This window comes from Trachemys scripta, chromosome 9 (assembly GCF_013100865.1).
Source record: "Trachemys scripta elegans isolate TJP31775 chromosome 9, CAS_Tse_1.0, whole genome shotgun sequence".
NCBI lineage: Eukaryota > Metazoa > Chordata > Testudines > Emydidae > Trachemys > Trachemys scripta.
This window is the reverse complement of record NC_048306.1, coordinates 24,470,160-24,542,248: the sequence shown is the minus strand read 5'-3', so window position 1 is coordinate 24,542,248 and position 72,089 is coordinate 24,470,160.

Below are 72,089 nucleotides of genomic sequence, written 5' to 3'. Positions count from 1 at the left end.
CCTTAGAGAATAACAAATGTATTTGGGCATAAGCTTTTGTGGGCTAAAACCCACTGCATCCGATGAAGTGGGTTTTAGCCGTATAGTAGTTTTGGGCCGCAGTTCGGCCCTCAGCAGGGCTGTGGGGTAGCCCACCGCCTCGCTACAGTCAGAAAAGAGCCCCGAGCCCTCAATCAGGGCTGGGCAGTAATCACACAGTTAAGCAAATACCCAGGCCTTTAAGCAGGGGCTGGGTCAGAGTTTGTAGCAGCCCAGGCCCTAGGTCAGGGCGGGGCAATAATCCAATAGTCAGGCAAATACCCAGGCCCTTAAGCAGGGGCTGGGTCAGAGTTTGTAGCAGCCCAGGCCCTAGGTCAGGGCGGGGCAATAATCCAATAGTCAGGCAGCAACCCAGGCTCTCTAGGCCAGGGGAAAAAGGGGGCAGGCCCTCCCACTCCACTGCATCCCAGCCCGGGGCCCTAGCAGCGACGGACGTTCACTGCTGTCAGTGGGTATCCTGGCCACAACACACTGACGTTGGCTCTGGCAGTGCAGCAGCCAGACTGGGGTCGGCTGCCCCCGGGCTACTTCCGCACTCCTCCTCGTACAGTACCTGGGCCGTCTTAGTGTCGTCGGTGCTCTCCACCAGCATGGGCTCCTCGGGGTAGGTAGCGAAGGGCAGGCTCGGCTCCTCCTCGGGGTAGCTGGCATGGGGCAGGCTTGGCCAGTCCTCCTCGGGGTACCTGGCATGGGGCAGGCTCGGCTCCTCCTCAGGGTATCTGGCACGGGGCAGGCTCGGCCAGTCCTCCTCAGGGTATCTGGTGAGAGGTAGGCTCGACTGGCCCGGTGAGTCAGCAGGCCGCTTGCGGCCTGTGGCTGTTTCCCAAGCGGGAGCTCGGCCAGGGACATCTGCTTTCTCCGCCGGCCTGGGCTCCACTGGGCTCTGCAGGCAGGCTTTTATACTTCCGGGTCGGGGCCGTGACCTCGGAGGGGCGGGCACCGGACCCGGTGGCTCCGCCTACGTTGGTAGTAGGGGAGGTTCAGCCCCTGAGCAGGGCTGTGGGGTAGCCTACCGCCTCGCTAAAAGCCCACAAAAGCTTCTGCCCAAATACATTTGTTAGTATCTAAGGTGCCACAAGTACTCTCGTTCTTTTTGCTGATACAGACTAACATGGCTGCTACTCTGAAACCTTTTATACTGTGCACCTAGGGCTGCATAGCAAACTGTATGATTCATAGCTTATACCTTTTGAGTTATCTTAGCTTTGTTCTGTGTTGAGTGATAGCTGAGGACCAAGAATCAGTAGGGCATGAATACTTGCAAAACAGTAGAGGGAGTTCGAGAGAGAAAGATTGCAGCACTTCTAGGAGTTAGACAGCAGCAGCAGGACTTTGACCTAAGAAGTTCCTGAGAAATCAGAGGGCAAAGAAGGAGAAACACAACAACATGGAGAATCAGCAGTCAGCAGTGCCCTCTGATGAGACATGAGAGACAGATTCTGATCTCACTGACACTGGTTTATACTTACTTCAGTAGAGTTGCTCCTGATTTCCACTGGTGTAACAGAGATCAGCATCACATCATAGTTTAAGATGTGTAGGTTTATAAATGTGCAGATTTCCTTTGGGGGACCAGTAATTTATGCTCTTTGATTTAAGATGTAAAGATGATGCTTTCAGTGTGGCAAGTGTCTAAATTTTTGCATTAAAATTATGCTGATGTCGATGATAATCATTGCAGATTTCTACAATTATTATAATTTTTTTAAAGAAAAAAAAAAGAACACCCTGCCCTATCAATTACAATAGACTACTCTATTGTATTTCTTTTCTACAGACATGAATGGCACAATATGAGACAGTATAGTTTGGTGAGTAGAGTATGAGAGGGGGAGGCACAACTCCTGGGTTCTCACCTGGTTCTTCTATCCTGATCTTGAGCAAGTCACTTTATATATTTTTTGTATCTCAGTTTCTCCATGATTAAGCATAATGTTTACCCTTTTTGTGAACTGCTTTGAGGTCTACAGACAGAACCAGGAGCCTCATCTCCAAGAGTACAGGACTCTCTCCCATTTCAGTTGGAGGAATAACTCCATTTGCTAATATGCATAACAGCCTTTTATCTTGCATAGATACCCACCGCTAGAGGAAGACATACATACACTTGGCCAGTGTGTTACAAAAGTGCTATATTAAACAGGCGCTATCTACTACTAATTATTCTCTGACTAGACAGAGGGTTAATTTATTTATTTAGAGTTATTTAAACCTCTGTATGCGCCTATCCAGTGCTCTGGGTAACCAATACATTGAGGAAAATCTCAGCACTGCAACTTGTTTCTTACCAGCCACCCCTGGTAAGAAAGAGGTTGCCTGAACCCTACTAGAAACCATTCTCCAGAGCTCACTGCCCATGCACCTGAATTGGTGCCACTCCTGCATGCGGCTCTGCTCTGGGCGGCAGTGGTAGGCTCTGTCTCCAGGGAGCTGACTGTTTCTGATGTGTTGGGGACCATTCCCCTCGATTTCACAGAAGAGTAGAAATGATGAGTGGCATTTGCCAACAGGGAACACAGTCCAGGCCACTAAAACCAGGGAATGTTATAGTCAAGTTGTAGCAAATAAACAACCTGTCAGTGCAGTGACTGAAATGAAAGTACAAGTAAAATGAAACTTCTACTGGAAGTGTCTGTCTCCCATACACTACTCGACAGTTGGTAAGCACTGCTAATAAAGGAGTTTGCTTTTAATTTATTTTATAAATCTTATGCAGATTTCTGTGGCTTGACATACCTTATTGTGGCAGGCAATGAAAAATATCCTGACACAGTTCAAGTGCCAGTGCACTTCAAACCTGACCTGCACCACTGCCGCTGGTTAATTCTGGAGCCACCACACCACTCCCTTCATGAAACTCAGTCCTAACCTGCAGCATCTCTGCTAGTTTGGTCCTGGGACTTTTATGAGTCAGCGGTGCCTAATTACACAGTGATTTGTTGTTGTGCTCAAATGGGGGACTAGCAAGAGATCCAACTTGTTTCACTAGTGACCTAAATTAAGTTTTGATGCTAGGTATCCAGAAGTACAAAGTAAGTACTTTACCACAGGGCACAACCACTCCACCTTCCCAGTCTCATTACAGATTGTTGTTTAACAAATACCCCTTCTAAAGAGAGTGCAGTAACATGGGATGTGCCGCAGAAGTCACTGATACACAGCAGTGGAGTAGATTCTACTGTAGCACATAAATAAGGTGTATTCGGGTATCTGCCTTTTTAGCTTCTCCTTCTTTCCCCCTCAGAGGCAGAGCTCTGGGTCCAGCAGTATTTCTTTCCTTAGCAGCTCTTAGTCTAACAGAGCTGTGGGAAAGCCGTCTGAGAGCTCCCTGGCACCTCTTGTTTCCACAGGATGAAGGCAAGTGGCAGGCCTGTGCGAGGTGAGGGCCTCCTGATCTGCTGATCTGATGGAGAAGCAGAGGCAGGAGAACCTTTTTGTGCATGTACTCACAGGAGAAACGCAGGACTCTGGAGCTCCAGGCACATATGCTGAGCACAGAGGGTGTGGAGCATTGGTTAGGAGCAGGCGCTATTATCTGACATAGATCTCCATGTCTGATCATCTTTACACCCCCTGCTAAGCAATATCTGCCAAATGGCAGGTGAGAACTGCAACAGGATGGCAGCAATATGACCCACCTTCCTGAGAGCACAGCCACCAGTGGGATTGCTGAGGAGGGAGAAGGAGCCCCATCCCCTAAAGACTGAGGAACTCATGCTGGAATGCTGCATTCCTATCTCCTTCGGTTATTCTTTACCCCGCATCAACTACTTCCCTGAAATGTCTTGCCAGCCTCCTTCCCACCCAAGATCGCTCGGCAGGGCCCCATCAGTTAAGGGCTGGGGAACACTTCTGTCAGTTTCACAGACCAGTGGAAATAAGAGACACAAAAGCACATGGGAAACCCATTCCAGGCCACTCAAACCAGAGAGGCAAGTAAGACAGCAAATGACCAGTCTGTTGAAGACTCAGTGAAACAATCAATGGCAAAGAATCTCTTTCCACACACACTGCCTGATCCTGTGCCCTCTATAGTCAATGGCACAGGATCAAGCCCACAGTCCAGTTCCCACTGCTGCCATCAGAGGATCAGGCAGCAGGTCCAGGATTACTTTTCCTCACCTGCAGGCAGTCATGCCAGCAGAACAGCATACGTATTAGAAATAATACTCAGTGACTCCTGTCACTTTGAAACACCTGAGTTCTGGCTTCTCTCACCATCCATTGCAGCCAGAGGCAGTTGATTCCTTTTCTCCCTGTTATCCTACTTTTGTTTTAACAAAGGAATTTGGGTGAATCTGCTGTTAATTGGAGTGATGAGCTAACAGCATTGGCTTGAAATGAGGAATTGTAGGTTCCATGTGAATTTGATCCACCACCCAGTTCTGCCAAGGTACCTCACTCCTGACCTCCAGCACTCCCAGTCCTGGGCTTCCCCCCACGCAGCTCTGCAGACAAACCTCACTCTTGACACACTGCTTCTCTTGCTGCTGCAGTCCTGACACTCTTGAGTAGAAATGGCTGAGGATGCCAAATTGTGGGGTTCTTCAGTGTAAAGAAATGTAGCTTCTGCAGTGGACCCACAACATTCATTTTCACTCGTGATCAAAATGGCGTGTGAACTGAAGGGTTAATGGATCGCTTAGAACTATTTACAGTAGTACTTCAAAGGGGACCTTTGCATGATTTATAATAAATTATCCTCCCTGCCATCAAGGGCATCGTACATCTTAGTGCATAGGAGTGCCCTTTTGCTTTTGGTGCAGATGCCAGACCACTCAGTTCCCCTTTATGACTCTCAGATCCACACCACTTGTGAACTGATTTCTGAATTTTCCAGAATGTATCCCCCAGGGTAGATAGCAATTTTATATAAGCTCATGAAGCAATGTGGATATGAGCATGCAGGCACACACAAACGTGTTCTCTCTCTCTCTCTCTCTCTCTCTCTCTCTCACACACACACACACACACACACACACACACACACACATATCCCTAGTGTATTTTTGATGCAGACAGTGGCGTTAAACTTGGAGTGAATCAGGCTCACAGAAATCAAATATACTTCCATCCACATACCCAGATAGCAATATGCATGTACACACACATATAATCTTTTCCTGACTCGTATTCACTGAACAACTAGTGGAAGCATTTCCTTTAACATAAAAAGTAAAAATAGCACCAGAGCCTAACTGCCTAGCAGTCACTGGAAAATGTATCATAGGGTAGTTAAGAAGAAGCAGCTCTGCTGACTTTGTCCACAAGTTACATGCCGGCCCTTGGGATGAATTCTGCATCCGTCTGTGATTTGCCAGCCTCTCTTTGGTAGCTCTATCCCCGCACCCCACATGGGCCTCTCTTGAATCATTACTATATTGCCTGTAACATTTCTGACACTGTAATATTCTTCCAATGCATCCAGCATGCTAGCTGGCGGGGTTAAATCCTTGATGTCTCTTCTCTTCTAGAGAGAGATGGAGGGATTGCTATTGACAGGGCCGGCTTTAGGAAGTGTGGGGCCCGATTCGAATACCCGGTGGCGGTCCGGGTCTTCGGCGGCACTTCAGTGGCGGGTCCTTCACTCGTTTCGGGTCTTCCGCGGCACTGTTGGACCTGCCGCCGAAATGCTGCCGAAGAGCAGGAGTGAGTGAAGGACCCGCCGCTGATGTGCCACTGAAGACCTGGACCACCGCCAGGTGAGTAAAAAAATTAAAAAGGCGCCTAAGTTAGGTGCTCTTCCTTAGGGTGCGGGGCCCTCTTAGGCGCGGGGCCCGATTCGGGGGAATTGGGGGAATCGGCCTAAAGCCGGCCCTGGCTATTGACACTTCTGTAGGTCAGTAATTTGGGAAGAGAGCTGTCTCTCAGGATGGCACTTTGACCTGGAGGGTCAAAGAAGAAAGGAAGGACTTGGAAGATCATGCACTTTAGATCAGTAGCTTTGGATACATTATGTGGATCTTCTGAAGATTTTTGAACAAGCCCCTGGGAAACAGACAGTAAGGAAGGATCCTGGACTGGATGTGACATAACAGGGATTTTCCTTTTCTAATTTCTATTATTCTGTATAGCTTGGAACACATCACCAGATGGGCGCATAAGTGGCTCAGAGAACACTATTTGCCCCTCATTCACAGAAATAAGGATCTGAGTTCAGCTTCTAAACTCTATTGTAGGGATCTGGAATGGTTAATCAGGAACCCTGCCTGAACTGCCCAGTAGGCAGGAAGGTGTATCCAATTAGTTGCTTTTCCCTGCTAGGAAAGAGGGGGTAGAGGAATACCTCCATTGAACAAATCCTAGTTGTAGAAAAGTTAGTGGGGGAAATCCCATTTTAATCCTGTGTCTGATTTTTAGTTTCAAGGAGGCAGGAACACTCCTGGTATTCACTATCGTAATGGAACACTCCACTGGGGAGAACTTCATGAAACTCCAACCCAGTCAACTGAGTTTCCCTGGGCACTGTTAGAAAATGAAGCCTCTCTCATAACCTTGGGGACCCCTGGGAATGAACTGGTCTGAGAAGAGGCTGCCATGCACATTAGAATTGATTGAGAAAACAGAACTCTTGATATATGCCACCGGGGATGGCAGAAGCGCACATGTGTAATCACAACTGCTTCCCACTCATGGAGAAAGCAAGCTGTATTATTATTGCTGCTGTTACCTGCTGATCGCTATCCATGTGTCCAGGGCTGTACAATCTATAGAAGAAAACAGCCCCTGCACCAAGCCCCTTACATTCTAGACTGGACACAAACTGCAGTTCAGACTCATAATACACTATAGCCAATCTCAAACTGGTGCAGAGGTCTTTTTCAATTTCCTTGCTGTATTATCATTAAAATGATTATCTTTTGTCTCTTTATCATCAGACAGAGCCCCCTGGGAGTGCGGGCTTTCTGGATACCTTTACCGTACCCATAAGAGCCTCCATTTGAAATCCTCTGGACAGTGAAAGAGATTTACTTGATTATGAGTGTGTGTTTGTGAGGCTTCTCAAGCTGTCTGGAGTGGCTCACGAGCATGAGTGCTAGCCTCTGGGCAGACTGAAGAAGCAGGGCACAAACCCCAACTGGTTTTGAGTTCTGTACTTAGATTTCACCCAAGTATCAAGTGTGAACTCCTCAATCAGCCTTAACATAGAGCCACAGACAGTCCCCTTGATACTCCTATCTATCTTGCCACCCAGGCAAGCTTGCCTTTGTGACACTAAAAATCACAACAATATTCAGGTTACTCCCAGTCCCAAAGTACCAGTCACTTACCCCTGGTCAATTGCACCTTAAATCCTACACTAAAGACAATGCTTCTAGCCAATCCTATCATAAACTATCTAAAGATTTATTAACTAAGAAAAAGAGAGGAGTTATTTACAAGGTTAAAGAAGGTTAGCTTATACACACACAAATAAGTTACAGTCTAAAGTTTCAAAAAGCCATACAACCTGCTTTAATGTGTGAGCTCCATATATCCCAGCCAAACAGCTGGGGATCCCTTGCTTATGCTTAGAGATCTGCGCCCCTCAGAGTTCAAGCAGCATAGAGATAACAATTTGTTCTTGACAAGGATTTTTATTGCCTTCCCTCAAAGTTCAAGCTGATGGGGCAAGTGCTTGTGCATATCTCTTCTTCATAGGTGTGTGTGTGGGGGGGAGCAATCCACAAAGTCTTTTGTCCACAGATGTTTCACAATGGCTTGTCTGGTGTCAATGGGCCTTCTGTGGTTGGAGAGGGTAAACTAGTATTTCACACATGGCAATGCTTCTATCCTGGTTGGTGACTTACACAAGTACAGAGCAAACACTTAAATATTACCTTATAACATGGGATACGATCATGTTATAAGTGAGATTAATGCATGCAGCAATTTACAAGCATTTCACAAAATCTAAAAATGAAACACATTCGTAAATCTAATACCTGTTTTAACAATACTAACAAAGAGGTGAGCCATTCTGGTTTCCAGCAATGTGTTTCTCAGTGTTCAGTGAGGCCTAGGGCCTTGGCATGAACTGGCACCTGCTCTGCAAGCGTTACAAGACTAACTACTGTGGCACACATAGGGTTCTAGGTATCCCCAGTTCAGCATGGAAGCTGTTAGCTGCTTTCCTATTTGAACACCTGTTTGGTTAGGAAACTATTTTACTTTTTGGATTCCCATTGAGTTCTGGTATGGCTTGGGTCTGAGAGGTGGATGGCTTCTCTTTGACTGCCTGACACAGCGACCTAGCCTGCTGATGGGTGATGCTGGCTGAAGTCAAGCACTCCTCTGGTTTTGTAATGGTAGTGGGTCCTTCCTTCTTTGAAACTGTCTTTCCTAATCCTTGGACAATAGGGGTACGGGGAGTGGGAACGCTGTCTCCTTAAGCCTGTCCCAAATAGCTATAAACTGGTGCCAGCAATGCTAATGCAGTTAACGCAGAAGGCTCTTCAGACCCTCCCTTGAACGTGAGATGCGTCATGACCGAACAGCCCATTTCCATGTTGTGTTTATCCATTGTCGTATTTTCACATGAGAAACAAATGAAGGCCGACACTTTCTCCAGACAAAAAAAGAAACTCTTCCCTGACCTGATTAATGCAAATAACCTGAATGGAATCTTGTTGCCCTAAGCCTGCAAATTTAATATCTGTTAAACAGATTCATTTCATGCTGTTTTAGCCTCTCGCCCTATGACTGCAATTACCTCCAGTGCTCTCTAGACTACTGGACCCCTCCCCCACATACATACACTTTGTCACATGATAAAGTCTGGGCTGTTTGTTTGTTTTTTCTCATTGTTGTTCAATTTCCTTCAATTTTATTAATTATGGCTCCTGGGAGGAGAAAGTAGGAATGTCTGAGTAATGCTCCCTCTTTGCATAGCATGGCACTTCAGCCATATAATTCACTCTTTATTAGCTGCCCCAGGACGGGATTAGAGCAAATGGAACCGGCCCAGACTGTAGGAGGAGGATGGGAACCAGGGTTGCTTCTGTAGAGGACCTTTGACTCTGTCTCCCCTGCATCTTTCTCAACTCCTTACCCTGTGCCTCCTGACTGTCTTTCATCACAGAAGACGATTGCGCTGTGGGAGGCTTGGGAAGTATGTCTCGAGGCTCAGATTAAACAGGGACTTGTAGTGCCTCAGTTTGGGTCACTGGATAATGCAGACATTTGACCCTGCATCTTCTCACCATGGCTGCAAAGTTTCTGGTGATGGTTGCACATAACCTGAGATGGGCTCCAAATCCAGAACCAGATGCTGCCCGAATTGCAATGTGAGGATTGGTTTCAGAGTGGTAGCCGTGTTAATCTGTATCAGCAAAACGAACGAGGAGTACTTGTGGCACCGTAAAGACTAACAAATTTATTTGAGCATAAGCTTTTGTGGGCTAAAACCCACTTCATCGGATGCATGTAATAGAAAATACAGTAGGAAGATATATATACACAAAGGACATGAAAAAATGGGTGTTGCCATACCAACTATAACAAGAGTAATCAGTTAAGGTGGGTTATTATCAGCAGGAGAAAAAAAAATGTTTGTAGTGATAATCAGGATGGCCCGTTTCCAACAGTTGACAAGAAGGTGTGAGTAATTTATTCAGATGCTGACAACAGCCAAGATCCAAATTCAGATCCAGCATCTGAACCACCATGGGAAAAATATGGTGAGAACAACTGTTCTAAGGAGATATCCACCCTCTCTATAACCTGTCCCACCCATGCCATCCCTCTCACCCTTAGTGGCTCCCCGTGCTTACTATTAGGAAGGAGACCCACAGCTGTCCACTCCCCTGCCAGGCATCATTGCTAATCTAGAGCATCTTGCAGGTAAAACATCTTACCTAGAGCTTAACTCCTTTAGTCTCCTTTGAAAATCCCAGCCTAAATTTTTTTATTTCAGCAGGTTGACAATCTATGGGTTCCATTCATATACTCAGCAATAAAGCTGCCCCAGAAGGAATCTTAGAGGCTTGTGGTGTGTGTGTGTGTGGGGAGGGGGGGGGGGGCGCGTATCACCAAAAGAGAAGAGATTAAGAGAGCTAGGACTCCTACTGGAGAAAGGAGAAAAGAGTAAGAGGAAATATGATACAGGTATAAAAGATGAATGAGGTAGAGAATGCCCATCAGACTCCAGTTTACCCTTCATCTAACTCAATAACAAGGGAGCACTCAATGAAATTAAAAAGAAACAGTGTAAATGGATAAAGGACACGTTTGTTTAAACAACATGTAACTAATTCACTGCTGCAGGATATTGTTGAAACCTACAATTTAATGAGACTCATCTAAGCATTTAGACATATAAATAAAGAATATCACCTGCAGTGACATTAGTTACTGGCAATGACATGGGCTGTCAGCTCTCCTCCTTACACCAGTCACCAGCTGGGGTAAGGATAATGAGCACCAATGAGATAGTATTACCCAATTGACCAAGTGCATTATGGGCATTTCATGAGAATCATCCCTATCTCTGTATTCATATAGCTTTGAGTACACTGGTGACATACGTTCCATAATGATTTTCCAGTAGTTTCCCACTGCTTCACCTGGGAATTTTTGGAAAGCAGTTTGGTGAAAAGTGATACCTCAGGGTTTCCAGTCCTCACAAGATTTGGTGTTTTTCTGAAAGCTTCAATTACTGGAAAAAAATAATTATACAAGAATCTGAGCTTTTTTTCTTTTTAAATTAAGTTTCCGGGCTTCATGGTTGCAAATAAAAGCCTGGAATATGACCCAAGTGCATCCTAAACGCTCAGAGACCAGACGACAAATAAAAAGAACCCATCATTTACATTGTTAACAATCTGATGATTTCTGAAACCAGCCTCATCATTTTTGAATGCCGGAGGTTGGCAGCACTGCAGTTTCCCCAAATTTTCTACATTTGTTCCCATTCAGCATCTGGTCCCAATAGCTCAGTGGCCCATACGAAATGAGGTGGTTGTACTCAGTCCTTATTCTAATAGCTGGGCATCCACATCATCAAACAAAACCATCACGGGCAGGGCCGCCCGGGGGGGGGGAGGGGGCAAGTGGGGCAATTTGTCCTAGGCCCGGGGCCCCACAGGGGCCCCCGCGATAATATAGTATTCTATAGTATTGCAACTTTTTTTATGGAAGGGGCCCCCGAAATTGCTTTGCCCCAGGCCCCCTGAATTCTCTGGGCGGCCCTGATCACGGGTGGCATTAATTCTTCCCTTAGTTGGCAGTCTCAGTAGAGAGGCCAAGAACAGGATGGGCTGTGGAGACTAATTTTGGATGCCAACTCATGGTGAGGGCCCGTCAGCACAGGTCTGAGACACACCACTAGCGGTGTTTTGTGTGCAACAATAGAGATAGAGGCAAGCCAATGCAACATTCAGGCGTTCCTCCTTCCTCCATGTATACTGTCCTCTCTCATCAAGCACTTCCTGAAAGAGTCCTCTAAGTTCCTAGACATAATCATACTATTGCACCCCTGAATGGGAAACTATTTATTGTAACAGCTGGGTGTGTGGAGGGAAGTGTACACTACCCTTGCCTGCACTGTACCTGTTCCATGGATAAATAGAGGGCTTCAGTCTCTGGAGCTGTCAATCTGCCTTTCAACAGCACAAAATTTATTTTAAAGGGAATAAAGAGTGTCTGTGAATGGCCTTTTATCATTCATGAGCAGGATTGAGAACGCAGGCTCGCCCTCTTTCTGTTTGCTTACATCTTACTTCAAGTTCCGAGCTGTCATAGGAAGTGAGCCTAGAGAGAATGCACGAGCGTGCACACACAGGCATACACAGACACACACACACACACTTTTTAGTTTATTTTGCATTTCTTGTTTAGTTTGAGGCACCAGAGCTGCCAATCTCTCCATGTGTTTAGAGCCTCTGTGCGGAGTCTGTCGTGATGCTTTAATGGCTGTATCACCTTGTGAGACTCAGACATCCTTAACTCCTTTCATCAGCGGTGGGAAACCTGCCAGCCACTGACAGGTTCTTCTAAACAAATCACAATGAAATTTAAAGCTGGAGATGTGACCAGTGATTTGGCAAACCTCCAGGCGCTCAGGGAACTCAAATCCCAGGGCTTTCTGTGCTGCAGTGCACAGCACACACACTGGGCCCAAGGCTGGCCTGAGATATGGGCTATCTGCTTCTGGGCTGTTCTTTGACCTTTCACCAACATTTTCAAGAGATTTTAGTCTCGGGCATTTATTGATGAGATGAGATGAGATGAGTGTGTGTGTGTGTTTCTTCTCCCCTCCCTTCCCCACATTCTTTAAATGGTTTGGATGTATTTGCAGAATTACAGTGGTCATGCAAATGAGACTGGTAACTGATAGCACTAGCTAGTGGTGGTTAGAGTGTGAGAGCAGGAGACATTCACATCTACCACACATGCACAGCTCTGTCATGTCCCTGAGGCCAGGATCACAGCCCCTCCTGCTAATCCACTCATGTTCTCATTACATGCAGCTCTGCCAATGAACCTCACTGCTGACCTGCAGCACCACCAGTACCTTTGTTATTCCATTCCTCTCCTTCCACTTGCAAACTTGGCCCAGTTCACCCTAATCCTAATTGGCGGCTTCTCTTACTGTTCCCATCTTGGACCTACACACAGCTCAGACAGTGTTAACACAAAGTATTTGAATCTCTTAGATCTGCAAAGTTTGGCTAGAGAACTCAAAAGAATACGTTTTCCAGGAGATTTCTGGTTCTTCCTTCTTCTGACTGGGATGGAAATACTGGAAGAACAGTCTGATTATGAGCTGTCCACATCAAGATCTTTTTGCTATAATTTCCACTAATTCCACCACTGGTTCAGCTCCAGTAGTGATAGCAATCATGGGAGAGCTAGTGACCATTAGAGTTGTAAGAATCAGGTGTTCTACCTTTTGCTCAAAGCAGGTCTACATGACATCATGCTTAAAATGCCAACAGCTTCCAGTGCTTCGTGTACATTAGCTTTTCCCACTGTTGCTTCCACCAGGGAGGCTGAACAATGGGAAATGTTAACGGAGGGTTTCCTTGTGTAGACAAGGCCGTGGCATTTCCGAACTTCCGGATCCAGACAGTTGCAGGATATGCTCATGAATCAAAAAGTGCACAATTACATGGATCAAAGAGTTATTCAAACTCTTCAAAACCACCACTTCAAGGTTGGGTGAAGGTTCAGGTTTGTTCTTTTTATTCCCCACTCACTTGCCCATCCCTAAAACAAACATCTAAGAGAAATATGTGGAGGAGAGAGAACATTAATCACAAAACAGGATGTATGTGAATCTTGGTACAACTAGAAAGACAAATTCCCGTTGTACTGAAGCAAACCCCACAAAAAGTTACTGAAATAGTGAGATGTGGGTCTGAACAGGAACCCTGGACCCAAACTGCCCCAGAACATGGGGATGTTAAATCAGGATCCCGGTAATATGCAGCGCTTCCAAAACACTTTCTAAACCTTGCGGTACGTTTACTTTGATATAGGGCCCTAGCCTGCTTCCTTTGAAGTTAATGGCAAAACTCCTATTGATTTCAGCAGGAGCAAGCCTGGGCCCATAGAATATGTGCTCCAGTCAGTGAGACGGTGAATATTAAATTCCATCAACAATCTGCACCAGCATTATGCAGATTCTTCAAAATGAGGAGAATCATTTTGCTGGCTAATAAAATCAGAACAAAGCCCCAAGCACCACAGAAGGTTATGCATGCAATTTCAGGGTTAGGAAGCCCAGGGAGTGCTTTAATAGAAGCTAGCATTTTGCAAACATGTGATTAGTCATGTAAAATGATTTTATGATTTCGTTTAAATGAAAGTTTTCTGGGAGTGACCTGGGTTGTACTTTGAGCTCTTCCCCAATTTCCCTGGGTGACTTTGGTCAAGCCAGTTAACCTCTCTGCCCTTCAGTTTCCTCATCCCCCTTTGTGAAATAGAGATCGTAACACTTCCCTATCTCACCGAGATGATGTGAGGCTTAATTCACTAACGACTGTAAATCACATTGAGACCCTCTAATGGAAGGTGCTAGGAAAGGCGGGGATGTTATTGGTAACAGGGCCACTTCCTGTTCTACATCTGACAGCAGAGGCAGTGCTGTTGGAGACACTCAAGGGCTGAAATGCCCCTGTTGGTAACAGTCTGTTGTGGTGTGACACTCGGCATCTGGGGGAAGGGAAACAAGAACTACTTTATCTTGTGAAACAAGTTGAGGGTTTTTAGCCCAATTCTGGGTTCCACAGATGTCCCTGTCACAAAAAGCACCGTCACGGTTGGGACTAATTGGTTACTTATTGGCAGTCTGAGCAGTCAGGCCAAGAAGCTGGCTCCTATCAGATCAAGAGGTCATCTCCCACCAGGGCAGGATTGAGGTCTATTGGTGATGGGCAGTACATGGAAGAAGCATTCACATGCTCTACCTTTTGACGAATGGAGCCATTTTAGTATGGCCCTGATCCTGCAAACATTTGCTTAACGTCATGCACATGAGTCAATGGGACTACTCAAATGAGGAAGAGTAAGCATATGCCTAAGTGTTTGCAGGACTGGCGGCTAACTGCCCAACCCACACATTGAAAGGCATCAAGTGGGTAATGCCATATGTTTCCTTCCCCTGTAATTTTATGGCTGAAGGTATTTGATCCAGTTATTCACTAACCATCTGTCTCTTGCACAAATTCAGTCCATTCCTGTCATAACTCTGTAACGGCGAATGCCCTTCTCCAATGCACTATAGAAATATTCCCAGATTAACAGCATTTTAGCCATTTCTAAAAATGCATCTCTCAATAAGAGCTGGTACTATGAAGCTTTCACATGAATGGCGGCCAGCGTCTATGCCGATTACAGTGGGTGGATATTTACAGCCCATTCTGCAAATCAGTGACTTGGATACTAACATAAAAAACTTTTAAAAAAATAGAAAGAAAGGAAAATGAGGAGATGAAAAACCCCCACATCATTTACATTTCTAAGGAATATGAAATTGTGCTTTTGAAAAAAAAAGCAATTTGTAAACTTTAGATAGCAGTAAATTCCTTGTTTTTTTGGACACAATACCAGCTTTGCATATGTGCTGAAAGAAAGAGAGAGAGAAAATAACCCTAAAGCATCCTGCCCACTGCATTAGCTTTTAAAATAAAACCCATTTATATATAAATGTTGGCTTTTTTCCCAGTCTCTGTAGAAAAGCTTTTCTATATTAAACGCTACAATGAATTAAATTAACCATAATGATTTCTTTGTGAATGGAAACCCTTTTCCTGTGTGACATGTTTTTGATCATTTTTTTTCTAGTTACAACAACCCATACTCCTATCAAGTTGAGGATTTTGTTTGTTCTGCTATTTGCACAATGCACTACAATTATTATTTGCACTTTGCGTTCCTAAGAAAAATAAATCACAGTTATTTCTTGTGCCTTCTTTCTTTGCAGAGGGATGGAAGCCTTTTGCCAGAAGCATTGTACCTGAATTCTGCACAGATGAGACAGATCCATTAGCTCTGGTATTCAGAAGCCAAGAACAAACAATTCTAGTGGTGTGAAAGGGGAAATTCCACTCTGGGCCCCTGCTGCTTAAACTGGATTACAGAGATGATATTAGAAATAAATCTCCTCTAATTCAGGGTCACTCTTTTCCCTATATCTGCTGTGAAAGGAACACTGCAGGGGTCAATTTTATATTTTTGAAAATCTTTTCTTCACTGCCTTTTTATAATCCCCCAGATTGACATAGGGAAATTGAAATCCACTCTCTTCCCAAAATCTGTTTCCTCGCTGGTTTGTTTTGGTAGGGTTACTCACGAGCCCAGAGCTGTGTGTACTAGTTTACTCTAACCAGTGGTGGTGAGTTATATGGGCCCGTGGTGCCCGTGCTCCAGCAATATTCAGGGCCCAGGGGCCCGGCTCCACCAATGTTCATGGCCGGGTCTCTCCCCTGGCCCCGCCTGCTGCCCCCACGTGCCTCCCCTGGAGCATCCCTACCTGCGCCCTGGGCAGCGGGCGGCTACCCTGCCGCTCCGCACTCCCTCACCGGCCGCTGCCACTGCTGGCTACAACAAAGGGAGCGGCACCGGCAGCAGGCTGAGGTGGCTGCTGTGCCTGTGAAGGGAAGAGGGGCACACGTAATGGCAGCTCCCCTCCCCCGACACCCACCGGGGAATGACTCCGACTCCAAGGGGGCTTCCTGGAGTCTGGACCTGAACAGCTGCCGCTTGGGTGAGTGTCGGACTCGTGACACCCTGCCCCCCCCCCCCCCCCCCGTCCCCACTCCTGCCCCTCCCCCACCGAACAACGATGAAAAGCATTTGCTGCTTCCTGAAGAACGTCGCAAAAGAAGGGGCTCCATTTTGTTTTAATTTTAGAAAGTATTTGCTTTTGAGGGTTATTGATCCAAGAGTGCTTGGTTGTTTCTGTATTCAAAAGAGCATTAATAAAGCTGATATTCATAGTTAAATACATTTTTCTTACGATAGTGATATTGCGCAATATAGGGAAACTGTTAAACGCTTACTGTTTCCAGTCCATTTTTTACATTATTTTAAAAAATATGTATTGGCTTACAAGGCAGGGGTGGAGGTCGGGGGCAGACTTGGACCCATTCTGGGCACCACCAAAAATTATACAAACCTGCCACCGCAATTGTAACCAAGGTTGCTCATGCGCACCTGTCTGCTTGCACTGGTTCGATATTTTAGGCTTGCTGCAATGCTTAGAAGCATTTGGGTTGTAGTTTCAGATTTGTTATGGTAGGGTTATTCGTGAACATTACACCTGTACATATTGGTTTGTTACTGGAAAAGGTTGTTCATGAGGGGGAGAAACATTTCATGTATGAAGAATGATATGGGTATAGGAAAGGAAAAGTCAGTCAAATTTGGGTTTGACCAGCCCAGACATCTTATTTTAGATTTCCCCAAAACTCCTAATTAGTGCTTAGCTCTCATTCCCTCCTGTTTTGTTCCTTCCTTCTTTCCCCTATTTCTTTTCCTTCTCTCACCTGCCCCTTCCCCTTTGTTTGTTATGAATACAGGGGAAGGTAGTATGAGTAGACCCCTTGTGAAGAAAGCCTGTGAAAAGTTATTATCTCTTTAGATCTGGACTGAACTACATAGCAGAGGCCTGGCAGGCAGTCTATACTGAAGCTTAATTATCTTGGAAATTTTAGGGATCTGTTTCCTACCTACCTCTGGGTTCTGAATATCAGTGACCTGAGCTGAGCTGACAAGTCCTGGGAATATAAAACATCTCTTCAAGAGAGTCCCTAATCTCTTCTGTATCCTGATGAGTCATACAGATCAGAGAAAGACCTCTTAGGCCTTCTCTAGTCCAACTCTGAGGCTGATGCTGGATTGTTCCCCTTTCCCAGTGGAGTTTTAATTATCTCACATGATGGGTCGATGAACATTTCCCTTGGGAGACCAATCCACAATTTGACAGGAATCATCAATAAAGTTTTTTTTTTCTTCTGGCATTCAGCCTTAATTTACCTTTACTGAATTACTCTTAGCTAAACCCCTCAGGCAATCCCTCTCCCTCCTTGGACTTCATGTCCATCAGATGCTCTTAGGCAATTATTACAACCCCGTCCTCCTGAAGTCTACCCTTGATCTTCTTAGATACTCCAAATCCCAGAGGACTGTCAGAAGGCTTCATGTTCCTGAGTTACTGTAATGGAGCACTGCCAATGGCATAAATATTATACCCAATATATATTGCCCCATGCCATATGTTTTAAATATTTGAAAGATTGACCATATGGTAATATTTTAAGTTTATTTTATGTATCGTCACATACATTTTGAGTGGATGAACAAAAGCATTTTGTCACAATGGTATCACAATATCCATACACGCTGCATGTATGTGTTTTTCATCTGAGTTATTGCTTCTCTGTAGAGATGCAAACTCTTAATGATCTGATCCATCATGGCAATCTATATGTTTCCTCAGTAATATTTTATCTCTTATCTCAACAACCAATATAATGAACATTTTTGTCTGTATAAATGACGCCCGAAAGAAACCCCTTTTAGTAGAGAATTACCAAATTGAGTGAAAATGCCTAAATCTAAGAATCCCCCGAGGGCTTACACTTAGAAAGAAGATGAGCTAACATTCCTTAAAGTACGATTTTTCTGCTCTGACTAGAGTAATAAGGTAATTGTGGAAAGAGTAAGAAATTCCTTATGGGAGTCATGGATTGCATACTTAGGATGAATTTCAGTTATATGTCAGAGTGTTTGCCACTCTTACCATTCATGAAATCTATATGAGTACACATAAATGGATATGGATTGTACCTGGGAGGGAAATAGAGAGAAAATAAAATCTCCTAGATTTAAAATATGTTTAACAAGAGGGTGAGATTTGACATTAGCTGTTGTCCTCCCATTCCCAACTATTTCCTGTCCCTGTGCCTAATGAGAAATGTATCAGTTACCCTGGTAGCTATGGTCTGTGCCCCTGGATTTGATTGAATCGGGGTTTGGGGGCAACCTGCCCAGGAGGCAACTCTGATCATTTGTTCTTCTGTTGGTGATATGTATTGGGTGAATTTTGCAGAGTTCATTGTCTCTCACAATCACTCTTCTTCCTAGTGTGTGGTATGGTGCTTTCTGGCTGGTCCTCTCAACTACACACAGGTCCTATATTAATATTGGCTGTTGGCTCAACACGTGCAGATGTTTATGCTTAACGAGCTGTATCATCTATTGAAAGGTTAGGATGTAAAGGCCTCTCAACACACTGCAGGTAATAGTAGTTTACCCTTCTCTAGTGCCTTATGGTCAAGATTGCAAATTCACCAATATCAATTATTTTAGCCTCATGACGACCATTCTGAAGTAGGTCAGGATTATTATTTTCATTTTGCAGAAAGAGAAACTGAGGCACAGTGCAGGTAAGTGTCTTGTCCACAGTAGTCCAATGAGTGAGCAGCAGAGACAAAAGTAGAACACTGAACTTTAGGGTCAATGGGAATTGTGCTCCTTACATACTTTTGAAACCCTACCTCCAGTCTCATGCTTGACCCTCAAGACCATCCAGAGTATAGGAAACAAATGGGGTTGTGTGATGACAATTCTGATGAACAAAAGGTGAAGCTGCACCATTTTGGAAGTTCATGTGTGATTATAAGCACTCCTAATTTTGAATTAGGTAAGTACCCAAGGGGTTTTGGCTTGGAAGTCTCTTGAGAAGAGCCTTTCTTGCAAGATTTCTCTTACTTCCTAAGTTTCAGCTTGGATGAAAATAGCATGAGAACAGACTTTCTCACTGTTTTTATCCCCACCACCACCACCACCATCCTCCCCACCCACCCTGCCCAGAACAGGGAAGCACAGAGGCTGCCGGAACAATAGGATTTTTAAAAAGATGGTGTAGTGAACTTCTTGAAACCTGAGGTAATGTCTGTGATTTCAATTTTTGGAGATAACTCTAGGCAGCTATTTTTTTTATCCAAACCACTTTTCCCTTCTGAGTCATTGATTCCATTCCTCTCCCCAATATGAACTCCTTGGCCCTGTCTTGACTAGGAAAAGGCACTTTTTCAAATCAAGTTCGGTGTTTCGAGTTAGCTAACATAACTAGAAACATCACGTATCGACAAAGCTAGACACAGATTAGCGCCTTTACAATCATTTCACCTAGTTATGTTGTGGTAGAGCTGGCTGGTGACATTCCAACAGTTCAAAATTCATTTTAGCTCCATATCAGAACGAAAAGTCAAAAAGTCTAAATTTTTGACAGAAATTCTGAAAAAAATAGATTCTGAAACTCTAAACATTTTGTGTCAATAATGTTCAAAAATTATATAATATAAAATATTGTATTTAATATTTAAGTAAAAATGAAATGATAAAGTTGAAACTAAACATTTGACACTGTCAACATGAAAGGAAACAATCAAAACAATTCATGTTGACCCTTTTCCATTGAAAATGTCATAAAAAGTAACACATTCCCCTGAAACATTTCGGAAATTCTTTGACCAGCCGCATGTTGTAACCTAGGCCCCAACTTACTCCCTTGTGTTCTAGGCTATCTCCTTCTCCACCAGGTCACCTCTGTGACCTACCACCTCTGCTCTCCTGAACGTGGCACTTCCCAGCCACTCACACCAATGTGTGCTCCTGACTGAGGTCACTGCTGCTGTATACAATAATATATTGTCTCCTTTCTTCCAACACCCTTTGTCCTCCCTGCTCTTAAATATCCATGCTGGCAGCTGGGAGAAAAGAAGCAAGTGAATTGTTACTCAAAATACCCCCCGCCTTCCCTCCTCCAGCCAATCTTACAGGAGAAAACATTAAGTGCAACTCAAGCCTTAAACAGGTACCATTGTCAAGTTTCCAACACACAATGTTTGAGGAGATTTCTGTAGCTCCCCACAACCCATTCATTGCCATCGCTAACTCAAAAGAAACACAGATCTCAGGCTACAGAAAGACAGCGGTATTACAATTATTTGCTATAAGCCACTGATACCACACGCTGCGTGCTCCTCCGAGCTTTAATATGGATGATTTAGGGACCTTTTATTTAGTTTTAGTCCATTTACTATTGAAAAGAAGCTCCAAGCCAAGACACTGGTTTCTGTGTGTATTGACGTAGCTGATCAAGTACCCACTTCTAGGGGGAGAGGGAATGATGTGATTAAGGTAGGAAACAACCATTATTTTCTCTTAATTGGGTGCTTCATTTGGCTCCACAGGTGCATGTGTTTCAGATAACAGGGGTGATATTTCCAACTCACAAGGCTGTTGTCGGAGGGGGAGGAGAGCCTGCAGAGAGCTGGGGAATGGGGTGGACATTGAATCTGAAAGAAACATTTTCATCTCATCCAAGATGTTATTCTAAGACTCTATTTAGTTAGAGCCTGACATCAGCGGGGAATCAGATCCCCAGCCCTTACAGCCTCACATTTCATCTATTTATTAAGATGAAAAAGCACCAGGAGTTTGGACACTAACTAATGCAGCATTGTCAGAGGAGGCAGCGGAAACCGTATAATCAGGGCAGGCAGGGATCCCAATACTTGGTACAGTTCTAGGAGTGGTTGTTATCAAGCTGAGAGGGAGAGCAAGAGAAAATAAAATGTGAAGGGGGGGGAGGAGTCTATCAGGAAGATGAATGGGGTGGTGAGGAGGAGGAGAGCTCGGGGTTCCGGCATTGAGTCTCTGAACTTTCCTGGATGTCTAGAAGCAAATCAATGCTGCATCAACAAACAAACAGCTGCAAAAACATGACATGGGCAAAGAACTTCAGAAAAATGGGAGCTAAAAATGTATAAAATGAGAAGATTAAAGGCAAATGCACCAGAATTACCAATTGGTTCCAATATTTTTTGCCTCCACACTGATTTAATATTGCCAGCATGTCTTTGATTAACTCAGTTCCTTTTTAAAGCTGTATGTGTATTTCCTCATCCATTAGACTTTGCAACATGCATCCCAGAATTAACTACTTGAGAGCTGAGCAGCATAGTAGGGGTGCTTCAACGTGCATGGTCCTGGAAATTGTCTGTGCTGAAACACCACTTACCCAGTGCATGTCTGACGTTCCAGCCACTCTCTTGCCTGAATGCTCTGTAGTAAAGAATGTTCTGATAGGGTAATACAAGTAGAGGGTCTTTATTTTTAAGACAGGTGGCTGAGCGAGAACCACAAATGTCAGTTGCTGATCTAGATTTCAAACACCCAAAGTTCAGAGGAGTTAAGTTCCAGGGGTTTGGTTCTGGCTCATCTCTAAGTTTTAATGGTTATCTTTAAATATTAAATACTGTGTAGAACAGCTACATCAGCTGACTTCACATCTTTATGGTTGCTAGTCAGCATATGCCAAATTCAGCCTGGGGTTACGCCACTAATTTCCAGGGATGCATTTGGGACAATTACTTCCATCCCCAGCACAGCTTCAATACAAAAAGCTCTTCCCACATATCAAGCCACATTTCCCCAGGAGAGAAAACAAAACCTTTCGCCTTCTTTTCAATCTCCACACTCCTAGCTGAAACTCAAGGTATTTTCTGTGTAATAGTGAATGAAGCACTGCGTCCAATGAGAACATGTCAGCTGCAATTAGAATAGGATGCACATGGAAACCTACCAACTCAGCTGGTTTCTTTAGAGGTAGAATCAAAATTTGTAGGTGTTGAAATTTGGACAATACACCCTGTGGAGGCAGATCACACCCCAGTCCCAGCACTGAGGTTTAACTTTTGGATTCAGGAGACCTTGGAATAGGTTGAAGGCCCTAGGGCCTGATCCAAAGCACAATGAAGTAAATAGAAAGACCCCCGTTGACTTCCCAGCCCCTAGGGAAAGATTTAACTAGAAGGATTCTACTACAGCATGACAAGAACCATGATAGATCCATGTTATCAAGATATGCTAATTGGTTATTTTTAGCACAATGTGGCTAGCATGAAACTAAAGAAATAAATATCTGTTCACACTAATCAGGGGCAAGATTACTAGAACCCTTCTACAACCATCCTGTCCAAACTTGGTTGTGGAAACTATGACCCCAATCCCAAAGTGGCAGAGCCACTAACACAAGTGTTAGTATTTGAAAATGTTGCACAGAGAGTGTCAGAGTGTTATCTAGCTTGTGCTAAAACCTCTCTGGCAATTATTCTATCTTAGTGCAATAGCAAGGACTTTTTTATTAAACAAACACTTCCTACCAATTGGCCCCACAATACTCCCAAATGCACCAGCTCCCTTCGGACATCAGCCCACTGCAGTCTCGGCTTCTGGCTCCAGCATAAAAAATGAGCAGGGCCAAGGGAAGAAGATCATTACTGTTTTTCTGATTAAAATCCAGTGGCTGGAAATGCTGAGAGGTAGCACACAAGGAGCTGCTGCTTTTGTTGTTCTTAGTTTCCTCTGTCCCCGTCCCCCCCCCTTACCATTTTCCAGATGCTTCAGAATTCCCAGATGCTGCCACAACAAAGTTCTTATATTTTTAACTTTAAAAAAACATAATTGGGTAACTGAGAATAATGACTAAACAATGTAATAAATCATGTCTACACCTGGCTTAGAAATGGGGGGTGGCGGAGAAAGAAAGGAGGGTGAGAGAAGTATTCCTTTCCTCATTAATAAATGGAGCCGAAACATACACATAAAAGGCTCCCAGTCAGCAAATGTGTTCCAGTTTTCCCACTCAGACCCAGGCAGGTTTTCTGTGTATTCAGACATTGGGAAACCCAAAGCATGAGTGTCACATTCTGTCATATGGCAAAATAGGATAGCTAAGAAGGAACTTCCTGTGGGAAATAATCAGATTCCTCAAGCCTATGCAAAATGGTGAATTTCATGGATAAACAGGTTTCTATGTCACAATGGACATTTTCTGTCTCCAGAGCACCTTGCTCACGGTTAGTGCTCTATAAATCAGCTAATAACAGTTGCCACACAGCAGCACTTCAGAGACTGCCGCTTTGTCCATCTACTTACCATAACAAACATCTGTGGTCACCATGTAAAACCTGGTGACTAATGTTGATTTTTTTTAATAGCAAACACTTCATAACTGCAATTATCACTGGTGTGAAGAGTATAAGGTGCCAGACCAACAACTCCTGAAGGGGTCTGTTCATCCAGAGGGCAGGTACAGTCTGGGAACAACTGCGCAACCTTCCCAAACACACTGCCACCCACCAATGGGCTGCAGCATTGCACTGAAGGGTCAAGGCAGCCGTGCAGTTTCCATGGCCACCAAGGGATAGAAATTAGTGAGCAACAATCCACTGGTATGCAGGATAGTGAGTCTCCAACTCATCACTATAGTAATGAGTGCTATATTAAACCTTACCGTAAGTAGGTAGATTTCACACAGGCCCCCAAACTCCCTGTGGTCTCCAGTTTGTGCTGGATTCAAACCAGTGACCTAGAAGTGAAGGAGTCTGAGCTAGCTGCGATAAAGGGACATAAAAGAAACATTATCACATCACAATCTCCAGCACATAAGAGCTCCCCGTTCCTTCTTTTTTACTCTTATTGTCTCCTCCAATGTCCCCGGTGGGTGGATAAGGGCAAATCCCCAGACTCTACCTCTCTCCTCACTGCCTCCAGGACAAACTGAATCAAGCACCGGGTGCTCCTCCATGCGGGACAAATCACACAGAAAGCCTCGCTCCTCAGTAGCAAATGACATTGCCCACTGTGGTAATAATCCTGTCTCAAGTTGGTGGTTGTCTTTATTGTTTGCTGCCCCTGAGCTGAGGGCAGTGGTGGGAGCAGTGGGGGCAGCAGAGGGAATACTAATTTCTTGGTGTCTGTCAGTGTTGTTTTTCCGTTGTCTTGGTCCCGGCCTCGGCAACCTGCCTGTCTTGGCTCAATGGCTCCCTCCTCCTTAGGGTGTGCAGGGCACATGCTGTCTCAATTAAAATGGCATAATGAGGAGAAGCATGGGAGCAGGCAAAACGGGAGGGCAGGCTGCAGAGAGGTGGGGGTTGGCTGCTTATCACCATCCGGAGCAAATAGAGCCACAGTCTGCTAGTCTTTAATTTGGAAAATACCTTAAGCCCACTTATCAAACATTGTGGTCAGACAAACCCATTGCTGGCAACTCAGAGCAGCTTCTTCATTATTATTCGTTGTGATGCTTTGCAGCCCCTTCTTAGCCTCCTGAGGTTTTGTGTTGCTCAAAGGGGATGGGGCATTGTAAAGATTGGGGTGGGGGGGGGACACTTGGTTGTTATAGTCAGATGCTGAGAAGACCTTGACTAAGCACCCATTTCCTGACAGGTTTCAGAGTAGCAGCCGTGTTAGTCTGTATCCGCAAAAAGAACAGGAGTACTTGTGGCACCTTAGAAACTAACAAATTGATTAGAGCATAAGCTTTCGTGGGCTACAGCCCACTTCTTCGGATGCCCACGAAAGCTTATGCTGTAATAAATTTGTTAGTCTCTAAGGTGCCACAAGTACTCCTGTTCTTTTCACCCATTTCCTGCCACTCCTGAGGCTCAGACATCAGCCTCGCACTTCAGAGAGCAATAGTTCCTCTGACATGTTAAATCCATATGCATTTTCTGGGGAGTTGTCCTGTAATTGCATAATCACTGCAGGTTCCAGTATTTTTGCCCAACAAGTCCCAAAGTAACCAACCATACCAGGGCTCCTGCACACCAGGTCAAAAACCAAAAATACCCCCCCCCTGTCTGTATATAGAGCGACTGCATTCTAATATATGGCACTGCTTACGTTGTGCCTAATTACCTGCTAAGGCATGATACATAATCTGCTCCACCAAGCATACCAACCCTGAGCTGCAGTACTCCCTGCTATTCTGATATTGGGCCCCACACAGCTCTGCCAATGCCCCTCAGTTCCAACCTGTAGTAGCCTGTGCTATTGCAGTCCTGGGCTCCCACACAATGCCGCCAATGCATCCCAGTCCTCACAAGCAGCAATCCTGTGCTCCCCTTCTAGGGTGACCCGACAGCAAATGTGAAAAATCGGGACAGGGGGTGAGGGTTAATAGGAGCCCATATAAGAAAAAGACCAAAAAATGGGAACTGTCCCTATAAAATCAGGACATCTGGTCACCCTATCCCCTTCAGAGCTGTCAAATACCTCCTAGAATGACCCTGAGAGCATATCTGCCCAACCTCAGGATCTTGGCTTAAACCTCTGAACAGCCTCCATTTCTCAGGACTTTCACTGGTGTCAGGGCTATAGGGAATACATGTGCCATGGCCATAGGGACTGCCACTGTCAAAGTGATGTGGAATTAAACAGAGGAGGGGTAGAGATGGTAACTAACACAGCTTGTGTTCCTGAGCCCCACTGTTGCCCACATTCACTTACAGCCTAATTCTCCCTCCCTGCCAATGAAATCAGTGAGAGTTGCAACAATGTAAATAAGAGGACAGTCAGGGGCTTCAGGTTGGGAATATATTGTTTTCTTGAGGGTTTCCACCAACAAATGTTAAAGACAAATGGAGACGGGAGGTCAGAAGTCAGCCATAGGGGAATCTCAGGCTTGTATGCTGCATCATCCCTGACTGTGCTAGTCCTGGGTTTTCCATGCAACTCTGCCAAGGCACCCCGATCCTGACCGACAGTAACGCTTACTATCGCCAGCTGGAGCTTTGTCATCACTATGCTGCCCGGACCCTTCCCACTAAAAAATGAAAAGGTCTTGCCTGTTATTTGTTGTTAATCACTTAGAAGTAAAAGAAACTTATTTTGGGGAGAGTCTGACATTGATCTGGCATTATATCAGTCTGAGGTGAGTTTCTTTGGAGGTCTGACCCTAGAATATGTCACTAGGGCTGCCTTTGAAATCCTAGCGACACTGAGAGAAGCAGGCCCCCCTGTAAATATGAGAATATGCAGCAATTCAGAGGAAAGAAGGGTCATTTATAGACTACCTCTGAGCACTGTGCTGACCAGAGGGACCTGCTGCTTCCAACAAAACCCGAGACACTGGAAAATTGCTGGTTTACTACTCAAAACCATTGAGGAGAGGGGAAGAGAGCTTCCCTGGGCCTTCAGCTAAGGCTTCATTAGAGGAAAAGTCTAGTGTGCAAAATACAGGCCTCCTTAGCATCACTCTGACTGATGCCAGGGATGTGTCTGCAATGCCATGTTTTCAGTTTAAAATCAAGGATGAATGAATTGGGCCAGAGATAAAAACAAGGACCCAACCAAAATTTCACCCATAACTTGGACTGCATCCCTTCTTGTAGGTTTATTGTGCTCCTGGGATCTTGCTGCAAGCTGAAGCCCTAGAGCATGTTGGGAGACGTCCAGAGACCAGGGAGGGGAGCCAAGTATATGAACATAAATAGAATAGAATAGAATTCTCCTGGCATTGCCAACCCAACTGGAAGGATCTAGACATTGCAAGAGACAGACAGCCTGCGCTGGTGAGAATTCTAGCTCAGTTTCACTAAGCAGAGTGTGTCTGGGAGAGTTTTGGTTGCATATCTAAACTGACCTTCCAAACACCCTGCTTGATACATCATTTTTTCACTGTTTGTGTGTTACTGTCTGGAATTGCAGTGAGAAAGCCCTTCCCCTAACCCAGAAATGTGCTGTGACGGGAGGAAGCTACCCTTTGATCTGAGGATCACAGTAAAACAGGCTGCCTGGCAGCAGAATAATGGTGAGTATTATAGTTACTTAGATATAGCTGGATGTAATTAATTAGGGCCAGATTAGTAGGGAATGTTTGGCATAATAACTAGTAGGTGTGGGTGCCCAGAGAGGCAGATGGTGCAAAAGTAGCTAATGGATTAACCATGCTGTTAAAGACAGGGTCCTTGCATTGCGTGCATTGCCTGTTGCATGGTGCTAAATCCCTCGGGATCAGTGACTAGCGAAGTAGGCATTTCCTGCTGTGTTTGTGGTTACTGCAGTCCTGGACTAGGCAGCCCTGAAATCAGAGGGATTGTGAGGGCACAGGCACCATATTTTTTTTTCTGACCATGTATTTCTCCTTCTCATTTGCTGCACCAATAAGAAGCTGATAATAGAAATGTGGGATAGGGGAGAGAAAGTTGATGGGGGTGTGCGGGGGGAGAGAATTGTGACACTTTTCTCGAAGGGCCGACAAATCTGTCTTGCTTCACAGCTGTTTTATTTAGTGTATTCCATGTACACAGCAGGAAATTTGAAGCACATAAAACATACACGGAAGTGATTGGAATGAGCATCTGGGGCATGGGGAGATGGTTCACGTGGGGTACCACAACTGAATCCTCGGGGATGGTCCACAGTCACTGCTCCAAAGAGATGTCAAATTCTCCCCACTCCAAGGTCCCTGCCAAAATACTCGAGAGGAAAATTCGTTCCAGCATTTATGTTTGGCTGTCAGTTTAAAGTGATTTGTTCAACGTGTCTATCTGCATGAACCTTACTCAAGAGGCTCATCTAGTCCACAGATGTTTGCTAGTGAGGCTGGTGTCTGAGTGCTGCACAGGCTGGGAAGTTTGGGGTGAGTGTGCTAGAGGACGTTAACTGCGCTCTGGTTTTGAAAGCCAGATTTGAGGCTTTCCTGGCTTCATGAGGGCCCGTTAGTCTTTGAATTTCTTACTCTTTCTTTCACGTTATTGTCAATCCTAAGCTACTGTATTAAACCAATGGGTATCATGAAATTCATGATAGTCTCTATGCTACACCGCATAGCTGCACCTGGGGATAAACCTCACACCCTCCTGCTCCAAAAACATAGGCCTCTGCTGCTAAAGATAAAGACGAATCTGTGTGAGCTGTACAGGAGCTATGACTCAAATCTGACCGGTTCTCATTCAGCAGATGCCAGTAGAGGGCAGTGGTGCACAGGCTGTTAGGTTTTACGTCTAGCACATGGTCATAAAGGTCAGATGTGTTTTTTCTTTTCAAATGTTTTTTAATGAACTCCATGATGGTGGGGATGGAGCGAGATTAGGACCCTATGGATACTGATATCCTCTATCCACAGAAGAGGGACAGCACAGGTAGCAACAAGGCAAGTTTCCCACACATACTACCCTCTGCTAGTGCCTCTGAGCTGTGACCTGGTAGGCCTTCTCCTGGGATTAGACAGCAGTTCAGCCTACATGCATATCCTCGGCTTCTCTGCTGAGTCTGACAACACAGGTCCCAGTTGTGCTGGTGGCTTTCTTGACATGGGCACCTGTCCATTCTGAAGTGGACTGAGACACCCGACCAGTTTCACACGGGGACTGTTGAAGAGCTGTCAGATGAGAATGACCCAGTATTACAGACTTGTGCTGGATCAAAAGTTTTCCCCGTATACTTTGCAGTACAGCCTGCTCTGTACCATCTCCAATATTCACGGACAGAGAGCCTGGGCAAATCCCAGATTGATGGGGCATTTCATAAGCAGCCATGCTGAGGCAGCTAGCATTGGGGCTGCTTATCCCAAAGCAGGGGGCCTCGTCACTGAGGAGTTGAATGGTTTTCTCTGTGGGAGTTTGTACGGTGACCTTGGCCAATTATAAACCTCACAGAACATTGTAAACAGAAATAGGGTTTTGATTGGCTGCCATAACCCAGAAATGCCCCCTTGCTCCATCTTGAGAGGTTTAAATAAATAGTCACCTTGTGTTCATCCAATCTGATCCTCCCATTTCATCTCAAACTCTCTTACCTTCTCAGGTTTGTCACTTAGACTTTTCCATTGTCACACAATCTGTAGGGAGCAGGGAACAGAGTGTGTACATGGTTTATTTCCTAAGAGCTACAAAGACAAGAGTAAACACACAATTTTAAAAAAATGAAACTTATAATAGCACTAATGAAAGCATTTCCTTCCCTCAGTTGGTCATTAATCCCCAGGAAATGCCCTTAGGCCTCCATCATTATGGCTTAAATAGAATTGAGCGTAAACTCCTGTGATTAAACATGGCCTTTACCAGCTCACACTGATACCTTTTTGTCTTAAAGCAGCGGGTGCCCAAACTTTGCCCAATTGCTGGCTGCATGGGCAACCTATCAGGACATAGAGGATCACATCTAATCTGCATTAAAATGGGAGCAGATTTCAGCTGGCTGCCAGCCTCAAACCTTTAACAGGAGGTAACAGGCCCCAGCATTTGAGAATCAGGGTCAGGGCTTTGCCCCCATTAAGGCTGCTTTGCACTATTAGTCAAGCCTTTGAGCCATCTTTTCTAGCGTCAGGGGCAGGGCCAGCTCTAGACACCAGCGTCCCAAGCATGTGCTTGGGGCGGCACTTCTCAAGGGGCGGCAGTCCGGCCCTTTGAGGCGGCACCTTTGCTTTGGTGGCGGCACTCCAGCCTTCTTGTTTTTTGCTTGGGGCAGCAAAAAACCAAGTGCCGGCCCTGGTGAGGGGATTCCTCAGTGTAGGGAAATCCTTGGTAGTATAGAACCACCCACCTCAATCCTGGTGTAGGGAGCATGGCTGGCGGTAAGAGGGCGTGGTCAGAGCCCACTATCTCCAACTGCCGCAATGGCCCACTGGGAGCCACTGAAGCCACAAACAGTTTATAGCAGCCCCAAGAAACCTCTAAATTGCACCAGAATCTGGGTTGGGAGGAGAGAAGCAGAAAAGTGATAGAAAATCATCTTTGCCTCCGATGTTGTGGTGCAACTAAGGCAACAGCCCTTCATCTTAAACCAAGCAGCTAGAAAAGTCATCTGCACTAGCCCCATCAGCTGTATTAAAGACAGGGCTAGCTGAAGCCTGCATTATAGAACCCTATGGGCCACACGTTGGCTATACTGCTTTAAGGGCACTTCTATGGACACAAGGAAAGCTCTTCTGTTCAATGCAAGGATAGACAATTTTATGGTGCAGGTTCAGAATTTTAAATTGAGAGCTAGGTTCTAAGCCAAGCGCTGCCACCGACTATGAGTCAGTGAATTTGGGCAAGCCTCCTAAGCCAAAATATTCCAACCTGGCTGTCTAATTACCCAAGTCTGAACATTAATCAGTTTCCCTATCTGTAAAATGGAGATCAGAATGCTTGGCTTGAGACACTTAACTCATTAGGGTCTATAAAGTGCTTTGAGATCCTTCCATGAAAGTTCTATATAAGGGCGAAGTATTATACCTATTGCATTTTTAAGCTCTTTAGCTAATTAATCAACATTCATACTTTGTTTTAAATTCTTCATGCAGCTACTCACTGAAATAATTGATCACCAATCAAATCCACACAGACAAAAAAACATTAATGGATAATTGATTGTTCCAGTGTGTGAAGTTTCAGTGCAAAGAGTCTGGTGAATCAGAGTTTCCACCCCCCTCACGTTATATGTCTAACCAGTGACACAGAAACTCTGGACTGGATTGGAAGTGGTTTGAAAGGGAAATAGCCTGAGTTATAGCCGACTTTAATATCTGAATGCAGCATAGTCCAGAATACACTGAAGGAGAGGGGGGTTTGATCTGCAATGTGCTGGGCAGCTGCAGGACTGAGGTCAGCATAGGAAGGGCAAATCTACTAGATTTATCCTGTCTGAATCTTTACAGCCAGATAGTCAGCAATATATGTCCAGCACCCTAATTAATGTAATATCCAGTATAGTAGAAACTGCAGATTTCAGCCCTGAAACCTGAGCTGGGAGTGCAGGGGATGGTAAAACAGAGTTTCCAGGCAGCCTTGGGATATGCTATGTGCAATGTCAGACATTTAGAATTTATTGTCTTTTGGGGGCTTCTGCCATAGTCATTTGTGTATTCACAGACAGCTGATCACTTGTGAGATTTGCGTTTGGTTTTTTTTCATAGATTCATAGATTCTAGGACTGGAAAGGACCTCGAGAGGTCATCGAGTCCAGTCCCCTGCCCGTATGGCAGGACCAAATACTGTCTAGACCATACATTTTCACCCCGAGCAGGTACATTGACATTCAGCTGTGTTTCACGGACTGAGGACCATGACATATATTGTACAGAGCAGGTAAATACTCTTGGCTTGAGAGAAGAGTGCTCCTTCCGAGCTAGTGGCTGATCCCAACCCTTTCCATTCCTTGTTGGGGAGGCACCAAACCAGGAGGAATGTTAGGCTAGAACTGAGAATTTGTTCCACCTTCACAAATCTGTGATGAAATCAAAGACAAACTGAAACCTGGAGGAGTCCGGATGCTTTGGAAGTTACAGAAATCTGACAGGAGTCTTGAGCCGCCCGTAAAGCCACTGATTTCTCACCCAGCCTAGGCCATGACCAAACAAGGAGACATGGGAGAGGGATCTGAGCTTGTTTGGACTGTCATTATTCTCACTTCGTAAAATATCTGCCATGGTCAAGTGGCATCTTCTACAAGAGTGTAGTGACCAGCTTCTGCAAGGTCACTTCAAGCAGGCAGAAAAAGGCTCATCTATTGCACCCAGAGGGGCCCACCCCACAACTGTCTGATAATGTTTACTGTGCCCTCTCTCATTCCTATTGAAGCCCATGAGGAGTTTTGCTATTGAGTTGAGAAGGATTGGGCCCTTTGTTGGTAGCCATTATGGTAAAGGTGAGGCTGGGGCAAATACTGAATATTTAGTACAAAATGAGTTTGTCACAGTCCAGTTTATTTCCAGGTCTTTAGCGATGAAGGTAACTAACCAGCGAAATCATTGAACCTGCAGATTGCCAAACAGCAGCATTTAGGCTCTAATCCTTGCATAGGAATAATCTCCTCACAGAATGTAGAAGCTGGGATCATGGCACCCAGTGCAGTATGTGGAGTCAAAGCTGTGAGTTTAATTGGCACCTAGAAGCTGATTTGGTGCCAGCATTCCTGGTATGTGCCATTGTGACTGTATAATCACCTCTTAATCCAAGAGCTCCCCCTAGGCATCTCACACCAGGGAAGGGGGCTATCCCTCTCCACAGTGGGAGGAAGATGTAAAAAGCAGAATGAGAGAAAGTGAAGTGAACTGCCATAGCTGCACAACTCCACAAACCCGTGCTGATAACTGTGGGGGAGGGCATTATGGGACCCAATGCCGACCTGTGACAAGGACAGACACCTTTCAAGCCCAACCCAATTAGATTGGCATTGCTCTGCTCCCTGTACCGGGATGCCAGCTTACGGCTTCCTCAGGAAGGGGGAAAATAACACCACACACACACACACACACACACACACACACACACACACACACACACACACATACACATATTTGCATACACACTAAACCCCCAACCCATGAAACAAACACACACAGCTACAAATCAGAAAGCCAAACGAATCTAAAATAAATACATACACATACGTGCCCACTCACCCCCCACCGCCAAGCACACAAACATAACACAGATACTAAACACACAATGCACACAGACATGTCTCTAACCTCTAAACTGAAATATGTGTTCCTGCCTCTACCCTAAATCCATATAGACACACAACAAACATGCACTAAATACACAAGCCTACAATGCACACCCACCCAACACAGATGACAAACACACATGGGCATACATAACACACAAGCAATTGATACAAGAGCAACTCCCTGTACACACATACTAACCACACACACATGCATATTAAACACTTTCTCTAACTCCCTCTCTTTCTTTCCTAAACTGTGTTTAAAGCCAAAGAGATTAGCTGATCATAGCCAAATGCATGCTACAAAGCAGACTTCAATGGAGTCCGAGTATAATGGTAGATTACATTAGAGAGAACAGACAGACGTGTCCTTGTCATCCCAGGTTAATATGACTATAGATTAATGCTGTGGCTGTTGATTGTTATGGAAATCCCTCCATTTAGCTCGTTCCCAAAGCATTGACAGTTCTAGCCTTGAATTCGGAGCAGGGGTGGAACTTGTTAATGGATTTCATTTTCCTGCAGGAAGCCCGCGCGTTTAAAGGGAGAGCAGAAAGCAAAGCTGCCGACTTTCTGGAAGCTTTCCAGCGCGCGTCGAGTCAACATGGACGTTTAATCCCTTGTTCAGACGCACACCCGTGCAGAGCACAATGCTGGTCTGGGCTCCCTGCGGGAAGGGGAGGGCTGCATGGTGGGTGACCGAGCTTTCTCAGCCTTCAGCCCCCCCGAAGGACTCTCCTGACCCGGGTACCGAACATCTCCCCGTGCTCAGACACACACCCAGCGCTGCACCTGCAGCGGGACACTGCCAAGGCCACCAGAGAAAGATCAGCTCCAGCAGGCTCTGGGCACAGGGACTGGGGCTGCCTTGAATCAGTGCAGGGAGGTCATTACACTTTCGCACCCTCCTCTTCCTTCATCCTTTTGTCCTGGGGCTAAATAATGATTAAAAAACCTAGTCATCAGCAAATCCAGAGACTCTCTGGGTGCCCCCCGCCTCGTGACCTTAACTGTGTCTTGTGGGTAATAGGGGTGGGATCCCAACACTCCGGAGGGCGGAGGGGCTCCGAAATTAGGGTTGATGTTCTGCCTCCCTTTTTGCCTGGTTTAGGGTAGGGTGACCAGACAGCAAATGTGAAAAATGGGGAGGGGGGTAGGGGGTAATAGGAGCCTATATAAGAAAAAGACCCCCAAAATCCGGACTGTCCCTATACAATCGGGACATCTGGTCACCCGAGTTTAAGGTGACCATATTTCCCGAAGGGAAAACGGGACACCCCTTGGGGCTAGCCCCAGTGCCCTGCCCCCTGGGGTCTGGACCTCCCCCGTAGGGCTGGCTCAAGCCGCTTGCCCAAGCCCCCCTCCCCGCATGGGGCTGGCATCACCTGAGCCCTGCCTGTCCCCCGCCGAGCCCTGCCTCTCCGCTTGCCCCTTCTCCGCACGTTTCTCTGCACCCCACTTTTCTGACATAAGTGGCCATTTGTCCCATTTGCTCCCGCCAGCTGATCCAGTTGCAAGAGTAAACGGGACAAATGGCCACTTTTGCCAAAAGAAGTCGGGACGGCCGGGACAGGGCTTAAAGAAGGGACTCTCCCGGGCAAATCCGGAGGTACGCTCACCCTAGCTATTCCCGTGTGAAAAGGTGGGGCACCCAGAACCCGCCAGTTCACCCAAGGAGCAGCGCGCTGCTGTCTGTGGCCTCCCCAGGGTAATTTATTTCACGTGATCAGGCTTTGATGCCTGCTGGGCAAATTCTGCCAGGTTGTCTGTCTGTGACGAGTCAAGCTCCCGTCTCCTCTCCCCTGAGCAGCAGGTTACACAACAACCAGCCAAACTGCATGCAGACAAAACCCACAGAAAGTGCCCCATTTCCCCAGCGTGGGATGATGGGCATTTGCACTGGGGACCTGCCTTGTTTTGGCGCAGCCTTTTGCAGGGGATTGAAGGGCTGCGGGAGGTGGCTCAGAGCCCCACCATCACACGATCATGTTTGGGTTCAGTTCAGCATCCAACTCCTCCCTGTTGTTGGGGGAGAGGCTGAAGTTAATTAAAATAAAGCACTGGGAGGCAAAGACCATCTTTTACTGTATATTTATACATCCCCAGCACAGGGAGTGCCTGGCCCTGATTGGGACTGCTGGGAGCTATTGCAATACACACAATAAATAATAATAATCAATTCCCCCTGCCCTACGAGCTTCTTGGTCCCCAGTAAAGCAGCAATTGACACCCACTCACAGGCCTGAGTCCTCAGTCCTGTCAGCTCCTTCTTCCATGTGAATGTTCACTCAGCTCCACCCCACAGTGTGGGGCCCCAGTGGTTGCTGTGGAGATGACTGTAGTGTCCCACACAGGATTGTGACTTCAGGTGGAGGAATAGGCAGGAGAAGCAGATGAGACTCCAGGGGAACAAAGCTCCTGTTTTCATGCAAATGCCTCTCGTGGTGACGAAGAATGTGAGGGAGAGAAACACAGGGACTCAGAATATCGGGTAGAGAGACCCTATTGTTTCTAATTAATTAGCATGTTTTTCAAAGCTTTGGAGGAGGCGTCAGCAGCTTTTTAAGGGCATCTTGCCAATGAGTATTTAAATGGAAATCCTTCTGAGCTGCTGTATGTTCTTTGCAGGGACCCACTAGAAGATGCATTCTTCCCAGCAGGAAACAGCCCCATCTCCCCCGTGTCATATGTGGATTTATTTAGATCTCAAATTTGGAGAGTTTGTTCCAATCTGGAACCAGCATTCTTGACTGACAGCTCTACTCCAGAGGCTCTGTTCTTCATTCCTAAAATCCTCCTCCCACGTTCATTTAATTTTATTACACACACACAGACAAATGTTCACACCCAGACATGCAGGCATACACAAATACACATGCACCCCTTCTTATAAACACACACATGCACCTACACACACAAACACAGTCACACGCACAGAGTAAACCTGCTAACAAAATTGTAAAAGTAGTTTGGTCCCACTCTCTTCACACAGTTGCTGCTGTCACTTGCTCAGGGCCCATCGTTCACCTGGGTTTTGAGTACAAGCTGGAGCAACAAGCAGATGTTGCACTTTAGCCATTCCGCATGCCTTGCGGCAGATTTATTGCTGTTCACATCCAGACCCATGGAAATGAGGAGTCTAAGCAGGGGGCTGCAGTCTGTCAGCGCCACTAGAGGAAATATATATACTGCTGCAAATTATAAGAGCTTTAGTGTCCCAGACCTGGCTTCTCTGGAGCGATGATGAATTAAGCCTCCAAATGAACCAGTCAGAGTGAACTCTATCAAAGGAGATTTCCAGGCTGAGCTTATTGGCCCATGTATGCTAAGTGAGAGAGACCTTGTTTAGACACTAGCTAGAAGGACATATTTGTCACCCAAGGCCCTTTATTTCCATCCGTTCATTATGATTCCAAGCATGAGATCAGTGAAGATGAAAACAAAGCTCCCCACTTTGGTCTCAGAGGTTGTTTACAGTGCCCAGGTGAGCAGCGTCGACTCTAAGGGGATGTTGAGGACTGGCTTGTTACTTCACTGATGATTACACAGAGAGCGAGAGAAAGAGGGTTTTGCAAGCATGACGTCAGCGGAGGCCAGCTTTGCCAGGAGGGTTCCCATGGTACCAATGTTTGCACATCTGGATGTCTAAAGTTAGGCTCCTAAATTAATCTTTAGTTACCTGAATAAAAGTAGCCTGATTTCCAGAAGTGCTGGGGATCTGCAGCTCCTATTGATTTTAGTGGGAGTTATGGGAGCTCAGCAACAATCAAAATCAGGACACTTTTATTGAGGTGCCCAAATATGGATTTAGGAACTTAATTTAAGATACCAGGGTTTGAAGAATTTAGCCAATGACAGTTGTTCCAGGTGTGAATCTCAACCCCAGTGAGGTGCAGGACATACCGGATGGGAGACTGCTAATGGGTTAAGATTGCTCTGGTGTGTCGCCTTGCCCCCAAACACTCTGCCAAGATACCAGGTAGCAATTCAAACGACTCTGGAAAATGTATAATTTTCTTTTAAAAAGGTCTCCAATGCTCTGCCCAGGACCAAATTGCTGGATCTGTCTCAAACACACATTTTTCACTAATCAAAAGAAGCCGCTCTTGCGCTATTTCACCGAGGACAGGGAATTTCATATTGCTTTGTTGGGCAGGTGTGTGTTTGTGAGATTTTCACGGCCATGTGATTTATTCAGGGGCCTGAGTTATAACTCACATTTCTGTTTAAAAGCTAAACACTCTAATAGCAGCAGTTATTACTGTCATCACGTACCAGCCACACTTCTGAGATTCAATCTAGCCAGCGCTGGTCTACGCGATATTATCTGTGTATTTGTCTGCCTGATGGGGCCTCCTTTATTTTTTCTTTCATATATCGCTTTCTCAAGGACTGTTTTCTGAGCAGCAATTCATGTCTCCTTCAGTCGTCAGCAAAAACAATCAAGCCCTCTTTTACTTTTGCTGGAAATCAAATGAGATCATAGAATCATAAACAAGAAAGATTTAGACAAATTGGAGGGAAGTCAGAGAAGAACACCACAGATGATTAAGGGGCAGAAGAGACTGACTTAAAGGGAAAGATTAAAAGAACTAAATACCTATAGCTTGGCTATGCGAAGAATAATGGGGAACATAATAGCTCTTTAGGAAGATCTGAAGGGTGTAAACACTAAGGAGGAAGAAAGATGATTTAGGGTGGATCAAAAAAATGTTGTGCTCGGAATAAAAGGGACAAAATTTAGACTCAACACTCAGAAACATTTCCTAACAATGAGGACTGTGGAATTGTCTCCAAAGGAGAGCGGGTGTAAACACAATTGCTTGAGTTCTTTGAACCAGACTGGATAAAGCAACGGAGAATTTACCATGCATAACTAATTCTTTACTGGACATTTTTTTTTTCAATTTTGTGCTATCTTCCTGAGTTGAGCCAAGTGAATAATCCATGACAAATAATTTACTGAAGGAATTTTGCCTCCTACACTGCTCACAGTTTGCTTGTGAGTGAATAGATCACAATCTGCACCGATTCATTAGTTACTCAGAGACATTGAAACTCATTTTTTTTTAGTGAATGTTATTTACTTTGTGGACTGATTGTCAACAATGAGCTGTGAGTATTTAGTGTACAGCGTTAGAAACCCAAACTGCATTGGATAGTTGTTGTGATTGGCCACATAAATCATGCTTTTGCTTCATAACCAGGCAATGTAACTCTTCTAATCAGGAAGAGGACTTGAGGAGACCACCGGGGCTTTGAATCTCTCAGGCAGTTTAGTAAGAGGAAGCAGATAAGCAGAATTAAGGTACTTTAGAAAATGGAAACACTTTTCCTTCCTTCCTTCCTCACACCTTGCTTCCTGTGGCATCAGTGAAAGAAAAATTACGCCAGTGGGTAAAGATTTGAAATTGTCTTTGAGCACATCACACAAAGATTATGCATGTGGGTCCTAGTGGTAGATGGGACCAGATCCTCATCTGGCTTGCTTAACTGTCTCTGTGTCTGGACTCTGCCAAGGAACGTGGGCTACACCAGTGCTTCTCAAAGTTGGGCTGCCGCTTGTTCAGGGAAAGCCCCTGGTGAGTCGGGCCGGGCTGTTTGTTTACCTGCTGCATCCGCAGGTTCAGCCGATCGCGGCTCCCACTGGGGGCCGTGGGAAGCGGTGCGGGCTGAGGGATGGGCTGGCCGCCCTTCCCGCAGCCCCCGTTGGCCTGGAGTGGCGAACCGCGGCCAGTAGGAGCCGCGATTGGCTGAACCTGCAGACGCGGCAGGTAAACAAACCGGCCTGGCCCGGCCCGCCCCACCAGGACCTTTCCTTGAACAAGAGGCGGACCGGCTTTGAGAAGCACTGGGCTACACTATTCTCCCACTGTGTCAATAAACCACAGAGTCACAGACTTTTTTTTCACAGATTTTGCCTAGTGCTTGTAGTTAATTATACTGTGCATTTACGAGTCGTATGAAAATGAAACTTCATCCTTGTGAGGTAGGTGGGATTAAAGTACAGAGGACTCACTCACCTACTAGTGAAATGCAACCATCTACATAAGAACAGTCATACTGGGTCAGACCAATGGTCCATCTAGTCCAGGGGTCGGCAACCTTTCAGAAGTAGTGTGCCGAGTCTTCATTTATTCACTCTAATTTAAGGTTTCGCATGCCAGTAATACATTTTAACATTTTTAGAAGATCTCTTTCTTTAAGTCTATAATATATAACTAAACTATTGTATGTAAAGTAAATAAGGTTTTTAAAATGTTTAAGAAACTTCATTTAACATTAAATTAAAATGCAGAGCCCCCCAGACCGGTGGCCAGAACCCGGGCAGTGTGAGTGCCACTGAAAATCAGCTTGCGTGACACCTTCGGCACGTGTGCCATAGGTTGCCTACCCCTGATCTAGTCCATTATCCTGAATTCCAACAGTGGCCAATGCCAGATACTTCAGAGGGAATGAACAGAACAGGCAATCATTGTGTGATCCATCCCCTGTCATCATCCACTCACAGCTTCTGGCAAACAGAGGCTAGCGACACTAAAAGTCTGACCATCTTGGCTAATAGACATTGAAATTATCCATGAAATTATCTAGTTCTTTTTGAACCCTGTTATAGTTTTGGCCTTCACAACATTCCCTGGCAATGAGTTCCACCGGTTGCTGTGCATTGTGTGAAGAAGTACTTCCTTTTGTTTGTTTTAAACCTGCTGCCTATTAATTTCATGGGGTGATCCCTGATTCTTGTGCTATGTGAAGGAGTAAATAACACTTCCTTATTCACTTTCGTAACACCAGTGATGATTTTATAGACCTCTATCATATCCCCTCTTAGTCGTCTCTTTTCCTAGCTGAAAAATCCCAGTCTTTTTAATCTCTCCTTATATGGAAGCTGTTCCATACCCCTGATTATTTTCTTGCCCTTCTCTGAACCTCTTCCAATTCTAATATATCTTTTTTGCAATGAAGCGACCACATCTGTATGCAGTATTCAAGATGTGGGCGTACCATGGATTTATATAGAGGCATTATGATATTTTCTGTCTATTATTGGTCCTTTTCTTAGCTCTTCCTAACATTCTGTTGGCTTTTTTGACTGCTGCTGCACATTGAGCAGATGGTCCCTCTGTGGTAAAATGCTGCAGCTGCTAACAGTGATACAGCGACACCACCAAATGGGCTAGGACAGGAAGTGGAGAAGAATTCCCTATACAATTGCAGGAGGAACTTAGGCAGGCAGAATGTAATGACCTGCCATGGACGCTTATGTGACCACAAGTGGTCAGGATCTCAGCGGTACATCTCATGTGACATATGGTACTTTCAGACACTCAGCAACCTCTAACACAGTGCTGGGCATTGGTCCAATAGAGGGAAGACAGCCACTAACTGAATCAGCAACACCACTTCCTGCACCGATGTTCCTTGGAAGTCTCCCATTCAAATGCTGACCCAACCCAACTAGGCTTGAACTTGTGTAATTTTATGAGATGGGAACACAAAGTGGCATGGCTGCTGGGTGGGAAATACTGAAAGCCTCAGAGGCAGGAATAGCACCTTTTTAAAATGGAACATTGAGAATCACCAGTGATTGTTCTGCAGAAAATGTGTGCCATCCTCCTTGCTCTTTCCTTTGCCCTCCCATTTCTTTTTCTTTTCCATCTCCTTCTCTTTCTCATGTTTCAGAGAGAGAAAAAGAAGGAAATATAAAATTTCAGTGGGAGCTGCCAAAAGATCTGAGTCCAGACACTAAAAATCCAGAAGAAATGCTTGCCTGGGACATTTTCATTGGAGCATTTCAAAGAAAACCATAAGGTGGAAATACGTAGGGCCATATGCTGAGCTACTGAAAGATCCTGCTTTGGAGAGAACTGGCCATGTTCTGCTCTCATTTTACATAGGTGTAAATCTGGAGTATCTAGTCTGAGGTCAGTGCAGTTCTTTGGGATTTATACCAGTGAGACTGAGAGGAGGATGTCGCTCAGCGTGCACTGAACTAAACTAATAAGGTCAGTTCTCTCGTGGCAGACCAGTAGGCCGTTCAGCCACAGCTGTAGCAGAAATGCTAGTGTCATTAATGGAAGGAGTTACCACTTGGTAATGTCATCCACTCCCTGCTCCTAACAGTGTCTGCTCCAGGATAATGCGGTGCAAGTCTCCCCAGAAAGGCTGAGTCCCATCCCAGCTCAGGCTGCGTTGAGGGCTCCTGAATTCAGGATTTGAATATGTGAATTAGATTGAGCCCCCCAGTCCACAGGCAATGCTACTGCTGCGGTCCTGGTTATTTTGAAATTTGGAAATGGTTTGGCTGCCTGGCAAGGTTAATCAGCAAACAGCCAAAACTTGCATGTTAAATAAACACAAGCCGTAACCCAGCTGGGATCCTATTAAAAATGTGCTGGGTGGGGGCGGTGTTGGATCAGCTGCTGCAGACAGTAACACAAACAGCTCCCTGGCCTGTTCCCTTCCCAAGTGTCTGTGCTCCAATTCCCACAAACCTCTGAGTGTCACTGCACTGGCACGTCCCACTCCCTCACCTCTTTCCCTTCCTCCTCTCCCCACCAGGCCAGCCTGAAGGGGGTTCTCCGATTCTGGGGTCAGTGTGTGCTGGCTCCCTCATTGCCTCTTCTGAGGAATGGCAGCGTGACTTGGAACCTTCTGTCATTTTCCTATGGAGGAATCAAAGAGAACTCTCCTCTGCTCTGCAGTTTTCTGCAGTTGTAGGATATCCGCCCTGGAGCTTTATCTCTGGCCATGTCCCACACTTCCCCTGTGCTGTCACGTTCACTTCTCAGGGTGGGTGCCCCATCTCCCCACTCTGCCACAGGTGATAGAACAAGGGGTGCTCTGCGAGAGCCAAGCAGGGAGGGAGCAGTTCCAGAAGTTTGGGAAGGTACAACTGTTTCCCCATACAGAAGGGTTGAAGAGAAGAGGAATGATTATCCCACTATAGTAAGGTATATGAGTCTCTTGAAAACAGATCAGCTTCTACTACCCTGAAGCAAACCTGGAACTGAGCAGAAAAGCAGAAAGGACACAGGGCAGAGACAGAATGGGGCCTGGTCAGAGAGGGACCAGGAAGGAGTAAGGACAGGTGTCACCCATTGTGTTCCATATTCATGGATCAGGGGCCCACAGTGCAGCACTGGGAGGCTGAGAGAACTACCTGAGAGCCAAAAAACACATTTCACAGCTAAATATTCAGCCTATTGTCTTTTGCCTCACTAGAGTTGGTCAAATTACTCCCTGCAAATATGTTTTTCACCTCATTTACCCATTTTCTCTATTCATGCAACCTTCATGAATTGATCCTGATTCCTGCAAATCTATTTGTTACTCATAACAATTTGCCCAATAGTTCAGGCAAACAAATTTCAGCCAAAGGTTGTTCACAAACTGCTCACTTCAATTACTGGTTATATTGTTTACGGCTCTTTTAGAACATGACCCCACTGTGACTTTCCCTTTGTGTGGAGATGCAGTTGGATGGTGCATGATTGGTCACCTAAGGCACATTGTATTGTTTCTGTTCCTTGACTGGATGACTTGAAGCTCTTTAAGAAGGAGAATAAAAAATAGGGAGTAACAAATAATGAACCTTCTAATACAGGCCAAATCTAATATGGGAAGGGCGGCCAACACATCCCTCAGCCCGCAGCCCCCATTGGCCTGGAACGGCGAACCGCAGCCAGTGGGAGCTGCAATCGGCCGAACCTGCGGATGCTGCAGGTAAACAAACTGTCCCAGCCCGCCAGTGGATTTTCCTGGTGGGCTGTGTGCCAAAGGTTGCCGATCCCTGTTCTAGTACAACATTTTTGCTAAAATTAATGAAATGGGACATTTTCTGAACCTTTATATGAATAAATGAAGGATTGTCCAAATAATCTGACCCCAAAAACAACAGCAGGGTGAACTCATTGAGTGTATTTGCAAAAATATATGTGAATAACTGTTGTTTACATTATTTGATCCACTCTATGTATTACCATAGTCTTTGGGTTTTGTACAAAGAACTACAATATTTTACACTAAGATTCCAAAATATTATGCCTGTTATACCTCCATGCTATGTTTGTTAAATACTGTAGCACATTTTAATAAAGCAAGAGGTAGGGTTTCCTGTAGAGACATCACACAGGAGCGTCAGGAGGTGGGACTTCCTGTTTTCATTCAGTGAGGAATGGGTAGGCAGACAGGTTAGATACATGTATAAGGATTTGATACAAAGTCCTTAGAAAGACTCTGATTGACTTCAGTGAGATTTTTTTGCTGGTCACAGAGCTAAAGCCAGACTTGTAGTGACAGGAGTACGTCCAGCCCTCCAGCAAATCTCAGCCCCGCCTGGAAAGAATGACTGGCTGCTGTTCCCCAGGAGAAAGGGCAGCAGTGAAGGCAGACAATCAGGGCTACTGCAGGAAGCAGTCAGTGCTTTCTCCCCCTTCCCTCAGGAGCCAACACCATTCTCCCAGGAGGGCAGTGAAGAGCGGAAAGAGCACAGCAGTTCGGAGGCTGCACTCCCTCCTCCCCTCATGTGGTGATGCACTGAGAAGCATGAGGGCACAGTGCCGAGTCATCATTAGGCCCAGTGTTCAAAGGCCTGGCACTGCTTTTCCCCACCAAGCCATCGGAAGGCCCTGCATACCCCCCTCAACCCAGTCCTGAGGAGAATACCCAGGTTTCCTCAGGCCTAGCCTCCTCATAGGCAGTGCCTGTGCTGTGACAATCAGGGTCCAGACACCCCAAGGGGAGAAAAGAAGATGTAAACCCACAGAATATACAGTTAAATCAACTGATTTTACACAGTGTTATTGTACTGTAAAAATATTCTGAGTAATGTCTTTTATGAAAGCTTGCAGTGTTCTAAACTCAGTGTGAGATATGAGATACAGGCTCTGCTTTGAATTTATGAATTTGTGTGCTCAGAATTGTGCTCATAAACTTCTGATCCACCTCACATCAGGGCAGGGAGTGATCAGACACGGAGAGGCACTTCACAAGCCAGGTGTTTACACAAAACTGACCTCAAGTAACAATCCACTGTACAATCCTGGAAAAAACAATGATGGACCATTAGAGTTAATGGAAAGACTTTCAGACAACTGGGGATTTCCCCACTTTGAATATCTATAGTGACTAAAGGGGAAAAACTGCAAACCTTTTTAAAATGGGAAAGTATTTTTAGAGAAATGCATCCAGAAACTGTGAGGGACAGCCTCTAGATGAGAAGATGTCCATAAAATGCTGGATCCCCCTTATTGCTAGGGTGTACACTGGGGAACTTACCTAATATAGACGTGTATAGCCTGATGTTGCATCTTACTGCTTATGTTCTGTGTATCTTGTATATGTTTGCTTCCCTTACTATTTCTTCTTTGAATCTGTGGTTTTGCTATTAAACTCTCTTGTGCAAACTGTGTGGAGCGTGTATGCCAAAGTGAACTAACTGGGGGGCTGGTTACACACCTTCAGGGGTGACTGGTCTTGGTGATCCCCAAAAGACACAGCAACCTCTCGCCCTACTCCAAGGTGGGCCAAGCTCCCTCCCATTCCCAGGGCACAGACTCAGCAGGGGACCAAACCAAGGGCACCCCCTTGTACTGAGGGGAAACCCAGTGGGAAAGGTGGGCCAAAGGCTAGGGACTTTTAATGTCCTGGAAAGACTTCCAGGTATCCTGGGACACCTACCTCAAAAAAGGGATGATCCTGGGAACACCTGGACAGGTGGCAACCCTGGGGTGAGAGCCCCTGCACCAGGGGTCAGAGTCACCTTACTCAATGTATCTGGGAGAACTGAGATGAATTGTCACACACATACACTGGGGATGGGGAGGGGCAGTTCAAAAATCAAAAGCCAGGCCAAAACACACAGCATAGTGTTTGTTTGAAAATCTCATGATTTAGGGGGCAATCACGATTTTTGGGGGGTCTGACTCACAATTTTTGAACCTTTGGAGGTGGCGATATTGGATACCCATGGAGCGCTAGTGCTCCAGCTTCACTCATCCCTAAATGGAAAGCATGTTTGTTTACTGCTGAACGAAATCCAAATCCTGAAAGGCCCCCTTGCATCCCACCCATGTTTGTTTGTCTAAGCTCTTGCTGCAGCATCCTTTCACCCATGCTGGCGGAAGGACGAGGCCCTGCACACCAGATCCTGAGATCGACTCACCCATACTTTGAATGGAAACGGAGAACAACACAAATAGAAAACACATTGCGTCTTAGCAGTACCGAAAATGACAGCAGACCAGCCCAGGCCTGGGCTTCATTACTGCAAAATCACTGCAACTGCTGCTGTTTATAATTCCAAGCAAAAGTAATCATTGTATTGTGTTTTCCTCTAGTTTTGTTTTTGGTTTTATTGTGACATTAAAGGGAACTTGACATGTAGTTTAGGCCCAAAATGGGACCTGCCAGCAAATTATTTTAACCTGATTACAGGGGAATGTCCCCCAGATTTGAAACATATAATTGCTTTAATTCCACTGCACTGTTCTCAAACATCCTTACAAATAATAATAAAAAAAACAAATCTTTTATAGCCTGATTTCCTGAAAGTGAGTCCACACTATTTCTGCCCTGCTGACGCACTGGGAGCTCTCCCACCAGAGCACCAGTAGAGGGCGCTGTAAATAACTATGCTGGCACTGTGATCACATCATCCAAGATCAAAAGCTACCTGCAGAAAGAGAATTTGCTGAGTAGAATATATACCATGAGAGTAAGATTTGAAACAGTGGGAGGAATGGAGATTAGCCCAATGCAGTGCTAAGGATTGTGAAGTATGGCTCTGCCCAGGGATCCCTTTGCAAAGCTGTCCAACTGCTTAAGGTACAGCTGGCAGGCCTGACATTCTTCTCACTTGCACCACTATAAATCAGAAGTAAGTCATCAGCAGGCTGCAAAATGGGAACGGTAAGAGAAGAAGCAGGCCATAGCCTGAAACGTGACTGTAAAAATAGCATTGTGGGTATCCATACTGATTTGTTCTCCACTACTTCAGATCTAGTTGGATCCATTATTTTTAACCCCAGAGCCAGAGTCCCAGAATCCTGTGGGATCTGAGAAACCTACTGAATTCTCTCCGCTTTCTCACACCATCAGAGATTCTGTAGTTGGAATTCAGCCAGCAACCTTGCTACTGAGTCAGGAAGCAGAATGAAATCCAGCTTGCTTCTCCATTTCTGTATGGTGCTGAAGGAGGCAAAAGCTTATTTATCTCAGCAGAATCAACGATACACCTCCAGGACTCGCAGGGAGAAGACATTCCACACACACAGTCCATTTTACTATAATCACATTTTAAGGTCCAAATAATGGTACAAATTGTGAGTCACCACAACACAGTGGCAAATTCAGCAGCTTTGACAAGGAAACCCAAGAATCTTCTATTTGCTCAATTCAGCCCTTAATTACACAGGTGCAACTCTTTTGAATTCAGTGGTGCTGCATGGGCGTAATTGGGGCAAATGTGAGCCCTCTACCTGAATATCTACTGTATCCACCTGTCTAATGTGCCTGTCTGACTCTAGGTATATGTTGCTTTCTTTTCTGTATGTTTACACAACTATGTATTCCACTGTACAATCAGCTTTTACGTTCACACTATAAAACTGGGTGAAATAATTGCAATAGCAGTTTCTCCTTTCCAAATATTTCTATGTGTAGAATGAAGACGCACAGGTTTGGTTTTTTCGGGTTTGGGTTGAAAGCTGATTATCACGTGGAGACCATGATCATTTCTGCAAGGAGCTAAATACGCAAAGAAGTTGACATGCAGCCCAAGCTGCCTCTTCAGTGCAGAGTCTCTCGTGTTGCTTACAGACAGTGGCAGAGCTTGCACAGCTGCTTGGTTACTAGGGTGGCAATAATGGGTACTCAATGGCCAGTTTGTAGGCCTTTTATTTGCAAGCTGGCAGATAGCCAGCATTGAAAATTTGAGCTACTGGTATGACTGACATCCACATACCCAGCTATGTCAACAGCAGGGGCCCCCAAGTACTGTAAGGGAGCGAGGAATTTTTTTTTTAATTTAAATCATTTTTGTTGCAGGAGGTGTGTAGATCTAAGTTAGAATTATTATTATCATCAATATTATTACTTGTATTGCAGTAGTGCCCAAGAGCCTCACTCATGGACCAGGAGCCCATAGTGCTATGTCCTGAACAAACATGGGACAAAGAACCCCAAAGAACTCGCAATCTAAGTATAAGACAAGAGAAAACAGATAGATATTGACAAAGAGGGGAATACACATTCAAATGAGACAATATTGGTCAGCATTCTAGGGTGTGGTCCCAGTATATGAGCAACCTATAGAAATAATGAGCTCTGTCCTTTCAGTGCTGAATGTGAGAAACAATCATTGACTCCAGCTGGTGACAGTGGGTGAGTAGGACCCCAGCATTTGGGGAGTGAGGATTCAACCCTAAAATCAGATCCATTTCTCATTAGCCATGTGCTTTTTTCTAACTGTCCATCTGTCTCGCTCTTCTGTCTGACTAGATCTATTCCATTTTGTTATTCATGTGTCTGAACATTCTTCTCTCTCTCTTCCTCTGCCTGTCAATTTCTCTCTTCCACCATACCTGAGAAGCCTGAATCAGAGGGTTTTGAAAACCACTTTAAAAGACAGCCATCACCCATTGTTTTTCCAATGGCATATGGTGATAATAACAGTGCAGCTGCCATAGACCTCCTGGCTTCAATTACCATACAGGATCAGCTAATCCCAGTTAAAATTACCTATGTAACTGAAGAATAATTGTAAAGTGGGCTCTCCTCTGGATTCTGGTTTTCTGAAAAATCGTTATTGAGTTGCTTCTTGTGCCAAGGCTGCAGAGGATCAGCAGATGAGCCTTAGCCCCAAAACTCTATGCAGATGTTGTATGAAATCTGGGAAAGGATGGTTATTTTTTGTTAATTAATTGTCATGTTCACCAGACAGAACCACCAGCAAAAATAATGAGATATCTATAAATGAAACTGCCCTGCTAGTTACTTAGAAGTTCACAACTGAACTGCTTTTACCCTTATGATGACTTCCATGCAAACTTTCTGCATATAAACCCACTTTACTCCCTGAATTTGAAATGAATTTCAAATGACGACAACACCACTCTTGCGTAGGCCAACTGCTCATACCCCACTTATTCTGGGTGCCTTTAACAGGTAGCTGGCATGCTATAGCAATTCACCAGCTGCTTCAAACTAACCAATTGTCCATGGCCATCATATTGTAGAACCTGATGAAGGATCCAATGGACACTGATTGCTGCAGGACTCACTAAACTTTATTAACTTTTTGACAGGCTGCCTAATAGATGCCTTGCTAGACTCCATCATAGCCCCAGGTTACAGGCACTGCTTGGCATATCTGGCGCAGAACTTCAGGCCTCAAACTATTTGGCACATATAGCTATCTGTCATAGACACAGTACTTACAGAAGATGCCCCCTCTCTGATACCACCAAGAATGGCATATGCTTATTTCTAAGCACAAAACACAACTCATGCAGCCTTTGTGATAGACACCTGTCACTCCAGGATAGCAAGTCTCTGTGGAATTATGCCACCTTTAGAATCTAGACATTAATGAGCCAGTCCAGGTCACCTCTTGGCTCTCCAGCCAGTAGGTCTAAAAATATCTTGGCATCTTCAAGTATGCATTGTGCTGTGCATGGTTAACAATGTGCTTGTGGGAGAAAAAACATCTGCTACCTAGTATTATGCTGTTCATCCCATAATAACTGGCATGCTGGGTCCATTTCTGCAAGCCAAGCCTCTTACCCAGGGGTATTTACCAAACACTGCTATCTGAACAGTACCAGACCCTTATAACAACTATGATCCATAATGATGTCTTTCACTAGAAGGTTTGATTCAGCTTGTTTTCAGAATGTCATAACCACAATGTTGGTTGGATTCTTGGAAGGGCTGATATGTCTCATGGATGCCATTTTCCCTGGGAGCTCCACAGCATGTCACAAAATCTATGCTTACACCAAGTCCTATAGTAGCAGCCCATCCGCACTGTCTATGGTATGAATGGTTCATCAAGCATTTGCTGCATAGATCAAAGACAAGTAGCAATGTAGATGCAAGGGACACTTATGGATCTGGATTTACTGTTGTATTGTGTTGGTGATGGAGAAGGATTCACTGCAAGCAAGGACGATTCTCCTCATCCAAAAACATTCTCAGACAGACGGGCGATGCACAGAATCTTCACTGCAACCCTCCCACTAGGAACTCCCTCACAACTCACATCCATGGCCCTTCCATGCTTCCTTAGATTTACAGTCTTCTGGTCCTCACAATCCTTCACTCCAAGCAGGAGTAGTCTGCCAACACAATCAAAGCAAGGGTTATCTCGAAGGAGCACTAGCACCCTCTAAACGCAATGAGCAGCAACAATATTTTGCACATAATTGCACTTCCGTTTAAATAAAGCCTTGTATTGTCCTGGGTGAGCTGAATAATTTTGCAGAGAAAAATAAAAATGGGAAAATAGTGCTGTCTGATCAATGCTGCCATTTGGTCGTCCTCAAATTATTTTTCTTCTGTGGGTGTAGCTTGGCACTTCTGCTGCCATTATTACTCTTCCCTATTTTTCAGTCTGGTTTATGAAAGCTATTGATCCATCAGATGCTTAAGGATCCTGCTTTCCTGGCTGGGATGCCTCATCTGAGGTTATACAGACTCTACACACTCCAGTGGTTTAGAATCAATAAAGTTATACACACACACACACACACACACACACACACACACACACACACACACACACACAAAGATAAAGTATAACTGAATTGATATGTTGGTTAGAATACACTCAAGAATACTTATCCTGCAACTGGTATATCTGAAGATAAAGATGCATATTTTGTTGATTGGAATCCCTTAGTTAAGAGGGGGGATGCTGACAACCAGCTGCAGACTAAGTTGTTAGTTATCTTAATAATATTTGATTTGCCTGTTATCAGCAGGTAAATAACTGTATGAAGCCAGGAGCTTGCTGAAAGGAAAGATGGAGTGAGAGCGTAATTTTCCTATTTCCAGGTGCAAATGGTTGATGTACTTTGGGGAGGAAAATAAAAGCATGTCTCCAGTGGGGAGAAGTCTTTCTTTAGTTCTTGAAATATTCCTTTCTTTCACTATGCCCATCACCAGGGATAGCCCAGTGGCTTGAGCATTGGCCTCCTAAACCCAGGGTTGTGAGTTCAATCCTTGAGGGGGCCATTTAGGGATCTGGGGCAAAACTCTGTTTGGGGGTTGGACTACTAGATGATCTCCGGAGATCCCTTCCAGCCCTGATATTCTATGATCTGAGTACCTTAGATAAGTGATGAAGCTGGTGATGATAATGAGAACAGATATGCATTCTCTGCTGTATTTTTAATTCAAACCCCTATTCCTGTGCATTTTATCAGCAGCTGGGCAAGACCCATGGGTCAGGCCAAGTTGTACGCAGTTCAAGACCTGGAGTGGGCTTAGCACAGGACCGCTGGGCCCAAAGGGATCAATCTATTGGCCAGGGATTGCTGGAGTGCATTGTTCTCTGGCCATGTCCTCTCTGACCCCCAGCCATGCTCTCTATCCCACCTAGGAATGCCTTATATGCTCAGCAAGGGATAGGTGGCATAGTCCTGGCTATGCCAGTTTTATACCACCCAGAGATTTCACTACATCAGATGAATCGCTACCTGCCAAGAATCTGGCCCTGACGTTTTTGCAGAGGTATGTTACACATATGTATAGAGTAGTTTGCAAGTAAGTGTCACATGGCTCCAGTCCATATCCGGGACTATTATTGTTCAAGGCTGGAGGCGGATGAACAGCTGTTCTCTCTCCCAATATCCACTGTAGCTCTTCAGCACTTTGGGATCCATTGATCCTTGTATATTCTCAGGAACACCTCTGACTTTAAAATTTGAAAGACATTTTTTGCATGCCCACTTCTACCTCCATTGCCCTCATGTGAACTCTCTCCATATTCTGGACCAGGACTTTGGAACAAAAGAAGCAAGACAGACCCCCGGAAAATACATCTCAGGTTTTACACTAGTCCCAGTGAGTGCTGGGACAGGATGCTATGAGATGCTTTTGTTCTATATATCAATCTATACATGTCCAATCTCCGTGGGTACAATCAGAAAAGTAGATAGTGATGTACATTAATACTGGTGTATTAACTTCAGTCAGATGAGACTGAACAGAAGCCAAAGACTGGGATGATTTGCACAATAGATTGTGGGGTTGGCAACATGAAGGCACTTGTGAGCTCTAATGCCTACCCTGTTGCTGAGAAAAGGGGTATGTTGATCAGCAGATAAGCTGAAGTCAAACTGTAGCTATAGTGTTATTTAGAAGCCGGGGGAGCTGAATGGCTTCGTGAGCTGAATGGCGGGGCAAAGAAGTTGCACTTGTCTAGGAGAAATGTGAACATCTCAGAAATAGGGGGGCCCTTCCCCCCAGGATTTGGAAAGCATAGTAACTTTTCAAGCTTAAACGGTCGCTCAGCTTCCAGTGCCACCCTGGTGCTGATGAGCATGGTATAAATAACCTATACAGACAGATAGAACAGACTTGTTCTCTAGACCTAAGGGACTCTTTGCTGGTACTGCGGAGCTAATGGATTTTTGCCTGTGGACTGGCAGCGCTCTATTCACTGTTGGAGACCTCTAAGGGGTTCCTCCTCAGTTCTGTTTTCGACCTTTCAAACCAGCAGCATGCTTTTGTTCACAGAAATAGACGAGTGGCTATGGAAAGAACGCACATTTGTAAGGACTGTAGACCTGCATTGTGTGTGCTCAGGGAGCCAGCAGGAAAAGTTGAAGAGTTTATAGAATTATGTTTTTGAGAGAAATTATGCCAAGTGGTAGCACCATGTTTAGTCTTGCCTCCCTGCGGCTGCAGGGCTCTGTCTCCCTCCCTCACATGCCCTGAAGCCATTTGAAATCTCAGTGGGTTTAGAGAAAGGAAGAAATCTCAGTGGGTTTAATACAGGGCAATCTTCACTGGAAAACATTTCCATAGGTAGATTATTGCTGCTACAGGGAAGTAGTGATCTTAACATACTCGTTAGCAAATAAATAGATAAGGGAACAGAGTTCATTAACAGACCTGGGGCTCTCAGGTACATTTCCTTTAGCTTTAGGAGCTAATAACACAAAGAACTCCATGTAAGAAGTATATTTCGATGACAAATTTATTTATTTTTTAATATACCTTCTATCTGTCTGCCATCTAAACAGCAGTTGGCTTTTCCTGGGTGATCCTAAGGCACACACAATTGGATATGTATATTCTGAATGAGGATACAATGCATTTATACAGTAAACAATTGCAGGAAAGCTGTGCCATACAGGTATATACTGAGACACTGTGCCATACTGTCATATCCTACAGACTTGCTCTATACAGGAATTGGCTGCTAATATGTTCATGTTGGCATTAAGTTGTTCTTCCAAGTATTCTGAGTTTTGTGATGGTTAATAAAACTATTCAAAGACAAACCAAAGGTCCGATGTATTTGTTGCTCCAGCAGAAATAATTTATCCTCTATTCAGTCCAGCTTCTGAGGTCAGTAGTTTGTAACAGTTGTCTGAAATAATTAGTTCCAAATGCAGAAAGCCTGTAGCAAGAAGGGATTCTTTCCTGCCCAGACCACTGTGTTACCTACTCACCAAAGGAGTAGCAAGACTCTATTTTCACTAGAGAAGGAGCTTGGTGTGGGATTTACCTGAAACTGTCCCAACACAGAATCACATGCTAACAATGCCTGAAATGGTGTCGAGCAGGGACTGGACTCCTTCAGCCCGCTGGGTATTAGCATACACTTCCAACCTCGGATAGTCCAAGGTGATTGCTAAACATTATACTAGTATAAAAGAATATTTGCAAAGAGCAGAGTTTGAACTCATAAAAAAGAAGTATTTGCACCAGAAACCTGAGTCTAAAAGTTAAGCTCATCCAGTCAGGGACCAGAAACAGTGTCCTGTGATTTACATGTCCAATCCAAACTAATCAACACAGCCCAAACTTTGAAATACTTGCAGCAAATTGCTCAGGAACAATTTACAGGCTCAGAATTATTTCCAGAAACTATTTGGGGAGTATTTTAGAATTAATTAAAAAAAATCAATTGCTTGCTGGCAATTTCCAATCAGAAAAATAAGCAAAATTCATCCATTAAATTGGTTACTATGAATTATTTGATCAAGCTCTAGTGATAATGCAGCATCAAGAATAATCAATACAAATATCATGAAGGCTTTGTCAAAGAGGCAAAAGCGTAAAGAGCAGTGGGAACTTAATGGCCAGGGTGCCTCTCACTACAGATATGATAAGTGAAATGTTTCTTCTGAAGTGCTTGAGGAAACCCAATTTTCGTCACCTATAACATTTCACCAAAGGCCATCTCTGACTGGAAAGAACATTTAATGGAATGCTACCACCACATTTAATCCCTCTGTGCAGATAATAGAGCCATTGGTGATTTTCTTTCTTTCTTTCTTTCTTTCTTTCTTTCTTTCTTTCTTTCTTTCTTTCTTTCTTTCTTTCTTTCTTTCTTTCTTTCTTTCACCAGTAGCACACCAATGACATTGCAAAAAGAGAGAGCTTGTTATTCTGACAGAAAAATGTAACTCTGCTAACTTGGGGAGGATCGTATTTCACAAGGTGGCAATTAAAATTTCATGTTCTGAGTTTTCCCTGAATGATTTTACTCTACTTGCCACCAGGAAGTAATTTGAAAAGATATTTAAAAACATTTCATTATAATGAGAGCAATCGACATTTTTAATGCTCACTGCAGTCCAGAATCCAACAGGGAGGCCTCATCTCAGTGAGTTCTGGCTTTTTGGGATTGATATCCTTGAAGTCTTTGCCCTTGGAGTATTGTCAACAAGAAAACAAAACACCAAAAAGTAGGACACAGTCCCCCAAGTAGCACAAAATCCCACACAATTCAGCAAACGTTACTTTTCTGCTTTGTATGTTTTCTGTCACATCATAGGAATGAGATGTAACTATGATGATATATGAATAAAACAAACATATACCAGCTGTAGCAAAAATAACAAACAACTATAATCTATGGGATGGGATAGTTCCAGGGATTCAGAATGGCATATAGGTCTTTCTCCACCAGGCTGCCAGTCCCAGGTCAGTAATGACCAAGAGTCACTTCCATCTGACAGCTGTTCAGTGGTCTGGTGGGAAGTGATTAGGAGGTTTCGGGCCAGTTTTCAATGGGACGTGTGGTCACATCACAAAACACCACCTCTGCTAGTTTCTGGCACTAGTTGACCCCCTCCCAGTCATCTGCAAGAGAGAGAGGTGGAAAGAACGGTCCTTGGAGCCTACGCTCTCCCCTCACCACCAGAGATGGTCTCTCCATGTCACGGGTGAGGCCCAATTGATGCGGCAGCAGGGAGGGAAGCACCCCATGCTGCCGCCAGTGCGCTACCTGTGCTGTGGATTATTAGAGGACTTCACTCTCCAGCTCTGTCACTCCAGCACTCACACTGGTCCTGTTCAATATAACCGAAGCAATCTCGGTGCTGGGCTAGCCTGGCGGTTAGTGTTTCTACAATGTAGGGTATTGGGGTTCAGTGCCCTAGTCAGTCCTTCAGGCTAGCAGGGCCACTGAGCCCTTGGGGGAGAAACTGGTAGAAGCCAAACGTTCCTGCCAGGGCTTGAAGAGAGATCTCCCTAGAACTTTGCCCATCAAAGATTGCCATGGTGCACGGGCTTTGGCACACACAATGCACAGGCCTTGGATAAACAAGTCAAGGACACACAGAGACACACACACACACACATTTCTTGTTGGCAAAGATGTCCATAGTCATATATTTTTTGCTCACATTGGAAGCAGTTGTGAACCTCCCTGGAGTGCAACCCTGGAGGCAACCCCCCGAGGCAGAAACTATCCTTTAATAGAAGGAGAAGGATGGGGGAGGTATTTTTTTTCCAGTTAAAAGCACTTAGGGTCTGATTGTGCAGCTGCAGAGAAGTGCTTTTCTCTCCCTGTTGTGCATACACACGGCTGCGACAGGCCCAGCCTTCCCTAAATTACACAGCAAAAGGATCCCAGAGGTCAGGCTGGTGGCTTTCAACAGGCTTTGCTCTTCCAACTGGGTTCACACGTGCTGTTGATAAAACTCAGCTTTACAACCTGCACTGCTGTGTAATAACATGGGTGAAATGCACCCCCAGCAGCTCGCCCTGTCAGGCTGCTGTGGAAAGAGCTGATGACCCCAGGCAGAAGGAGAGAGGTGAACACCAGCCAGTAGCTATCTCTGACCATCAGCTGGCCCGTACATTTCTCCGGGGTGATTCTTACGGAATGCACAGAAGGAGGGAACTGGCTAATGCGGGCCCGATATGCACATGCCATTCTGTGCAGGGCCTGTTCACTGGATTCCTGCTATTCAATAACCAAAACACTCACCGCACTGGGAGAGAGGGGAGGCGTAAGCAGGGCTGGGATGTATCACTGGGCACTTGGAATAACAGCACTAGGCCTCAGTATTGAAAAGAAGGGATTGTCAATTTTATTGGCCTCATCCAGTCAAGCTGGGGGGTCTCCACAGAACTGGTGACGCTGCGCACTCCCAAAGTGTCCTGACTTGGCATACGCTGAGTGAGGCCAGTGTAAAAACCTGGGGTGGATTCCTCAGTGGCTGTCTCCGCTTGAGTTGTTCTAAAATCCTAGTCAGCAGGAGAGCACAGTGCAGGCTGCCCAAAAGTAAATCCTGTGTGAGGGGGAACACATAGACAGGAAGCTCCCGCTTCGCACCCCCTCTTGGCTCCACAACCTTCGACAATATCCCCTTTTCCCTGTCTGTTGTGGAGGGGGGGGGCAGGGAAATGACACTGCTTTAAGGGTAACAATCCCATTGGAAGGATGGGAGTACTGAGGAAGAGCAAAGGTAGATAACCTGACCCCGGCAAGGGGGTCAGAGGGAGAAGGGAGAGGGGACATGGCTGATATCACAGCCTGGGATTGTTCCAGCTCCCGCTCCTTCGCCTCTGTTGAATGAAAGATGTTTTTGTTTCACCTCCTGTCTGAAACCCAGAGGTGTGTAAACAGGAAGAGGCACTCCCTGGGCACCAGGAGAAAGGGGGAAAAATGAGGTGTTGAAAAGATGACAACTCGCTCTGTCAGGAAATTCACCTTGTCAAGGAGACGGCGAATGGGAGGAGACAAGGGGAGAAGAAAAGAGGGGGGGAAAGTGAGAGGTGGACGAGCAAGAGGAGAAGCGAGGACTGAACCGATTTCATATTTCTGGTCTCTTTTTTTGGAAAACAAAATATTCTCCCCATTTCCTGGCATCAAAGATTTTCACTTTCCTTCACACTGAAAAAATAAAGCCAGCACCGTCTGTCCGATGAGAGATCGCGGGGCAGTGAAGGAGCCGGCGGTGTGGGGGGAGGGCTGCGGAGGGGGATATGGCAGGATGTGGAGTATGAAAAGCTCTCTCTATGTCTCAACTCTCCGGTGGGCAATAAGGGCTGTTGAAAACCCCAGAAAGAAGCTTTATCACAAAGTGTTTATGGCTGAGGTCATTTCTGTCCTTCCCAGCCTCATTTTCCCTCCTGCTTGAACCTGTGGCTTGCTCAGCCCTCTGGTGCAGGGCTCTCCAGGGAAGGAGAGCAAAGAACATTCTCCTTCTTCCTTGACTCTTCTAAGCTGCACACCTCACGGAGCGTTGTCTGGACAGGTGCGGGAGGCTCCTCCAGCCTCATCCAGTTTCCTCATAATGTCTTTGGAAAGGAAGGACTTGAGATGCCACCACATCCCTAAGCCAGAGTAAAGACAGCAATTTGCGCTCGCTGCTTGTCATGGCACGTCACAAATTTGAAATGTTGCCTCCTGTAGGGCAGGATGGTTTTTTTCACAATGGCCTGTCACCTTTTTCTGTTGGGATGACACTTTTTCATCCTCAGAAATAACCCTCCATTTTCATGGAATAATCAAGGGTTGCAATGCAAATGATATTTTTGGTTTTCATGAAGCTGTGGAAATAGGATTTTCTGCCACAGGAAGAGATTTTTCCACATGTGCCTACACAAAAGCAGTTTTAGATGTTATTCCTGCTGTTGTTGCTTCGTGTCCAGCTATCATGATATTTAGTGAGATGATGGTTCCAAACGGCTCATAGCATAGATGTTTTAAAAAACAGTCATTCATAGGCTTGGAAGGATTAGAGTTTTATCAAAGTCAGTAAACGTCGATTTCACTGTACACACACAACCTGACGAAAATATATTTCCGTTGATAATAATCAAAATTTGCAGATAGGCAAAGTATGAAAAATGCTGCTTGAGAGTTCTTAGAATCATAATCTAGTGATTTGGATGTTTGAATTAGGCTTGTTACAAATGGACTAGCGAATGAATAGTAAAAACAGGCATGGTTTGTTGATATAAGGATATTTACTTTGTATATCTTGACGTGTAATGTTGACAATTTGTATTTTAACAGTTTATAAAGGTTTAACTTTTTGAATCTCAGCCTCTATTATCACTAAACAGTTGCCCCACAATTTCATGCAACTGTGAAAATTTAAGTCAATATATATGTAAAAAAATGCTTAAAATAAACATCGATATTGTCCACCAAAATTATATTTAAAAAAATCTAATTCTGCCAAGCTTAGTCATACAAAATATTACCACTTGATGACACCAAAAAATGGTAAACAGGGGCTGATTACTACCAGTTGATATTGGTTGCCTTGAGGGTTTCAATATGGAATTTAGTATCTGTGTGGTTGGCACCACTGAATTATGGTTTATAGCCAGAAGGCTGATGATTGTGGGTTCAGATCCCATACCAGGGTTTGTGTTTACATCCAGCAGAACTAAAAGATGTGGTGCTTCGCTGCTAAGGGTGTTGTCCTCCAGGGGAGATATTAAATCAGGGTTCCTTCTGGCCTTCATTGCGCACACTCAGGTGATCTCCGAAAAGAGTAACCACATTGGCCTTGGCAACATCCGTGCTCCAGAGAACAGGTGTGAATGCTCATGGGCTATCACTGTAGGGGGCAGAATATAAATGCATTTGCGTGCTCAGTCACACTGCTGCTGGTATCTTCCTGGGTATGATGCCTTTGTGTGAAATAACCTATTCAAACCAAATTTTGTTCTTATGACTCCACTGCTAATTAGAACAGGGCAAATAATGGATATTTTGGTTCTCTAGCAACTCCGACAAATTGTTTGGGTGGAACTGAAAATGAATTGTTTTTGGCAAATTGAAAATTAAACAAACAACCCCCTCGCCCGACATCCCTCTCATGTTTCAGGTTTAATGGAACATTTTGTTTAGATTTTGAGTGTGTTTTAATGTTTAAAATAAAATAAAATAAACCTGCAGAAAGTTTGGAAACAAAAAATCAAAACATTTTGTTTATCAAATGGCAAAATGAAATGTTTTGACTTTGTCTGGATTTTTTTTTGATTGTTTACACAAGCATTTCAGTGAAACTGACACAAATTTGCAAAATGTTTCAATGTAGCTAAATCTTCATTTTTTGCCTGAAAAATTTATGATGCTTACCTCCATGTCATCTAAGTGTACTTGGAGCAGGTCGAGACAACGCAGCCTTTACAAAAGCCGCAACTTAACTGCCTTGTCCACATTAGTTCTCCCATCATTGCTAGCACCAGTGGAGCTGAATAGTGGGAAATTTCAGGGGAAAATTCTAGTGGAAACAAGGCTTTTGAGACTTGAGTTTAAATCTTGGCTCTGAGGTTAGTGTCGCTCACCCAGGTCCCCATTTATGAGCATCAGAAAACCACCACAATTTGGGGTGATTTCATCCTTGTCTTAGGAGAGGCCCAGAATAGTAGGGGGTGCAGCAGGTCAGTTGTCCGGTGCCTCAGCAGAGATGAGTGAGTGGGTTGCAGGTTAGGATTGGGGTGCATCAGCAGAGTTGTGGGGGGTGGCATGGTGGGCAGAGAATGGGGTCAAGGTGCTTGAGCCAAGCTATCTCATGTGGGTGTTCCACTACACCACCCATCCAGCTCTAGTTACATAAGGGCCAATGCATCCCCACAATTTGAAAGGGAAAGTCTACTGCCACACGAGAGCTGAGGTGGCTGTTGGCCTTGGGCCATCTTTGAAACCCAAGCTCTCCTGTTGGATCAAACTGAGAAATGTGCCACACTCAGAATGACTCCATCGTATCCCCCTCTTGTGGCTGTGCTGCTAACAGACCTCAGAAATATAGACCACAAGTGCCCTGGCAGGTCCAGAGAGATAATGATAACAGGAGATTTGGGAGCCCCTTACGTATTTAAACCCAGATGCTGCAGGCAAGATAGATGGACACTGGCTGTGATTTTTCCTCAGATCCAGTAGAAGATTGATTAAGCATCATCTTCCACCTCCAGCCCAAGCCTTTGGCCTAGGGAGAGTGCGGAGGTAATTAATGTCAAAGTGCATGCCACTCCCAAAGCCTTTCACTGCCACAGCTCCTTCTTTCTCAGCTGTCTCGGTCCATGATCCAGAGCCATCTATGCACGGATGAATTCAGGGGGTGCTTTTGTTTAATAAAAACCAGCTTTAGAAGCAATTTGAAAACAAACAGCAAACACAAGCCAGACCCTGTTCAGAGAGACAAAGTTGCTTAGTTCAGCCAGTGCATTTTTCCCTGTGGCCATTATTTCCCTGAAAGAAGCAGCTGCAGTTCGTGGTGGCAGGAGCCTCCCCGCCAAGCAATCGGGCTGGCGTGGGTTCTGTTTGCAAAAGTGTGCCAAGGATAGGTCTGTGTGAGTGTGCGCATGACAAGCGTGGCTATCAGCAGGTGTGTGCAGGTGTGTATGATTTTGTGAGTGTCCATGTATGAGTGATTATGCATTTGTGTGCTACAACCTATGGGTAACTGTGTGCACAGGGACATACATGTACATGTATGTATGTGAGAGAATGCGCTGTTCTATATGATTTGGTAGTGCATGTGTATATAGGCACAAGGTCAAGGTGCCTTACAGGGTATGTCTACACTGCAAAGAAAAACCCACAGTGCTGAGTCACAGAGCCCAGGTCAATTGACGTAAGTTCACATTGCTTGGGCTGTGGGGCTAAAAAGAGCAGTGTAAGCTTTCACACTGGGCTCTGAAATGTGGGGAGGGGGTCTTGGAGCCTGGGCTCCCGCCTGAGTGGGAACAGCTCCACTGCTATTTATAGCCCCACAGCTCAAGTCCCACTAGTCCGAGTCAATTGATCTGGGCTCTGAGACTCGGTGCCACGGGTTTTTCTTTGCAGCGTAGAAAGACCCATCATCTCCAAATTGGGATCATGCAGCCACAGCCAGGAGAAAAGCCCTAACCCTATGTGGGGAGTAACCCTAATCTAACCTAAAGAAGACATTCTGGTCTGTGAGTCGGCTGGGCCTGCCCAAGGCAAGGAGCAAGTGCTAACCACATCTGAACCACATCTTCCCAGGTAAATCCCAGAGAAGAGTCTTTCCTAGAATGGGTCTTAGGTCCTTCCCTGAATACAGGACTGCAGATCCGGCCAATTGACTAGGCGCAGCCGCAGGAACAGAAAAAGACAGATCTAGTAAAGGGCAGTGAAAAATTCAGCCCAGAGGCCTGAGTCAGGAGTCCCCAGCACTGGTTTTGTAAAGCCTGCATGTTGCCCCTCACAAACACTAGTTGTTTTGAACATACAGAGCATTAGACTCTGGGAGCAGAACCGGGGTGAAGTGTAGAGGTTGGAGGACAGCAGGCGAAATTCCTCTCTAGCCAGGAGAGAAGGCTTTTAGGACAGCAGGAAGGCTTCAAAACTCCAGGCCTCCTACAATAGGGACATTCAAGAAAATCGGCCCATTCCATCCAGGGGGCTGCGCCTGTGTTTTGTTGATAGCAGCTGGCTCTCCCAGATGCTTGGAGCAAGCCTTCTACCATCCAAACAAACCCGTCTGACAGCTTTCCTGGCCAACATATGATCTATCACTAAATCTGCTTTATAGCAAACAGGGAAGAGCTGAGTGGGTTTGTTCCCTCAGGGACCCCTGCGCGACTGCTTACAGGAGGAACCTTAATGTTAGGAGTGCTGCAGGAGCCTCATGTGGCAAAGACAAAGGAGAGAAGTGGGCATGCCAGTAAGACTTGACTTAGCAGGGTCTGCCGTCTTCAAGCTATGCTGCAACAGGCCAGGGCTCCCCCAGCACTCTGCAATGTCTCCTCTTGGCCAGCTGAGGAGTGACCTTGAGGAATGCCCAGCCCTGGCTGAAAGGAAGATTGGCAGGATACTAGGCCTTGAGGCAGATGGGTCTAAGCTGTGGGAGGATGGGCGTATCCTCCGGTGACCAGTCAGCCCCTTGCCACTAAGGGTGTCTCTGTGGTAAACAGAATGATCCATGCTCCAGAGTCTCTGTGTCCTAGGGAGAAGGCAGTGGGGAGCTCTCTTTTCAGGAGAGGTGCTAGTCATGTTTGAGTATGAAGCGAGAAGCCACACAGGAGATAGGGAGGATCCTTGTATCTTCCCCTGAAGGCTGCCTTGCCCTCTCTGCCCCACAAAAGCAACCTCTTTTCTTCTCACACTACCCCACCCCTGCTTCCGCTCTCCCTCCTGCTCGCCCCAGGGCCCAGCCCACATGAGAGGCTCCCACAGTTTCCAGGCTTGCTGCCATTCCCAGCTTTCGCACCTGCAGTCAGTTTCTCACTGCAGCCTGAGCAGAGGACAAACTTCAGAGCTGGGGAGGAGGGCAGGCCAGGCCCCAGCAAAGGACCCACGGCCCCCAGACTTCCAAGACAATTCACTTCAAAGGCCTGGCTCCCAATGATCATGCTGGAGTGACACTAATCAGTTGCAGCATCCCTACTCTACAGTGTGTCCTGCAGGAGCCCTCCTCACATCCCCTTCCCATTTCCCTTTCCTTCTGATATCACTGGCAGGGAGGTGAGGCAGGTGATGGGGGCTCTGATGAAAGAGAATTTATATGCTTCAGATTTCATTTGAAAATCCAGCTCTAATAATAACAACAACAATACAGCCCTGGATGTTCTGGGGAGATTTATGTACCTCATCAGCTTCTGACAATCCTGATCCCCTCCAACTCTCCCTCATTTCCGCCCCCTCCCGCTCCTCCAGGGCTGCCTGTACATGTTGAAAAGTTTGGGTATCTCAGGAGGAATGAGCCACAGTCCCTGCTAATTCCCTCTGCCAACCCGACAACATGGAGGAAATTGGCTTCAATTAAATGTGTAAGGTTTCATTTCCCTTTGAAGGACAGCAAACCACAAGGGGCTGCTATGTGCGAGCTCTCTGAGTAGCCGGATAAGGTGGGCCCAAGAGTGCTGGAATTAGGGTCACCAACTAAAGACAGGGTCTGAAATCAGAAGCAACCTGGAGCTGTGGCCCAAGCCTTGTCAGAGGTTCGGCAATTGTTTGGGGACTTTTTCTTTGTTTGTTTAACTTCCCCATTGTGTTCATCTGTCCTCCCTGCATACCACCTGAATTAGCAACATGCTTCTGAATGAAAGGACAGGGGAGAGAGGGTTCCGGGCTCAACCTTGGGACCAGCATCTCCTAGTGCTGACACTGGAGTAGTCCTGGGAAAGGTCATGATGGTGCTCTGTTATGGAACTGCCCTTTGGGAGAGACATTAACCTCAGGTCCCTTCTGCTCCATTTCAGGCCTTTACCTACCTGAGAGTTAAACCTCCTAGGCGGAGGGAGGGGGGAGGTATTTCTAGGAAGACTGGTGGATACATCTGGTGCCCTTCAGAGGTGCCAGCGAAACTGGAGATGGGATCTAGCTGCAGACTTCCCTAGAGTATGAGAGGGATGGATTCTGTATTCTGGCTCTTTCTAACTCAAACAGGTTCTGTGGTCCATGTCATGGCAGAATGGTACCTGCATTTGCCTGAACAGGGGCCTCACAGGAGGGCATGTGCTGAAGGTGGGCAAGCAGGCAGGGTGTGCTTCTGTCCCTGCCCATGGTTCTTGCCAGGTTCTGAGCACAGGCGAGGTTCCATCCTACCCGAGAGGCTTTGCTGGATGCTGCCTATTGTGTGCTCGAGGAAATGAGACCCAGAAGCGCCCAGTCACATGCTGTATCCCCTGGCAAATGTGGCAATAACAGATCACCAACTATTGCGTGTCATCCATCCTGCTTGCTCCTGCACTCCCCCTGATTTATGCTGGCATCTCCTTCCTTCATGCCATCAGTCCCCGTTGATAGATGGGCCTGCTCCTGCCACCCCCTTGCGCTACATCAAACCATTAATCCTTTGTCAGTGTAAACCTGTCTCGCCTCCAAGACTTTAATTTTGCAAACACATAAACACCTTCTAATCTGTCTGCTTTTATCTAGCTAGCTAGCTCTGGCTCTCGCTCTTCTTCTGTTTGTCTTTGTTTCAGGTTATCTTGGGTAATGGTGGGGCTGTGAATCCAGGAGGAGTGGCAGCCCTGTAGCCATAGCCAGCTGGCAGGCCTTTCAAATCCTAAACACTTGTGTCAACTTGAAACAAATAAGTCAGCATCTTTATTTTGCCTGCTTTATATGCTGAAGCAGAAAACACACCAGGAGACTACCTCTCGGTGTAGGGATGTGGAGTCTTGTAAGTAGGTCCAATAAATAAGCCAGCACGTTCAGAATCAAAGGTAGAATGCATCCCCGTGCAGAAGGCCAGCATGAATCCTATGCACCACGTAAGCTCTATCTGAGAGCTTAAGTGAGATTTAAGTGCTACTGGCCCTCTGTGCAGGGGATGGATTTTCCCCTGAGTGAATGAGGATCTTTACTGGGATTAGGTTATGGGGACTGAGCCCCAGTTGTTTTCAGTCCTGTGAAAGGTGCCAGACTGACAGCCCTGGAAACAGAAGGCCTCTGTTTTGTTGTGGTCTGGGAGCTGGAGTGAGGTAGGCACTGCTTGTGGAGGGTGCATCCTATTTAGAGACAGTCTTCTAATTGTCACCATACAGACCAGGAACTGCCTGGGCTGTAGCAAAGCAAGCTTGCCCACTCCACCCTGACCTGGGAAGGTCACAGGTATGAACAAGTCTTATCAGCAAGGGAGTGAGCCAGAGCCAGAGCCATTGCCATTGGTGTGGGGATGGATAGCTCAGTGGTTTGAGCATTGGCCTCCTAAACCCAGGGTTGTGAGTTCAATCCTTGAGGGGGCCACTTATGGATCTGGGGCAAAAATCTGTCTGGGAATTAGCCCTGCTTTGAGCAGTGGGTTGGACTAGATGACCTCCTGAGGTCCCTTCCAACCCTGGTATTCTATGATTCCCACTAGCTCATTTAATGAGTCTTCCCAGTCTATTTCACACAGGTTTCCAAAAGACCAGGACAATGACTTCCAGTCACAGTAAAATACAAGCCCAAACAGTGACAGCTCTGACCCCCTCCAAACTTTGGGGAGGTCTGGATCCCAATCAGAATCTCATGGCCCAGGCCTATCATGAAGCTACCCGCCTGAAAAGGATATGAATGTGTGTCCCAGGTAAAGGGCTCAGTAGCTCTCTTCTCATCCTTGGGATGGGCAGTTGTTCTGGTTGCTTTCCAGTGCAAATTTAATCTCCTCCAGTTGGAAAACATAATGCTCAGTGACTTGAAACCTGTGGGGCAGAGCTGGTCCTGGGGCTGTGCTGAGAGTCTGTCATACATGACAGCCCCATTCAGTGAGCAAAGTGCTGGACTGAGAAGCAGGGGCAATGGACTGGTTTGGGTGCTTTTAAAAAAATAGGGAAAAGCAAATGAGGGGTGAGAGTGACAAGAGTCCCTGGAGAGACTGGGTTTGAATGGCAGGAGCCACTGAGACACCACAGTGATGGCATCAGCATAAGAACGGAGAGAGAGAGCTATTCCTGGTGGGGCAGGAGAGAAATGGACTGGAAAGACTGAAACCTCCTAAAAATTCTTGCACTAAAGCTGCAGATATGTAAAACCCACATTGAGAGCTACAGCCAGCAACAGAGTGGGCAGGCCAGGTGCTACTCAGGCTTCTATCCGCTAGCTCTGGCAATGTACCCGAGTCCCAACCTTCAATACCCCCTGTTATTCCCATTCTTGGTCCTTCAGATGGCTCTGCTGATGTGCCCAGCCTGCAGCCTCTCACTGCTATTCTAGTCCTGGGATCCCCCCGCCCCCTCTACAGCTTAGCTACTGTACCTCAGTCCTGACCTCCATTGTGTTCTGGGCCTACCCAGCTCTGCTAATTCATTTTGATCCTGACCTGCAATAACATTCAAAACACATTCACAGTAGCTTCAACCATTAGATTGGAGATTCTATGAATGCGTTAAATCCGCTGTAGCATCTGATACATTCAGTGGCTAGACCCAGCACCAAGACCCCCTCAAGACCTAATTAACTTTCAAGAGTGGGGGGTGTTAATATTTGAAAAATTTGCTCTGATCTTTGATGACTCCAACGGCACACACAAATGTGTGACATTCCTCCTCTCTGGGAACAGCCTGAATTTGGTCTCATGGCTGTAATCTGTTTAGCACTGAGTTATTAAAATGAAGACCTCTTTCAGTGCTACAAACCTATTCATCCAGGTAATAGTTTGGGAGGGGGTTGTGGGTTCTGTTAATCTGCACCACAGTGAGCTACCTAGATCTAAGCTGAACATTATGGGGGAGTGGGGAAGGAATAGATCAGTAAAGTGGATTGGAGAGTGTTTGGCCAGTTTTTTATTTTGTAGCTGTTATGTTCTATAATTTAAACATTATACATCAGTCACAGCCCCTCAGATGTAACTCAGGCTTGCAGGAGGCAATTCTTCTCCTGGTCAATGACGTTTTTGTTGTTCAAGTTTATAGACACATTGCATATCCCCACACTAGGACCCATTCATAGTTCTGCTGCTGTCATCCCATTGCATCAGCCATTTAATCTGGTAGGTTTTCTTCAGAGCGATCAGTCAGCCAAACATACTGAAAAGCAGATGGTGCAGTTTGGGGACCGTCTGGCTCAAGGCACTGTGAATGGGCTATGGAACCTTTCACTTTTTGGTTGCTGGTCTTTGCTGGTGGTGACAGAAGACTGCTACTGACTGTCCTGGGGCCTATATTACACTGTGTGTTTCAGTCCAGTTCCTCCCAATCAGGTGTCCACATAACAATTTTATCTTCTTTACAGCAGTCAGTAGAGAGAGTGATTGGCTCTTCCCTAGAGGGAGTTGCTACAGGGCAGGCTTAAGACACGGTGACAGGGTCGTGCGTGGGGCCTGGGATGTTCCAGTGCTGTGAGTGTAAATAGAGAACTTTTACCTTCTCAGCTGTCTGCATGGCATTATTCTCCAGCACTAAATTCACTTAAAAATACAAACAGGGGCCTGTATGCTTTGTGGGAGTCTCAAATACCAAATGGAAGGGGATCAACTGAAAGTGAAACCTTTTCCTTGCTGCACTATTGCCAAGTGTTTGGAGTTAGGACACTATCTCCAGACAAACGATCCCTTCGTGGATGTCTCCAAGCTCAGGGCAGAGTCAGGGAAAGGATGTGTCAGGAAGCCTGATCGATGCAGGATGTGTAATAATATCAGGCGTAATTGTAAACATGCCCTGGGAGGGGCAGCTGTGACTTCCATATTCCTGTCAGGCAGCTCTTCTGTGTGAGCACCTTTGATGAAAGTTCCAAGAGACAGCAACTGTTCAAAATAATCATTAATAATTAGTGCAGCTCCCCATCCACGTCAGTGCAAATCGGTTGCGTTTGAGAAATTAATGAGTTCTTCTAATTAAGTTCAACCTTGTGAATTAATGAAATTCTAGCAAACTTATAAACAAATCATGGTTACCTGTTTATTATCTATGCCGTGTTTCTAGAATGCGAAACACTATAGAATAGTATATAAGTGCTACATGAGAAAACAGCGATTCCTGCTCAGGACACTTCGTTCTCCACTCTCTTCCAGGAGTGCTCATAGGTTTTTTATTCTGAGCCCACATCATTCCCTGTCCTGCTCTAGGTCTAAACATGAGCTCTTGGTTTGGAGAGAGATGCTGGACTTTTTTTTTGGACAGGCTCTTTAGTAACAGAAATCATTGAAGTCTCCTGAATGTTGAAATCTGGAACCTTATTGCCGTCCTTATGAAAATGACCTTTCTGATGACACATTACAGAGGAAAACCTTTAAGTCCTAGGTGATGCCAGAGGTGATGTATAAAGCAGTGTAAGCTACATATCTATAAGTGGATGTGAAAGAGACTAAGGCAATGTAAAGGAGTTAGGTGATGTAACTTATGCACCAAAGAGATGGAAGAAGGTGTCCATCAGACTGAGATATTTATTATGTCATTGGTGCTGCTGGGGGAGCAGTGCATCGTACAGAGTTAGAATCTGCCTAGAATTATGGAGTTAGGAATTTCCTTCCTAGTGGGAGGTATGTATGTAGTGAAAAATCCAGTAGCCAGGAGCAGAAATTCCCAATAAGTACTCGGGCACCTGAGGAGAAAACAGGTGATAGCGTCAGCTGTGAAAGGAGCAGGAATAACTTTTGATTTTTAGCCATGACATCTAGAGAGTTAACCATCTAAGATTACCTGCTCTGACAACATCTGATGGAGTTTTCAAAGATTCACAACTAGTAAGTTTATAATTAACCATGTAACTTTTAAAAGATACACCTAGGCACTTTCTTACACTAAGGACAACTTCAAAAAGTGTATTTAGAGTCTCTAGACTGAGCGGTCTGACATATGACATTCCAAAACAAAGTTAGAAGACTTCTCCCAGAGTGACAAATGTCTCAGCTTTCAGATTTATGAATCTCCAAGATGCCTTGTCCAATTAACCTCAAACTTTGAAGGAAAAAATTATCCTGTAGTTAGAGGACATGCTTGAAAATTTTCAGGTTGGAAGGCAGCCTTGCTGAGGAAGTTAAAGGGGCTTCTAAACTGGGCTGATGATGGGAAGCTAGTTACAAACTTTGCTGTGGGGGCATTTTCAAGACTCCATAACAAAAAATGAGAATGTTGGCTCTCAAAATGTGAACCTCCAGCATGTGCTCGCTCACCATAAGGACAGACTTATTTCCCATCTAAGGTAGCTGGAAGGCTCAGGGAATTGCCAATGATTTAAAAGCATGTTACCACTGTTGCTGATTCAAATTCACCCCAGAATAATAACTAAAAGTTGTTACTAACTGATGACTGTTCAAAGGCCTAGATACAGACAAGGAGGTGGAGCAGAACAGTCTAGAAATAAGGATCTGAACTTTATGGTTTCAGGCAAACTTTATTTATAGGAAATGAGTTGGACACATCTCAGTCCTGATCTGGTGGACAAGTGTCTACATCATGGATGTGATTTTTTGTGTGACTATTTCAGTAAAGAGGCCACTGAACTCACCTCTGGCTGCTGGAGATAGTCTCTCCAGATCAAGTCTGAGGCAGACAGCAGAGTAGATGAAGTGCACGCTGCTTCTCTTCTCCAGCACAAACTTCAGATGCGCACAAAAATAACCTATCCTCAGCAGATGGTACTGTGTAGTGTGTTGGAAGAGGGGCTTTCACACTGGAACAAATTGGAGATACACCTGTGTGTGATACTCCCCCTGTTCAGAGGCATATTCTCTATTTCCCCTTGGCTGCTATTTGCTTGGGAGCTTGGCTGGTATTTCTGTCTCAACCTGTGCTGCTGGAGCTATGGAAGCTGTTCTGAGACCTGCTTGAAACAGGAGGGTGAATTGTTTGAACATCAGGAGCTGTAACCCATTATTCAAACAAACAGGTTTGAACTCCAAAGACTCTGGTTCTCCCATGAGAAATCTTCCTGCAACCCTAGAGGGGAAAGGGCCGCAAGAGGTAGCAAGGAGTGCTGCACCTGAGGAGGAGGAGGAAGAAAGGAAAAGTCAATGCCTGGGAAAGATGGAGAGGGGGCTGAATATGGAAAAGGAAGGGACTCTGTTTAAACCCAGCTCTCTGAACACTAGCAAATGGAGCAGGGCTTCTTCAGACAGGAAAGGAAGCCTCACTCGGTTCAAAGCACCCAGCTGTGGATTGCTGTCTGTCACACAGCCTGATTTGCAGGGTTTTGGGGCACATGCAGTGTTTTTTTCTTTTTTACTCGTGATGGGATGGGTGAACCTATGAAATTTAATTTGGGCTTTTAACTAGCGGAGAAAGCTTGTGGCACTGTTGGAAGGGACTTCAATAGCTGGCATGCCTACAGTCCTGCCCTCTGCCTCCCTTTTCCCCCAGCCACAGGAGAGGGAGAGAATGCATGAAGCTGAGATTATGGAAAATGTTCTTTGTCAGAAGAAAAGAAGATACTTTCATGCACTCTGTGTACATTCCTTCTGGGCTGGCTCTTGGTTTTTAAAAACTGCCAGTAACCCTCTTTTGTCTGTCTGCCATTCCAATTTGCTTTTCTTTGGTGACTTTCTCTAGTTTTTTGGCATCTTTTTCACTCCTTTGGCTGTTTCTCTTCCTCCTTCCTGCCTCACACCTCCCTCACACTCAAGACGTGTCAAGGGGTTCACCAGTAGTGTTAGCTGGAGCAGCAGCTGATAGCTGTCAGGGGTATAGCTCTACCTATTGCCTCTGAGGAGATGGGAAATATAGGAATTAAAGGCAGGACACTGGATCAGAACTGATAAAACTTTGGGGATGTTCTGATCCATTTTTATAGCCAGAGACAAATTCTGTGACTTGAGTAGGAACGTTATTAGTTATACTTCACAGAATTATAGAAAGATAGGGCTGGAAGAGACCTCAAGAACTCATCTAGTCCAACCCCTTCTCCCACACGCAAACACTGAGGCAGAATTAAGTGTACACAGAGACCATCCCTGACAGATTATTTTCTAACCTATTCTTAAAATTGGTCAGACAAGAGCCTAGCACCTCCAACTGAGACTGCAGGCCCATTGTCCTCAGTACAAGCAGATAGCGAGAGACAATTCCTTCCCCAAATAGACAAGACAAAGGGTGAGATGTGAAACCGAGGCACATAAAGATGAAGTGACTTGCCTAAGGTCACTCAGCAAGTCAGTGGCAGAGCCAGGAACCAGCTCTCCTGATTCCCAGACCAGTGCCTTATACACCGGGCTACACTGCCTCCCTATAGAATGGAAAATCTTTTCATGCCAGCGGCAGGATCCTGTAATCACTCTTTGCCTCTTGTCTACATGTGGAAAGGAAGTCTCACATGATGTCTGTTTCGCAGATGAGACAGTTATTTGAGGTGGGACATGCTCACTGTTTTCACGCTTTCTGTTCAATAAGCATTCACCCACGGAGCTGAACCTCCCCAATCCCATACCCTAAAATACGCCCATTGACAAGCTGAGTCCAGAATGACCCAGCAAAATGACTGAATCATTTTCATTCCCCATTTCCCCAGCACCATGAATATCCAAAAAGGGGACAGAGTGGGGGAGAGAATCTGCCATGTGTGGTGTCAAAGCCCCATGTTCGTCTGGCTCAGTCTCTTCATTCCCCAAGCAGCTTCTTCCCCAGAAGGGGAACCCCTCCCAATGCAGCTGGGGAAGCTATTGGAAAAAAAACCACCCAAGGCCCCAAGAAAATTCTGTGCTAAAATCATATCCTCAGAGCACAGCTGAGCGATACAGCCTGCCGCTAAATGTCTTGATCTTCCTAGCACCTTGCAGAATGTGGGGAAGGTTTACTAGATACTAGAGGCCAAGATGCTTCAGTCACAGGTGCATTAGAAATATTGCAGACAGGGAAGGCAGACGAGTGATTGCTTGAAACATGGGTGGCCACACTTTACAACACCAAGTGGCGCTATCTATCTATCTGCCACCCCTTCCCCCCAAATCAGTGGCATGTTCTCTGAAACAGCAGGGTCCAGAACACCAGGAGAGGGCGGCAGGCAAAGCCAGGGATAAGTAGAGTGGCTGAGTCCCCACAGCCCTATACTCAGTCCTCTAGGTTGTGCTGCCCTGCAAATCCACCTCAGGACCTTCAGCCCTAGACTTGCTGTGCAGTGTTTCCAGGCTCTCCATACTCCGGGGGCCTGTTACTTCTCCTAATTCTATTTCTTTCACTCTTGCTGCTCATGGCTCCCATGCCACCTGCACATATCTAACGTCTCCCCAATGCTCTCACTCCTGGTGTCATTGGCAGGGTTCAATGCCACATGTTCAAAGCCCTTGAAGGGAAAAAGGTGTCTTTCCCTTTAAAACAAATATTCTGGTTCACTAAATTATGACACTTCCAATTAGGACTCCAAATCTTTGTGCAGTTGTGCACAATGGCTAGTTTCCCTTGGGGTGTCCATTACCCATATTGCAGGAAAAGAGGCCTGGAGGGTCAATGAGTGATCCCACTCCTTCCTATGATGGGATGGGAGAGAAGGAACTGATCACTTTTCCCTCCACTCCTCATGATTTTGCAAACTTCGCCCCAGCCCCTCTTTATCTCTCACCTTTCCAGGCTGTTAGTTTGCTTTTAGCCATCTCTTTTCATATGTGTGCTAAGTGCTGCTCAAGACCCAGCCTTCGCTGCTACTGTAGGGACCCTCACGCCAGCAGTGGGCATAAAATACTGTCTGGATGGCAACCGAGAATCATTCCAGCCTAGCATCAGCAACATCCCTGATACACAATAGTCTCCAAAGGGCAATGTTGAAAGACCAGTTGAACGAGCAGTTTAAAAATGGACTGGCCGGAGCCCTGGAGGATTCATTGTCAAGAACAACTCTACACTGGTTCCTGGCAATGGGAAACAGAGGCAGAGGATGGGAAATAGACAAGCAGGGCTAAAGTGGGCCTTCTGCATCTCTAATTCCTTTGAGTCGTTTTCTTATTTATGGTGACTGCACAGCTCTGGAAAAAAAGTTTCATTTGTTAATCTGTGCTCCTTTCATGACTGCCCCAGAGTGCTCACAATTTGTAGCTCCTACATTACATAAACAAACGACTTCTTTGTTTGGCAAATTCTCAGCAACATTTATGACTTCTTTCAAAAGAGAAGCTAGCATCTAAGTTACATTTCCCACCTGGGTATAAGTCATTTTAGGGCAGGTTCAGTTTTAGCCAAGACAGTGTCTTGGAGTGATCACTTTAACACAGCTGAAAGTTGCTCAATAATAGCTCAGCCTCTGTAAAAGCAGAGTCAATATGTCGGCATTTAGCAGCCTCGTCTCCCTGCTGTAAAGGTTTTGGGGAAAGAATACATTTTAATAATTGTACTTCAGAATAATGAATTTGAATATATTTTGGAAAAGAAAAAAGAAAAGATTCTGGAATAAACATACAGCTAATATGCCCCCTGGTCCAAACATGGAAACTGGAGGCATAATGGTATATGGCAGGCATATGAATTGTTTGTGAATGCTGCTAACCCATAGCCAATCTCCATCTACTGCTCCCCTCACTGCCTGC